Consider the following 71,629-nt stretch of genomic DNA (forward strand, 5'->3'; position numbering starts at 1 on the left):
CCCATTCTTCACCGCGGTGCTTCGACATTACGGACTGGCCCCAGCCCAGGTTGCCCCGAACTCATGGAGATTACTGACTGGGTTTGTGTACCTTGTTCATGGTCGACTGGAAAGAAGCGTGTCTGTGCCGCTATTCCGTGCTTGTGCTCACCTGAAGAGGCACAAGGAGGGGGGCTGGATTTATATTAGTCAGCACTCTGAGTTGAAAATAATAACTGGCATTCCCTCTTCAATACACACGTGGAAGAATAGGTTCTTCTATGTCGAAGATGGGGAGTCCAGTGAGCCCTGGCCGGTTCCTCTAATATGGAATGTCCCGGACACAACTGCGCTGAGTCGCAAACCGTCTCTCGAGGGGGAAGATTTGAGGACGGTTGCCCTGATGCGAGAGGAGGTGGAACGAGGGGGCCTTATTCATTGTGCAGACTTTTCAGGGGAGGAAGTTCTGGTCGAACTGGGTCTTAGTACTGCGACCCCTGCACGTATGTGGCTAGCCTTGTTCTAAATTCTGTTTTTTTTCTTTTTGCTTCTGACTGCTCTGTTTATGTTCACTTGCAGAGATGAAGCAACAATCAACATTCGAGAGAATAAGACAAGGGGCTCTCCCAAGGGCTCAGCTGGGGGCTCAACAAGTAGCACATCAGAGCCAAAAAAGAAAAGCCGCTGAGATGGCGAGTCCGGCTAATACCCAAGACACTACGCCTCCACCGCCTCCCAAAGGCAAGACCAAGGTGAAACTGGTTGGTGCTTTTGGCCAAGGAATCGGCCCTTCAAAGGCTGGTGGTACGTCCGTTGGAGCCGCAGCCCGTCCTCCCCTGGCGAAGGTAGGAGACAATGTTTTTCGGCCCAACTGGGCCGTTCAAAAAAATGATACTGGCCTTGGCGAGAGCCGAGTAGCTGTGGAGATTCAGAGCAAATGTATCCTCAGCAAAGACAAGCAACAGGTTCTCCACGAGCCACCAGCTACTGCCGAAGAAGCCGTATTCTCTTCGCTTTATCAGGTAGGATGGGCAACGAGTGTTTATTTTCTGTCCATCTTTTGCTTTGATTTCTTGTATTAACACTTGCCTGTTTGTGTTTGCAGATTGGAGTATACTTCAATGATCTTCAGGAGAAGAGTAAGAAATTCTCCGATACAATCACGAAGTCAGAAACGGAGAATGGAAAGCTGGCGATGGAAGCTAAAGAGCTCCAAACAAGTATCGGACGGGTGGAGGCGGAAAAGGAGCTGCTTAAGGAGGAGCTGACCCTTCAGAAGCAGAAAGCCGCCGAAGCCCTTAACACACAGAGGGAGAGAGCCAGGGAGAGGCAAGCAACGGCCATTAAGGAGGCCGTCGCGAAGGCAGTACAAAAGCGGGAGGACGAACTCTTCAGTTTGTCCAGTGAGGCCTATAAGATTGGATACTTTGACTGTCTCGATCAGGTCAAAGCATCCAACCCGACTGCGACCTTGACCGGCCTGAATGTTCCTAAAGCCCCGATGCTTGCCAACGAGGAGCCGGTCACCACCGCTGGCGTAGTGGTTCCGGAGAAGGGGTTACAACGAGATGACAGCCACGAGGCCTCTTGAGTCGTGTTATCTGATTCTTTTTGTAAAGGTCCTTAGAGACCCAACTTTTATAGCAGCTTTTTGAGGCTCTCATCTTTTATGAATAGAAATCATACTTTGATGTTTTACTTGCTCTTCATCCGTCTGCTTCAGAATAGTAGTATTGTTTGATCTCTTGCTAACATTTGAAATGAACTAACCTGCGAGTTTCCAAGTTTTGGTGAACTAGGTCTCCAAGCGTCAGGTACCCTGGGTTTAGAAAGCTAGGTTCAAAATAGATAATAAATACCCAGTTTTTGAGGACTGGGTTTTCAGATATAAGTACCCAAGTTTTAGTGAACTAGGTCTCCAGATATAAGTACCCAAGTTTTAGTAAACTGGGTCTCCAGATATAAGTACCCGAGTTTTAGTGAACCGGGTTTCCAGATATAAGTACCCGAGTTTTAGTGAACTGGGTTTCTCAGCAATGAGTACCCAGTTTTAGTGAACTGGGTTTCCAGATATAAGTACCCGAGTTTTAGTGAACTGGGTTTCTCAGCAACGAGTACCCAGTTTTAGTGAACTGGGTTTTCAGATATAAGTACCCGAGTTTTAGTGAATTGGGTTTCTCAGCAACGAGTACCCAGTTTTAGTGAACTAGGTTTCCAGATATAAGTACCCGAGTTTTAGTGAACTGGGTTTCTCAGCAACGAGTACCCAGTTTTAGCGAACTGGGTTTCTATATGGTGCGCGGAGATTCACACAAGAGCTACAAAAGAGTAATTATCATTCATATTCAATATGTACGTATTTACAAGTTACTTACATTGGGCGTTCTATTGGTAATATCGGCGGAGGTTCTTTGAATTCCAGGCGTGGGGTAATAGATGCTCCTCCAATGTCTCCAGCTTATAACTTCCTGGGCGGATGACTTCTTTTACTCGATATGGCCCCTCCCAGGTCGGGGAGAGTTTTCCCACTTTCGTTGGTTGGGAGACGGCAGCTTTCCTCAGGACTAGATCTCCTGTCCGGAAGTTTCTGGGGCCTATCTTCGAATCGTGATAGTTTGATACTTTCTGCTTGTAGGCGGCGACTCGGATTCGGGATTCTTCCCTGGCCTCCTCCAATAAGTCGAGGTTCGCACGGAGCCCGCCATCATTGAGCTGTTCGTTGAAACTGGTGACTCTGGGAGACGGGGTACCCACATCGACGGGTATCACTGCCTCCGTTCCAAAAGACAAGTTGAATGGTGACTCTCCAGTTGACGCGCGCGGAGTGGTGCAATACGCCCATAGAACCCGATAAAGCTCATCTGCCCATTTGCCAGCTTTATCATCCAGCCTCCTTTTAATTCCTTGGAGCAGGATTATGTTCGTCACTTCTGTCTGCCCGTTCGTCTGGGGTGCGCTACTGAAGTAAATCTCTGCTCAATCTTCAGGTCAAGGCAGAATTTCCGGAAATTTTTGCAGTCGAACTGTCTTCCATTGTCTGTTATGAGAACACGGGGGATCCCGAATCTGCAAACTACTGATTTCCAGAAGAAATTCTGCACGTTTTGCTCTGTGATTTGGGCTAGAGGTTCAGCCTCCACCCACTTGGTGAAATAGTCAATAGCCACGACTACAAACGCGCGCCTTCCGAAGGCCGGTGAAAATGGGCCCAGGATGTCAATTCCCCATACTGCGAAGGGGAGCGGGCTGATAATCGGGGCCATCGATACAGCGGGCTGATGGATAAGGGGCGAGAATTTCTGGCACCTCTCGCACCTTTTCACCAGGCTCAGTGCGTCTAGCCTTAAGGTGGGCCAGTACAGCCCTCTTAATAACACCTTGATTGCCAAGGCCTTGCCCCCCAGGTGCTCCCCGCAAATTCCTTCGTGCGTCTCCTGCAGGGCGTAGGTGGCGTCGCTTGGCCGGAGGCACTTTAAGTACGGGAGGGTGTAAGATCTTTTGAACAAGTTCTGACCATCTAGGGAAAACTGGGCAGCTCTCTGTATCACCTTGCGGGCTTCCTTCTTGGTTTCAGGAAGTTTGCCATTGCACAGGTATTCAATGATTTCGTCCATCCAGCAGGATTCGTGCTCCACCTGCATTACTTCAGTGGCTTCTCTTTCTATACTGGATTTCTGGAGGAACTCCATGCAGATACTTCCGAGAGCGGTGTATCCGGATGCGGCTAGTTTAGACAAAACATCTGCCTTTGCATTCTCTGTTCAGGGAATTCTGATGACCTCAAAACTTTGGAACTTGCTGGCTAGCCGGCGGACCTTGGAGAGATACTCGACCATGCGTTCGTCACGGGCCTCATAGATCCCTTGGATCTGGTTTGTGACCAACTGGGAGTCGCAGTATGCTCTCAACCTTTGGGCTTTGACTTGAACGGCGAGATTCATCCCGGCGAGGAGGGCTTCATATTCTGCCTCATTATTGGATGCGCGAAATCCGAACCTTAGGGCATAATCTGCGGTGAAGCTGTCGGGTCCGGTGAGAATCAAACCGGCACCACAGCCGCCCTTCCCACAGTGGTTCGGGGGTTAGTGTATCCTGCTCTGCTGGCGAGGGGACGACTTCTGCTTCAGTCCCCCCCGCTGTACATTCTGTAGTCGTGATTGATTTCTTCGCAACTACTGGGGCGTGAACAACTTCAGATTCGGCGGTCTGTTGGGGGATAGTGCACTCAGCTACGAAGTCTGCCAGCACTTGAGCCTTTATCGCTGGCCTTGGTACGTACTGGATGTCGAACTCGCTTAGCTCCACGGCCCATTTTACGAGTCGTCCTGAAATGTCTGGTCGATGGAGAACTTGCCTGAGCGGCTGATCAGTCAGGACTTTTACAGTGTGAGCTTGGAAATATGGCCTCAGCTTCCTGGCTGACATTACCAGCGCGTAAGCCAATTTCTCGACCCGCTGGTATCTGATTTCTGCATCATGGAGAACTTTGCTAACATAGTAGATAGGTTTTTGCTGGCGGTGCTCTTCACGAACCAGGACAGCTGCCAGAGCCGTAGGGCTGACGGAGAGATACAGGAGTACCTCCTCACTTGGTTCCGGCTTTGTCAATAGTGGTGGGGAGGACAAATATTGCTTCAGCTCTTCGAACGCGGTCTGACATTCCTCTGTCCAGGGTGCTGTCTTGAGTCTTTTGACTGTGTTCAAGAAGGGTAGGCACCTCTCTGCGGATTTTGAGACGAAGCGCCCCAGCGCGGCTATCATTCCTGTAAGCCGCTGTACCTCTCTTATAATTTTTGGCGGAGTAAGCTCCACTACGGCCTTGATCTTCTCTGGATTAGCCTCTATCCCTCGCTGACTTACCATAAACCCCAAGAACTTTCCTGAGCTGACGCCGAAGGTGCATTTGGTGGGGTTTAGCTTCATGCTGTACTTTTTCAGGACCTGAAATGTTTCTCTTAGATCAGACACGTGATCCTGTGCACTTCGGCTTTTGACCAGCATATCGTCGACATAGACTTCCATATTACGGCCGATCTGATTCTGAAAAAGTCTGTTTACGAGCCTCTGATAAGTGGCTCCGGCATTTTTGAGACCAAAGGGCATGACGCGGTAGCAGTAGGTCCCTTGATCCGTTACAAACGAAGTCTTTGGTATGTCTGATTCATACATCCTGATCTGGTTATACCCGGAGAAAGCGTCCATGAAGCTCAGTAATTCGTGGCCTGCAGTGGCGTCGATGAGCTGATCAATTTTTGGGAGCGGATAGATGTCCTTAGGACAGGTCTTATTCAAATCAGTGAAGTCAACGCAGGTTCTCCATTTTCCGTTTGTCTTCTTGACAAGGACTACGTTTGCCAACCAGTCCGGATATTGAATCTCCCGAATGAAGTCAGCTTTTAGAAGCCTCTCCACTTCTTCTTTTATCGCCTGCCGTCTTTCGAAAGCGAAATGCCTTCTTTTCTGTTTCACCGGTTTGCAGGTTGTGTCAACGCCGAGTCTGTGCATGCTGACCTTCGGGTCAATGCCAGGCATATCAATGGGAGCCCATGCGAAGACATCTGCATTTTCTTGAAGAAACTCGGTGAGGTGGCGTTGGACGCTGCTACTTAGAGAGGAGCCGATCAGAGCGACTTTATCGTTATCTTCTAGGCACAGCGGGATGGAGATGAGGTCTTCGACGGGCTGGGTAGCCCGCAGTTCGTCCCTCAAATCGAGTAGCTCAATTGGCAGCGATTCCACTGCATTTTTGCCTTTCAGCGCCATTGCATAGCACTCCCTGGATTGGGGTTGGTCTCCCCGAACTACACCCACACCGTTTGGAGTTATGAATTTCATCTTCTGGTGATAAGCTGAAGCCACCGCACGAATCAGGTTCTGGCCAGGCCATCCTAAGATAGCATTATAGACCGAGGCGGCCCTTACTACCAGGAAATTGACCGTGGTGAACGCTTGACAGGGCGGTTCTCCGACAAGGACTGGGAGTTCAATCTGCCCCTCCACTTTCACAACCTCTCCTGAGAAACTGAATAGGTCTGAGTTCGTTGGCTTCAAGCGGTCGTCGCCTATCATCATTTTCTAAAAAGCGTGATAGTACAAGATGTCCGCCGAACTCCCATTGTCTATAAGGATTTTCTTCACTTCCCAGTTGGCGACGAGCATGGTTAAGACCAGTGCATCGTCATGAGGTAGTATCAGGTCGTCCAGGTCTGCGTCTGAAAAGGAGATTTCATTCTCCGTCTTGGTCTTCTTACTGCTTGTGTGCACGGTGTTAACTCGTCGCGCATAAGCTTTGCGAGCAGCGGAGGATGTGCCCCCGGTGGCAGGTCCACCCATGATCGTACCAATGACCCCCCTTGGCTGGGATCGCGGTGCCTCTTGCTACGAACTGGATGGCAGCGGGGACTTGTTCCGGGAAGGTGGCGGCTGTGATCGTCGAGGGCTGCGGCCCTGAGGACTCTTTTCTCTGCGCTCTGTTTTGCGGCCGTCACTTCGGATGTATTTTTTCAAATAGCCCCGGCCAATCAACTGCTCGATTTTCTCCTTGAGCTGCCAGCATTCGTCCGTGTCGTGGCCGTGGTCCCTGTGGAACCGACAATACTTTGATGGGTCCCTCCTATTTCCTTTGGAGATCATTCTAGCCGACCATCTCACGAATTCTTCTCCGCTGATGGCGGCCAGTATGTGCTTCCGGGAGGTGTTGAGAGGCGTGAAGCTCTCTTCTCTCCTCTGGGGGGACTTCTCTCTTCTGGAGGCGGGGGCCTTATCATTACTACGCTGCTTGGTAGGGTTCTTGTCCTCAGAGGTTCTCCTCCGATTTGAGTCGAGGGCGGCCAGTGTCTCTTCCACTGTTATGTATTCCTCAGCACTGGTCATCAGATCTGCCAATGAACGTGGGTGTTGGCGTGCTATTGACCGGCGGAAGTCGTTGGATCTGGCGCCCGCGAGGAGCGCATTCATGGCCGCTGAGGGATCCAGATTTGGCACTTGCAGCGCCTCTCTGTTGAAGCGGTGGACGAACACTTTCAGAGGTTCATTGTCGTCTTGCCGCAGGGCCATCAAGGATGCTGTTGTTTTCCTTGGCCTGCGGCTACTCATAAAGTGGCGGACCAGATCATCCCCGAAGTCATCAAAGTTGCTAATGGAGTGCGGTTTGATCCTTGAGTACCAGTCCCTTGCGGCACCAGTCAGTGTCGTCGGGAATGCTCTACAAAGGAAGTCATCTGACGCGCTGTGGAGAAGCATCATTGTTTTGAAAGTCTCCAAGTGGTCCACTGGGTCAGTGGTCCCGTCATACTGCGGGACGGTTGGCATTTTGAATCCTCTGGGTGCTGGGGCACCCATGACGTCGTCGGTGAAAGGCGTTCTACTTGAGAACGCCCGCACGGCAGGCCGGCTCTGGTCCTTTGCCAGCTCTTCTATCCTGTGATCCATTTCTTCCATCCTCCGTAGCATCGGATCAGATCTGCGATCCGGCTTCTCCAGTGATCTGTTTCTCCTCACTGACGGGCTCGCTGCAGAGCCGGACTGGCTTTCCGGACTCTTTTGACTAGGCCGGAGCTTCTCTTGCTGCGTGCGGCCTTCATGAGCTCGGTGCCTTTGTGCAGAGCGGGACCGCAGCCTGTGGCGGCGGTGTGGCTCTGTATGAGCATGCCCGGCCCTGGGGGGATGGATTTGCCTTGAGTGATGAGTCCGGTCTTCTCCTTGGCGAGCTGACTCTCCCCCGTGAACATTCGACCTTTCCTGTATGGGTCGAGAAGCTTCAGGAGGAGGTTGGGGAGGCGCTTGGAGTAATTGCTGGTATTGGCCAACCAAAGCCGTCATTTGCTGGAAAAGGGCCTGAACTTGGTCTAGAGTAGGTGCAGGATTGAGGTGTTCTGAGCGAGCAGGGCTCTGTTCAGCTGTAGCAGAGGTTGCCACCACCAGCGAGGCGATTCGCTCACTTCGAGTCCTGCGAGGCAGCACGGCTTGATCAGTCCGTGCAGCTGGTATCCGCGCGTTCTTGCGCCCTGCCATTTTTGTGAGAGATCCGAACAGCTTTTAGTTCTGGGGTCTCACGGATGGCGCCAATCTGTTAGACCGAAAATCGGTAACAGGTACGACAGTGACGTAAGAGCGGAGCTGGATGACCAGAGGAGCTGAATCCTGAAGGACCGGAGTGAGGTGGAATGAAGTGGCTGAGTCCTGCACAGAGGCAAGCGAGGTCAGAAGACCAGCCCGGGTTTTACTCCGGACAGGCCCTTCGACACTCAAGTCAGTTTATGAGCAGGATTGCAGAGCTAGTCTTAAGAGTTTAGGGTGGAGAGAAGGTTTTTCCTTACCCTTCGTTTGAGCTTTGAACTCCCTTTTATAGAGGGAGAGTTGGTGACGTGGGGATTACCCACTCCAGGACAGTTGGCAGCCTGTGATAGGCTTGAGTTCACCTACTCCAGGACAGGTGGTGGCCTGCTACAGGCTGGACTTTACCTACTCCAGGACAGGTGTCGGCCTGCTACAGGCTAGAGTTTTTACACCCCATCAGTCTACATGTGCAATTCTCCACATTGTTCATATTTATGCTCTATTACTTGTTTTGGTGGCCCTTCTCTATATTGTAAAATAGGGTTCTGCATCATATTTTTTATGATCTTTGGATTATCATTTCTGTTGACATTATGTCAAAAGTGTCTTTATAAAACCAATTTCTTATTGTATTTTTTTTTCTAATGAATCAAAATAAACTTCTTAGGTGTCAACGTCTATAGATTATTCTTCCTCCCACCTTCCTTCTCTTTAATTCATGAGAAAATCACCTTTCTTTCTTTAAAGCCTACCAATATCTACAGCTTCAGTAACCAGGTTTACTCTTTTGTATAGCCCACTGCGTACTTGCCACTGTCCAGAACAGATTTACCTTTGGTCTCCCGAATATATGTAGCTTCGGTGTCCATAATTATATTTTTTGGAATGTTCTAAGCTTACATTTGAAGTTTAAAGCAATGGAAGAAGGAAAAAAAGAGGAGAAAGAATTTGTGAATGGAATCTTTTATTTTCACTTAGGTTCTAATCACAAAAGGACAAAAATGTCCCTAACTTATGTTACATCAAACATAATTGAAATATAAAAAAAACATTTATGTATCAAAAAAAATAAAAAATTATGTACCAACAATCCACCTCAAGCTGGTTGGTTTGTGAATGTGATGCAAACCTGGAGGAGGTTCACGGGTTACTGTGGAGAACTTAAAAGTTTTGATGGGATAGTCTTCAAATTAAAATAGCACAAACCAGTCCCCAACATCAGATTAAGCATTCGATAAGCAAGCAATTGCATTAGGATTTTCACCAATTAGTAAATCATTAAGAGAGAGTTCCTCAAATTGCTTCGAGTATGCTCAAACATGCAGTGCAATAATAATTTGTATCATCCGGGAGGGGTGGCTTCTATTGGGATGATGATGGTGTCGTTGTATGGGCTTTTTCCGGCCTCCTTGGAGTATGTGATGCCACTGAGGCTGAAGTGAAGGCGTCATATCAAGACATAAAAAGGATTGATAGAGAGAAAAGTGGATTGTACTATTGTGGAGGGTGATTCTCTAAACGTGATACGTTGGTTGAAAGGTTTGGGAGAGCCTCCTTAGAGATTTTCTCATTTTTTTGAATAAATAGATGACTTAATTGTGGGGTCTTCTATTGTCTTCAACCATGTGCGAAGATCGGCAAATAGGGGAGCGAATTCTTTGGCTAGGGGTGGGGTTAGTCGGGTGGAGTTGGAGTGGTTCGATTTCCTTCCTCCTTGAGTGTTTTCTTGTTTTTGTTTTGTTTTTCTGTCCTCTGTAATTTGGGGGTGGTCCATCTCGGTCCGCTTCCTTCTTTAATGAAATCATCTTGCCATTTCAATAATAAAAAATTGCATCAAATGATAGAAAGATATAAATAATTAGGGCAGCAATAAATATATGTTCTTATAGCAATCTGAAAGTAAGAAAATGAAAATCTAGGGCCCAGATAAATCCCTAAGGAAAGATAATCTCAGGAACAAAGATGGTGATGGTATGACAGACCAAGGGGGTATCGGGATCCCAAAATAATCCCAAAATAGGAATATATACACACACACACACACATATATATATATATATATATATATATATATATATATATATATATATATATATATATATATAAGATTTCACCCAGGGGGTACCACGTCAAGCCCAAATCTTGTGTGAGGGAGGCTCGAGACAGGTGATGGAGAAGCCAGGCAGCCTATCAATCCAGGGGCTGGATACGGAGGGAGGTGGATTGAAAATGTTGTAACTGCAGTTTTATGGCTGAAAACAAAAAGGAACAACAGGTCAAGCAAGGGCTGCAGCAACAATGGAAGAGAAGGGTGGCCTGATGAAAAGACGGTAGCAGAAGGGAGTCCAAACCATAGTTGCCAGGTCAGGAAACGTATTCGGGAAATGAAACGTGAAAAGGAACGTGAAAAATGTGATTCTCCCCTTTTTATTCAAGATGCTGCATCTCCTTCACTCTCTTGTGTCCAATTAGGGATGGATCAGATCTCCTTTTTGACCTTAGTCTAAACTTTCTCGGATACCATAACAAAAAGGTCACTGCAAGTCTGTCAAAACTTTACCCAAAGGATATGGATGCTCTTTCTGGTGGAGTTGATGACATGACAAAGCTGTGTTATTTACATGAACCAGGTGTACTACACAACTTGTCGACTAGATATGCAGTCGACAAATTCTATGTGAGTTTTCAGTGCACATTTATTATATTTTCTTTTTCTTCTCGTTTTCAGTTCATGGTAGTTCTATGAAGGTTCTTAGTTACTTCAATTATGGGCTGTGTTAGACGTGCCCTGATCTTATCATTTTTGCAGACATACACGGGAAACATTCTTATTGCCATAAATCCTTTTCAAAGATTGCCTCACCTGTATGATGCTCACATGATGGAACTACACAAAGGAGCACCACTTGAAGAACTAAGCCCTCATGTTTTTGCAGTTGCAGATGTAGCATACAGGTGATCTCATGCTCCTGAGGAAGGTTTTTTTTTTTTTTTTTATTATTATTATGACATAGGGTATCCCCACCCCAATTTTTAGGGCGGGACTATTCCCTACGGATGTGCACAATCACCCGTAAACCACGCGCATCGGGTAAGGAATAACAAATATTCACAAAAATGTTCAATGTAAACAGGGCAATGGTTAATGAGGGAAAAATCAACTCCATTCTGGTCAGTGGCGAAAGTGGGGCTGGTAAAACTGAAACAACAAAAATGCTTATGCAATATCTTGCCTTCTTGGGTGGTCGTGTTGCAACTGAAGGACGGACCATTGAACAAAAAGTTCTAGAAGTCAGTTGAATCAACTTTGCTTGTAAACTAAGATAGCTTGTCACTTTGTGTTCACTATTCTTTTCTATGGGTTTGTTCCTTTATCTCAGTTGAAATACTTTGAATTTCTGTTGCATTGCCTGAAAATTTTGCACCAACTGATATGATTGCAGTCGAACCCAGTTCTTGAAGCATTTGGGAATGCTAAAACTGTTAGAAATAACAACTCAAGGTGAGACACTTCTCTGTTTGTATGAGAAAAAATGTGATGCGTGTTTCCTTTTGATATCCTGGATGCCATAAAAGCTGATAGTTAATACTTAAGTATAGCGATCTTTCGCATTTTAACGTTTCTGGAATTTCTACATTTTTTCTGCATCTAATCCTTATCTATCAAAGTAATATGCTTCTATGCATTGATGTATCATATTGATTCTTCCATAAATAATATGGTGCAGTCGTTTTGGTAAGTTCGTTGAGATCCAATTTGATAAAAAAGGAAAGATATCAGGAGCAGCCATCAGAACCTACCTTCTTGAGAGATCTCTTGTTTGCCAAATTTCCGATCCTGAGCGTAACTACCACTGTTTTTACCTTCTTTGTGCCACACCTCAAGATGTAAAAATTTTCTGCGTTCTTGGTAGGAAATCGTTGATTACAATATTGGATACATTTTGGCTATGTTAGCTTTAACTGCACTTTCTACCACTCAAGCCGTTGAAAAGTACAAGTTGGGAAACCCTCAATCCTTTCATTATCTTAACCAATCAAATTGCTATGAGCTGGTTGACGTAAGTGATGCCGATGAATATCTTGCAACTAGGAGAGCTATGGATATTGTTGGAATCAGTGAACAAGAACAGGTATAGCCTTCCGCCCTTCCCTATGTATCTGAGTATTTTCGACTGGTTTCTGGATTTTAAACTGGGAAAACCATCTTTGGAGCTCTTCTCTAATGTGAATTCTTTTTACAGGATGCTATTTTCCAAGTCATTGCATCCATTCTTCATCTTGGTAATATCGAATTTGCTAAGGGGGAGGAGATTGATTCATCCGTTCTGAAAGATGAAAAATCTAAGTTCCATCACAAAATGACAGCTGAACTTCTCATGTATGATACATGCTGTACTCTTACCTTTTTTCTTTTTTTTTGCGTTCATCCATATGCTGGTCTTCTGCTAATACTAATATTTTATTGTTGGTTCAGGTGTGATCCTCAGGCCTTGGAAGATGCACTGTGTAAGCGTATGATGATAACCCGTGAAGAAGTTATTAAGAGAACTCTAGATCCTCTTGGTGCAACAGTTAGCAGGGATGGCTTAGCGAAGACAATATATTCCCGCTTGTTTGAATGGTAAGATGGTGGTGTTTTTTTCTGCATAATATTCTTTCTAAATTTCATTAGTATCACAAACCAGCCTAAGATAGATATCAGATGGAGTACATAACCTTTTATTTACAGGCTGGTGGATAAAATTAACTTCTCAATTGGGCAAGATCCAAACTCGAAGTCTCTGATAGGGGTCCTTGACGTCTATGGCTTTGAAAGTTTTAAGAACAATAGGTATGCCTTGATCGAACAAGTAAACTTGAATATTGAACTCCTGGCTACACATTAGCATTCTGGTTTAAATAATTTAACTTTCAATGTCTCATATTGTGCAGTTTTGAGCAATTATGTATCAATTTCACAAATGAGAAGCTGCAACAACATTTCAACCAGGTAAGGTATTGGTTCCTAAATGGGCAGGTCAATTTGACTCCAGTTTTTATTGTGTCTAAGTAGTAGAATGTTCTACTTTCAGCACGTGTTCAAGATGGTGCAGGAAGAGTATACAAAAGAGCAAATTGAGTGGAGCTACATAGAATTTGTCGACAACCAAGGTGTCTTGGATCTTTTTGAAAAGGTTTGGCATTTTTCATTCTTGCGTGGATCCCTTTTTCTGTGTTTTTGTGGTGCTAGTCCTTTTCTTGCACGCCCTTGAACACGAGCCCTAGTGTTGTGCTGCCCTTCATCCTTCTCACAAAAAGGATTGATGTTATTACCTTCTAATAGAGAGCCATCTGAATGCTCTTCTTTCTCGGATTCCAACGCATGTATGCTTTCTTTGATATACGACCCACTTTAATGATATTAATTTTGTCTTTTTAATTTTACATAATAAATGAGTTACTGAGATTCTGATTACATGAATTTTTAGTCTCACAATGGTTTTGTTTGATAAAAGTAAATAACAGAGTTAAGGGTTCCAGAAAAATTGTCCAAGTCCAAAGTACAGATCATTGGGGATTGTGAAATTGAATGCAATTCAATTTATTTACTCGATAAACCTTGTCAAGTTATTTCTTAACTGGGTACGATTTTAAGTTGCTACGTTCTTCAAATCTAATGGCTGTGATACTCTTTTCTAAGTTGTGTGAGTTTTGAACTTTTGATTAGGTCGATCAACTTTAACATTTTAACTGAATGGACCTAAGTTCAAAAATCATGGACCTAACTATTCTGTCATAGTTCTAGCTGAATACAATCCTCTCCGAATAGGCAAGCAACTTTCAGTGTCCTTGTTACATTTTCATCTGAAAGTTAGATACTAATAACCTTCTCACTAAGCGATCTGTTTGAACAAGATATTTGCTGATATAGAAACTTCTCATTTTGGTCTATTGTTGTACAATTGGATATGTACATAAGTAGGATGCTGCTTTTATACAGAACTACTTACTATATCTTAGTTTCTTTTGCAGAAACCTGGAGGAATTATAGCTCTTCTTGATGAAGCTTGGTAGGATAATTTTTCCTTTCCCTTGATCTAATATCTCTCCCCTTCCTTTTTCGGATAAGTGTTATGGATTCATCCGTGGATGTAATTTTTCACTTTATTGAATTTCCTTTTTGTTTATACCCAGTATGTTTCCAAGGTCTACGCATGAAACATTTTGTGAGAAGCTTTATCAGACATTCAAAGCCCATAAGCGGTTTATACAGCCAAAACTGTCTCGCACTGATTTTACCATCTCTCATTATGCGGGCGAGGTGAATTTGATTCCTGAACCATCAAGTATTCATTTTTGTTCTAATTGCTTTTGCATTCATTCTCCATATTCGCTTTCAGGTTACATACCAGTCTGATCAGTTTCTGGACAAAAACAAAGACTATGTAGTGCTAGAACATCAAGATTTGTTGAGTGCTTCCAAATGTTCATTTGTATCGGGCCTTTTCCCTCCTCCCCTTGAGGAGACAACTAAATCTTCTAAGTTTTCTTCCATTGGTTCTCGGTTTAAGGTATCTTGCTCTTTTTAAATTCAGTCGGCAATGCTATTGGTATTTAATGCTCACGGCAGTCATCCAAATATCACCTCCAGTCATGCCTTGTCCACATAATTTAATTACAAGTCGAGGGCTAATGCTATTACAATGCAATTGATGCAGCTACAACTACAGTCATTGATGGAGATATTGAATTCAACAGAACCTCATTATATAAGATGTGTGAAGCCAAACAATCTTCTAAAACCTGCCATATTTGATAATGTCAATGTCATTCAACAATTGTGCTGTGGTGTGAGTACATTTAAAATAAAGTGAAAAAAAAGATGTAGCAATTTCTAAGTTGTGTCTTTGCTTCCAATGTGTTAGGCCCGAAATCGGTTAACATATATGACAGTGACGTAAGAACCGAGCTGGAGGGCCCGAGGAGCTGAAGTGAGGGAAATAGAGTCTGGACGAGCTGTGTTCTGCACAGAAGCAAACGAGGTCAGAATGACCGACCCGGAGTGTACTCCTGACAGGCCCTTCGACACTCAAGTTAGTATGAGCCGGAGTGAAGAGGGAGTTTTAAGAGTGGTGGGTGAGAATTCAATACCCTGATTTATGAGCTTTGGAAGCCTTTTTATAGGGAAAATTTGGGGTAGGTGGGGAGTTAATGCTCCAAGGCAGGTGTCGACCAGCTATAGGTCCAGGCTCACCCACCCTGCGGTAATTACCAAACTACCCCTGCTGACGCGAGGTCTGCAGTGGGCCCTCCTCTAGCCACGTGTCGGCAGCTAACAGTCTGCTGCGTTTTTACACACCTATCAGTTGCCCCCCAGTTTTCCAAGTTATTATGGTGACTTGGGGAAATGTGGTAGAGTACATCTCTGATTGGAAGTGGTCGAGGCTCGGCCTGTGAGGCGGTCCAGAATCTGGAGCAGCCCGGAATCTGGAGCAGTCCGGAAATTGGAGCAGTCCGGAATCTGGAGCAGTCCGGAATCTTGGAGCAGTCCGGAATCTGGAGCAGTCCGGAATCTGGGGCAGTCAGGAATCTGGAGCCGTCTGGAATCTGGGGCAGTCCGGAAATTGGAGCAGTCCGGAATCTGGGGCAGCCCGAAAATTGGAGCAGTCCGGAATCTGGGGCAGTCCGAAAATTGGAGCAGTCCAGAATCTGGAGCAGTCCGGAATCTGGGGCAGTCCGGAAATTGGAGCAGTCCGGAATCTGGGGCAGTCCGGAGCTTTGTCAGTCCGGCTTAGGCCGGACCGCATTTTGTCGTTTAGCGAGACGCGTCATATCCAGTCCGGCTTTCGCCGGACTGTTTTTTGTCGTTTAGCTATCCAGTCCGGCTTGGGCCGGACTGCTTTTTGTCGTTTTGCGGAATGCGTCATATCCAGTCCGGCTTGGGCCGGACTGTTTTTTGTCATTTAGCTATCCAGTCTGGCAAGCCGGACTGCTTTTTGTCGTTTTGCGGAACGCGTCATATCCAGTCCGGCTTGGGCCGGACTGCTTTTTGTCGTTTAGCTATCCAGTCCGACCCAAGCCGGACTGTTTTTTGTCGTTTTACGGAACGCGTCATATCCAGTCCGGCTTGGGCCGGACTGCTTTTTGTCGTTTTGCGGAACGCGTCATATCCAGTCCGGCTTGGGCCAGACTGCTTTTTGCCGTTTTGCGGAACGCGTCATATCCAGTCCGGCTTGGGCCGGACTGTTTTTTGCCGTTTTGGGGAACGCGTCATATCCAGTCCGACTTGGGCCGGGCTGTTTTTTGTCGTTTTCTTTTGGAGATACGCGCGTCTTCACTTGCGCCTTCGCCTCGATGCGCGTGTCCATCATTTATGATAAGACACGTGGCACCAGTAAGAAGCCCTCGAAGTGTGTGCCCTTCATTAAATGCACACCGCCTCAGGTAAAACTTATAAAAGGAGGTTGTTACCTTCTCATTTTTTCACTTTTACTTCTCCTTCTCCTCCTCTTCTTTTCTCTGCCAGTTCGGCTCGTGTAGTTTTGCAGTTATGAACGGCCGCGGATTCGGAAGCTTCCAGTTCGATACCTTGAGCAGATCGGTAATTTCTTCAGCGCGTCTCATTCGTTTCTTTTCCTGGTTTCATGTCTAGTAGCTCTAGTTCTGAGTCCGGTTCGGGGGAGTCGTCTTCTAGTAGTTCAGGGTTTAGAGCGTCGATTAGAACCGAGGACATGCCTACGTGGTCACCAGCCCCGAAAACGGCAAGTCCCGATGTCAGTGTGGATATCATATGGAGTGATGAGGAGGTGGAGGACGAAGTGATTTTGGACTTGAACGCCATTCCGCTTCGGACAGATAGTTACGTCCCATTGGAGGGGAGTGTTGGTAGTGACGCCGGCGAGGCGTCCACAACGTTAATCCCAGGCCGGGCCGTTGAGGTCGTGGCGAGGGCCCGGATGGATGCCAATCCCAAATACAACATACAGGCTCTCAACGAGGAGAATCACCTGGATGAGTCCATGTTGGTGGTGATTAGGGATAAATATTGTATTCCATCCAGGTTTGGGCTAAGGGAGGCGACGGAGGGAGATAGGGCTTGTAACGAGAGTTCTGATGTTTGCATATACGATGAGTCGCTAAGAGTCGGACTCAGATTTCCTATGCACCCATTCTTCGCCTCGGTGCTTCAATGCTACGGGCTGGCTCCGGCTCAAGTAGCGCCTAACTCATGGAGGCTACTGATAGGGTTCGTATACCTCGTTCAGGGCCGGCTCCAGAGGAACTTGTCATTGCCGTTGTTTCGTGTGTGCGCGCAACTGAAGAGGCACAAGGGCGGGGGTTGGATTTACATTAGCCAGCGCCCAGAGGTGAAAATGATCACTGGCATTCCCTCCTCGATACACTTGTGGAGGAACTGGTTCTTTTATGTGGAGGACAGGGAGTCCAGCGAGCCCTGGCCGGTTCCTTTGAAATGGAACACCCCGGACACAGCCGCGATGAGTCGCAAGCCGCTTCTCGAGGGTGAAGATGCGAGGACGCTTGCTTTGCTTCGAGACTTGCTGGACCGCGAGGGACCTACCGCTTCTTGGCGCCACCGCAGGGTGGGTGAGCCTGGACCTATAGTTGGTCGACACCTGCCTTGGAGCATTAACTCCCCACCTACCCCAAATTTTCCCTATAAAAAGGCTTCCAAAGCTCATAAATCAGGGTATTGAATTCTCACCCACCACTCTTAAAACTCCCTCTTCACTCCGGCTCATACTGACTTGAGTGTCGAAGGGCCTGTCCGGAGTACACTCCGGGTCGGTCATTCTGACCTCGTTTGCTTCTGTGCAGAACACAGCTCGTCCAGACTATTTCCCTCACTTCAGCTCCTCAGGCCCTCCAGCTCGGCTCTTACGTCAGTGTCATATCTGTTAACCGATTTCGGGCCTAACACAATGCTTATTATCATTGCCTTTATAGGGTGTCCTTGAGGCTATCAAAATCAGCATGGCAGGATACCCCACTCAACCTACATTTTATGAATTTCTTCGTTGTTTTGGCATCCTCGCTCCAGAGATTTTAGAAGGGAAGTAAGTATTTCCTTTCATTCTGCTTCTGACATAATTAAACATTTAGTTCATTAGTTGTACTTGTTAAGACGTAGGAATTATTTGGGTCTGAAATTTCTTATTGGAGGTTAGAGGTGAATGTCATTCTAACCATCTTGCATTCCTGAACAGCTATGATGAAAAGGTTGCATGCGAAAAGATTTTGGAAAAGAAGGAGCTGATAGGGTTTCAGGTAATTCCAGACACTTTTTCTCAATGCTCATGCTTAGAGTCAGATTTTGTGAATTTGAGCTTCCTTAATAGATTTAAAAGGCCATCTAATGGTTTTTCAGATAGGAAGAACAAAGATTTTCCTGAGAGCAGGTCAGATGGATGAGTTGGATGCACAGAGAGCCGGGTTTCTTAGTAATGCAGCCAAAGTTATTCAGCGGCAGATAAGGACGCATATTACCTGGAAACAATTCATTGCATTGAGGAAAGCTAGCATTCATGTGCAGTCCTTGCGGAGAGGTATGATAATTTGATGCACTTGGGAGCCTGAAATCAATTGTTAGCATATATTTTCACCATAAACTCATTCTTAACACTTATTTTAGCTCAGTACTTGGATTTTCTGGCTAATCCATTTATTAGAAGGATAAATGGATGGTTCATCTACTTTGCTTTTGACTTGTTATTTTGCAGTGATATAGCACTCTATGGAATCTATATAGAGATAAGTGAATCTAAGAGTTTGCATAGGTAGCTTACCTATGCAAGCTGCTTATTCCTGGCAACCGGAAAAATTTTCCGGTGATTGGCTAGTATCGTTTTGTTCCTCTCCGGCCGACGAACCACGCCCTAAAGTTTCAAGTCGATCCGACAGCCGGATTGGGTGAACGAAGCTTCAAAGTGAGTGGCAGTTTCTGTAATTTTTTTGAACTACTACAACTTTGAAATTTACAAAAACTGCCACTCACTTTGAAAGCTTTGTTCTCCCTATCTGGCCGTCGGATCGACTTGAAACTTTAGGTTATTTTTCTATATTTCGAGAAGAACAAAACAGTACTAGCCACTCGCTGGAAAGAGCTTGCATAGGTAAGCTACCCATGCAAACTTTTAGGTTCCCTTTTCCCATCTATATATTACACGAGGCTCTGGTTCTGATTTTTCACATTTGTGGTATGCTTTTCAGGAAGACTGGCATCCAAATTGTATGAACGCAAAAGAAGGGAGGCGGCTGCCATGAAAATTCAGAAGAATATGCATAGATACCTAGCTAGGAAGGTCTGCACACAGCTAAGATTGTCCGCCCTTCTACTGCAAACAAGTATTAGAGCAATGACTGCTTGTAATGAGTTTAGATTAAGAAGCAAACTAAAGCGGCAACCGTTATTCAGGTTATTACACTGACCATGTTAAAGAGAACTCAGAAAACTCATTATATTCTTTATTCCATTCTCAAATATTTGCTCTATTGTGAAATTATTTGCAGGCCCAGTGGCATTGTCACATAGATTATTCATATTATTAGAAGCTGAAAAGGGCATCGGTCATTTCCCAGTGTAGATGGAGGGGAAAGATTGCAAAGAGAAAGCTCAGGAAGCTCAAAATGGTTAGTAGCAGTCATTGATATAATGATTACCTAAGTCCATTTATTTTCAAGATATCAGTCACAGTATATCCCTCTATGAAGTAAACCTTTGTAGTCTAGTCACCTAATTAAGTTAATAGAAAGTTCAGGCTCCAACTTTGGGCTTTGGTGCTAAATTAATAACCTAGATATCTGATTGTATAGTTATTTTTATTGCTAAAGCTATTTGGTCCCAAAAAATGTTTAATCTATATCTCTTTAGACAACAAATTTATGCTGTTAGAATAATATTTTTTTAGTGTACTTCTCTTGTATAATGCAATTATGATAATGCCAACTGTGGTTGAAGATGATAGTTCCAGCGATTTCTTATTGCGTGAGAGATGAATGAGATCAAGCTTCTTATTTTCTCTCTTCTCTTGTTACCCAAAAGCTGAAGCCCAACACTCTCCATGTTACCGTAACTTCTGTAAGTTTTCTTCTCACATTATTCAAGAGAAAAACCCTTTTACTCATGAGAATTTACCTTTGCTAAGAAGGTTCGTTTTACCCATAAATCTCACCTCTCCATGTTACCCTATTATTTAGGAATTAATGGGTTTAATGTTTGAAATGACCAACTTCCAAAAAGATAAAATTATCTATTATGTTGTTACCCAAACAAACAAAATGAGATTTTCTATTGGTCATTTATTGACGTTTAAATATTCTTTTCTTATTTGAAGAACCTAAACCTCATTATTTTAATAACATATATTAATTGTATTTGTAGTTTCATTCCTTGATTAAATATTAATCCATCTAATTAAATTGTTAGATGCTGGGCGCAAGAAAATTAACTTGTTAGATGCTGGCCGCAAGAAAATTAAATTGTAGAGGTTCTTTTTTTAGTTGGAAGTTGGAACTTTTTTCAAATATGAAGGTGCACTAGGCAAGAATATACAATGAGGAGATTTACCCCAATGGAAAAGCTCGTTTAGCAGTCCAATTGTGACACAAAGCATGGGCATCAATTAACATCCATCAGTGAGGATAGATGATTGAAAAGTCTTCTCTGATACATTGATATTTAGATTTTGGTTGTTGGCTGTGTCATTTAGTATTCCCTAGTGTTATCTTAGTGTGCTTTTTTAAAACTATCTCATATCTTGCCTGCTATTTGTGTCCAACATGGCAAATTTGGAAATTTGAGTTTTCCCTGTAAAACAAGTTTCGAGAGAACATCTTATCATTTTTTAACCCTAGGGTTAAAAAATGAATCTACTTCTTATGATTTGCAAGTTGCAGAAAATTTGAGGTTATTTTAGCCATGTGTTGTTGTACCATTTTTTCACTAGCCCTCAACAAAATGCTTAAAATACGTAGATATAAAAAATAAGATGTTTATTTTGTCAAGCATTTTCGAACATCTGCACTAATTGCATCCAATATTTAGTCGTATGATAATTGATATTTGCATTTCACACCAACCATTTAGAAAAAAATGTAATTGATATTTGTTCAATGCCTCGTAAACGATATTTGTTGCATGCTTCGCAAGTGGCTTTCTTAAGAACTTGTTTATCTCCAAACAACTTTGAGTATTTTATGTCTGTCGTTTTTGTGCAGTTTTCAATTGAAACAATTGCACTTAAAGAAGCAAAGGATAAGCTCAAAAATCAGGTGGAGGATCTCACGTGGCTTTTGCAGTTGGAGCAACACTTGAGGGTAATACATAATTTGTATTGACAGGAAATTTTTCAGTAGGAAGGTGACGTATATAATATGACCATATAAGTGTCATGGGTTCTTACAAAGATTTCAAATTATGCATGCAGGCTGAAGTGGAGGAGGCAAAAGAACAGGAGATAATGAAATTACAGAGTTCTCTACAAGCCATGCAAAATAAAGTGGATGAGACAAATGCAATGCTTGTCTAGGAACGAGAGGCTGCACTAAATGCGATGGAGGAAGCACCTCCAATAATCACAGAAAACGCAATTGTTGTTGAGGAAGTTGGAGCGATTGATTCCCCAACAGAGGAAAGCGCGAAAGTAATTCCGTTGAGTCCAGTTAACACAAGCTGTACTGTGGTCAGTCCCAAGATTTGTTGCTTCCGGACCAATAGTGGGCTACATACGTCAAAGGAGTTTGATGTTTGTTTGGAAGAACATGGGCTACACATAAAGCTGACTTGTTCGTATATTTCGCCAGAAAGCTCGAGTAACAGAGAGAGCGATCTGACTTCTTGAGAAGACTTGTCTGATTATGTTGCATGAGAAGAATGGTTCCACTGTGATTTTCAGAAGTGTGAATACCATAGCTCATATCATCAATTGTTGCCACAGTTGAGGCTAGGCTTTTTGTGCATTTTGTAACGTGCTCCTTCTGGAATGCTTAATGAAGGATGTCTCACAGAATGTTGTTTTTATTCAATGGAAGTGCAACCATAGTGGTCAAAGGATAGAAGTGCAACCATGGTGGTCAAAGGATAGAAGTATTGTTGGGTTCTAAGCAATTTGAGGGGAAATTTTATAACGAGATACCAAAAGAATCAAGTCATGAGGGACCTGCCCAGTTGAGCTTAGCATTGCAACTCATAACAGAATGAGTTGCTAATATCAGATTGGAATTACCCTATAGGGACTGCAGACTTTGAAAGATCAATGTTTGTTATAACTTGAAGATGATTGTGAAACAGATACTCAAACCACAGATATCTGAGTATAATGGAGCTACATCTTAAGTGAATGCAGGATCTGCAAGAGCCGTCGAAATTTTCAAGCCTGAAAAACAACTTGGTGTCATGTGGCATTTGAGGGATTGGGTGGGTGATGAGAACCATGCTTGAGTTTCAATATAGGTTGTGTTAAATTTGAAATAATTGATTCTTAGGTTGGATGTAAGGAGCAATGTTTTGAAAATCGGAATCGAATCGTAAATCGTAATCGGGGTCGAATCGTATCGGATTGTAAATCGTATCGTAAATCGTAAGATTCATTCAAAAATATAAAAAATATGTATAATAAAAAATTATAAATAAATTAAAGAATAAAAATAGCCAATTATTCATTTTTCATCCAAATTCATTAATTCAAATAGAAACTACCATGATTAGCATTCAATATTTTAATATGAATTGTTTGCTGACAAACTTGACACATACTAATCATCTAATTTTCATCCAAACCCATGCATCTTGGTTAATAATCTTTAAAAAAAGACACAAGATCATATCAATTCTCAAAGTCTCAAACATCAAATGACAAATATCAATCATAAAAGACAGGAATCAATGTTGTCTTTATTATGGTAGTCTCCCACCTTGACTCCCACCTCGATGTGAGTAATGCGCTCAGGCCTGACCAAATGCTTTGTGCTCGACTGGTTCAATTCGTTCAAAGTCCTACTCCTCTGTCTTCTTCCTTCTAATGAGAGGGATTTCAAAGGCTTTTTGCAATGTAGAAAGGAAATGAGGTCTTTTGAAAGAAAGACATATTTTCTTTAATACAAAACTTAATTTGGATATATCGCATAAATCGTATGAATCGTACGATTCACTATCGAATCGTAAGATTCAATAAAGAATCGTAAGATTCATACAAATTAAGATTCAATCATGGGATTCAAATCATTTTGCCTAAGAATCGTAAATCGAACCGTAAATCTTAAGATTTTCAAAACAATGGTAAGGAGATTATGTAAATGGGGTCTCTAATTATAGTTTTATAAGTTTACATTTGGTAAGATTTGGGATTACCTTCAATTGGACTAGGTTTCATTGAAGCTAAGATTTTGTGTTGTGATTCTTTCAAGTAGGACGACACTTATTTGAGGGGTTAGTTTTAGTATGTGTTTTTGAATTTTGAATGTAAAGTCATTTGAATGTCTACTTATATATTTATAATTTTATTTCTTTTGATAATGATACTTGCACTTTCTGATAGTAGCTTTTTGGAAATTATAGTAGCCTTTAACTTATTGGAAAAGTATAAACAAAAGGAACACTGCCATTCCCTTAACAGCTAACGCAAACACCAAGATGCACTCAAAATTGTTCCAAACAGCTACCATCATAAAACCTAAATTGAGATCCAAATTTAACAAAATTGTTTCTTTTTATGGTTAAGCTGGGGTTTGGCGGGGACCCCTACCGGTTTATTTGATAAAGAGAAAGATGATAAATTCACGTGCACAATACGCCATCCCTAACTCGGAACACATTGAGGAAGGGAGATCCAAAACTCGGGATAGGCAAACAATAAAACTAAGAGTTCGAACTGCTCAATACTAGTGATTTACATAATCAGCTAGCTTGATCGAAGTATGTTTGGATCTTTGGGAGCGCCTTAGGCAATTTTTCTTTGGAACCTTCTGTCAAGATTCTTTTGAATCTTCCAATTCTGGACCCTCTTCTTCATTGTCCACTTGCTCAACTGGGATCAAATTGACTAGAGATGCTCATTCGCCCATGATATTTTCTTCCTTAGAACTTCTTTGGAGTCTTCTGTCGTATCCTTTGTTGAGATATTGAAGGAGTTTTCTGATTTTCCATCCCCATTCTCTTCGAGGTACTCTACTTTTGAGGCTGTTTCTGATGAATGATTTTCATCCATGTCTGATTCATCTTCAATTTCTTCCTCTTATGTGTTAAAGTCAAGCAAGGTTGCTTGAAGCATTACACCCTAGGTATCTAGTTTGGAATACCTAGTTTGTTGCCTCCAACCCCTATATATAGAGATACACTAGGGTTATTGACTGGTTAATTGACTCTAGCCCATGTAGGCCCACTACACCGGTCCATTATCTTACTGGGCTTATATTAGAACATCATAAGGTTATATTCTATACCCAACATTAGAAAGCCGATTCTTTCTCTTCCTTTGGGTACTTCCGTTGGTTGAGGAATACTCATCTTTTGAGAGGAATGTTTCTTTGTAAGCATGGTCTCCTTGTTTTAATAGAAGGCTGAAGCTATTTTATGTGGTGATTACATCAGATCGAACCTTTTCCTTCATTTGGATTTTGCTTTCAAGAGTCCCCTGATCTGTGAGCACCTCTATTTTCTTGCTGGGCTCAACTTTGTCTTCTTGCTCTTTTATTTGTCTCCGTTCTCTCTTTTGTTGATCTTGATTTTTAGGGGACAGCCTGCAGCTTCCGTTAGAATGGCTGTAGTCCTTGCAATGAGAGCAGGCAGATGGTTTCAAATCGTATTCCACCAGCTGGTGGTGGGCTCCTGCGGGGGTGTGGATTTGGACTGAATCTGGAAGGGACTTCTTCATAAAGAGTGTTGAAACCACGAACACCATTGCGCCACGAACAGAGAGTGTACTTCTAATATGTAGATGAGTTTAGGGTCCATCGATGAAATCGCACGCACAATTCACGATTTTCCTCTCAGATTAGGGACCCTCCTTTTGATGGAAACTTAAGCTATAGAGTATGTGTGTTCTACCATCAAGTTAGACGCATACTTACAGATTTTGGGATCACACGTTTTTAATCCGACCACAGGCAGACTCTTTTGTTTTTTCTATAAGTTTAAAACATTTGGGATTTATCTTAAGACTCCTTTGCAAAAATTCAACTTTTGTGGATAAGTTATCTAGAAAGATCAAAATGTTTTATCCATATGTGGGTCCCACCCAATGTGGGCCACACCACATCACTTCAAATCTCTCTTCCAAAATAGACGAATGCCAATGGATGAGGTCTCCCAAATAAAAACCCAACCAAACTTAAGGTCAGTTTAATGAAAATACACAACTCATCATGAAACCCAAATTTACCAACAACACATTAATCCCAAAACCCAACCCTGACTTCTGTATTTTTTTAAGATCCGTTACAGGCATCAAACTTAGGTCAGCTTAGTAAAGATACACAACACATAATAAAAACCCTAATCTACCATGAACCCAAATTCAGATTCAGGGAATCATGGGTAGATATTAATTTAAAAACTGTCAACTGTGTAATACATAAAGCAAAATAAAACTAGAGGAGGAACCCAAATATAAAAAAAACATGCATTAATAAAATTCAAATTCAGATTCAGGGAATCATGGGCAGATTTTAATTTTAAAACTATCAACTATGTAAACATAAAGCAGAATAAAAGTAGAGGAGGAACCCAAATTAAAAAAAAAACATGGACTAATAAAATTGAACTGATTTTGTATTCAATTGCAGTGGAAAAATCAATACATTGTAAAGAATGTCAAAAAATCAGACAGACACATGAATCATTCTTATAAACAAAAAGAATTACTTGTAAGAATCAATACAATGTAAAGAATGACAAAAAATCAGATAAATGAATCATTCCATTCTTATAAACATAAAGAATTGCATATACTAATATTGCTACTGATCTCAAAGTACTTGATAAAACCCTAAATCACTTAACAATCTTCTCATTAGCCACAGAGGGGCATCTGAATAATATATGAGGAAGAAGACCAAAATCACTGTTTGGAAAAAGATTTTCAGTACCACTTATTAATGGTAATCCCACCTTTACTTCCATAGTCTCTTCAATTGCCACAAAGGGGTGTCTCAATAACATCTCAGCCGTACATCTCTTCGCAGGATCCCTAACAAAACATCTTCTCAAAAAATCCTTCCCCACCTCAGACAACTCCGGCGGAATCTCCGGCAATTCCTCACTATAACCAATATGAATCAGAAGACTACTGACACTAAATTCCGCCGGAAAACTCCACGCGGGTTTCCCGGTGATCATCTCTGCAACCAAGCACCCAAAAGACCATATATCACATGGAGCCTCATTCTCTTTTCTCGCAACAGATTCAGGAGCAATATACAAAGGAGTACCCCGCAATGAAAATCCCTTCTTTGAGTTCTTTGAGTTCTCTCCAACATTCTTTGCTAGACCAAAATCTGCAATCTTAACATTCCAATTAGAAGAAACAAGGATGTTTTGAGGCTTTATATCACAATGAACAAACCCTTTTTCATGAATGTGATTTAGGCCTAGAAGAATAGATCTCGCGTAGTTTCTTACATTGGATTCAGCCAAACCATTGTTAGATTTTCTAAGTAAATCAGAAATAGTCCCACCTGAGACATACTCAAGGAGTAGATTGTAGACATGAACTCCATTTTCAATTGTGATGTCTTCGCCGAAACAACGGAGAATTTGAGGGCAGGTTTTGAGTTGCCTTAGAATCAATCTTTCTTTCTGTAAAGTGTGTGATTTTAAGAGAATTGCAGATTTTATGGCTATTTGAGCAGTTGCCAAATTCACAGTGCCATATTTTCCCTTTCCAATCACTGGTCCTTTCACAAACTCCATTACTCTAAGCTCTTCCCTTGCTCTCTTTCTCTTCTCTGCTCTTTTTTGTTTCTAATTTTTGCTCTGTTCAAACTCTCTAAGGTAAAAGACCCAAACAGAAAAGGAAACGTCGTTTTTCTGTTTTCATTTAATGACTCTTAATAAAGCAACCTCATCGTATCTTAACGGTAACTTGTTTGGAAAGTTTTGAGATATGATTTTGTGAATTGGGAAATGGAAAGTTTTTGACTTTTGAGCAGACCTGGCAAACGCGCCCCGTGCCCGCGGGTCGACCCAACCCACCCGCAAATTTGCGGGCACAGGTCGGGGTTTTAGTGACCCGTCAAAACCAATCCCGCAAAAACACGGGTCGGGTCGGGTCAACCTGCGGGCACCTGCGATTTTTTGGATTTTTTTTAACATTTTTTATCTTAAAATAGAAAATGAGATTAAGGGCTAAGAGCATCTCACTTTTTGAGCTGGAATAGTGCACTTGTGTTTGAAAATCAGCCTTCTAACACCATCTCACTTTTTGAGGCAGCTCATGAGCGTTACTAATTTACTCTGCATGAATGCACTCCCTATTTTTCAAAACGGATGATTGGAAGGTACAGCCCACACCATAGGATGATCAAAACCGTGCATTTGATGGGCCATAATGTAAATAGGCTGTGCCCAAAAAATCATTAGCATAGGATGATTCTAACCCTCCGATCTAAAGAGGGACTGACAAAATGGAAACTTCTATAGATCGAACGGTTGAGATCGTCCTATGGCAATGATTTTTGGGGCACGATCTATTTACGTTGTGGCCCATCAAATGGACGGTTTGGATCATCCTATGGTGTAGGTTGTACCGTCCATTTTGAAAATTAGGGGGTGAATTCATACATAGAAGGGGGTGAATTTATGACCGCCCAATAAAAACTCTGTTTTGGAAAAACATGTGGGTAACCCACGGGTCAACCCGACCCACCCGCACTGGGTACGGGTCACCTGGTTGCTGACCCGTAGGAATGTAGGTCATTTTGACCTGCAACCCACGTGACCCGCGGGTTGACCCGACCCACCCGTTTGCCAGGTCTACTTTTGAGATATGATTTTGTGAATTGGGAAAGGGTGATGATATTTTCACCCCTGCATTACGCATGCGCCCCCTTGTAACCTGATCTAACGTCAAAAAGCGTTAAAGTTACCCAGTTTTTCACGTCAAAAAGCGTGCAGCTGAAAAAAATGAACAACTGACCCATATAAATGGATAATCTAAACCATTCAATTTTTTGGACCCCTACGACCGTGGTGCTCGTGTAGCTGGAAAAATTGAACAAGAGACCATATAAATGGAAAATCTAAATCTGTCAATTTTATGGGCCCCGTCCCTAAGAGGCCCTACCATAAGAAATGGTGTTGTTAGGCCCGAAATTGGTTAACATATATGACAGTGACGTAAGAGCCGAGCTGGGGGGGCTCGAGGAGGTGAAATGGAGGGTAGAGTCCTGATTAACTGTGTCCTGCACAAAAGCAAACGAGGTCAGAATGGCCGACCCGGAGTATACTCCGGACGGACCCTTCGACACTCAAGTCAGTAAGAGCCGGAGTGAAGGGGTGGTTTTTAGAGTGGTGGGTAAGAATTCAATACCCCGATTTATGAGCTTTGGAAGCCTTTTTATAAGGAAAGTTTGAGGTAGGTGGGGAGTTAATGCCCCAAAGCAAGTGTCGACCAGCTATAGGTTCAGGTTCACCTACTCCGAGGGAATTACCAAACTACCCCTACTGACGTGGGTTCTGCAGTGGGCCCTCCTCTAGCCACGTGTTGGAAGCTAACAGGCTGCTGCGTTTTCGCACCCCATCAGTTGCCCCCCAGTTCTCCAAGTTATTACGGTGACTTGGGGAAATGTGGTAGAGTACATTTCTGATTGGAAGTGGTCGAGGCTTGGCCTGTGGCAGTCCCGAATCTGAAGCAGTCCGGAAATCGGAGCAGTCCGGATTCTGGGGGCAGTCCGGATTTTGGAGCAGTCTGGAAATGGAGGCAGTCCGGAATCTGGGGCAGTCCGGAAGTTGGAGCAGTTCGGATTCTGGGGGCAGTCCGGATTTTGGAGCAGTCCGGATTCTGGAGCAGTCCGGAAATGGAGCCAGTCCGGCTTCAAGGGCAGTTCGGATCTTTGTCAGTCCGGCTTAAGCCGGACTACTTTTTGTCGTTTAGCGAGACGCGTCATATCCAGTCCGACTTGGGCCAGACTGCTTTTTGTCGTTTAGCCACCCAGTCCGGCCCAAGCCGGACTGCTTTTTGTCGTTTTGCGGAACGCGTCATATCCAGTCCGGCTTGGGCCGGACTGCTTTGTGTCGTTTTGCGACCCAGTCCGGCTTGGGCCGGACTGCTTTTTGTCGTTTTGCGGAACACGTCATATCCAGTCCGGCTTGGGCCGGACTGCTTTTTGTCGTTTTGCGACCCAGTCCGGCTTGGGCCGGACTGCTTTTTGTCGTTTTGCGGAACGCGTCATATCCAGTACGGCTTGGGCCGGACTGCTTTTTGTCGTTTTGCGGAACGCGTCATATCCAGTCCGGCCCAAGCCGGGCTGCTTTTTGTCATTTTGCGACCCAATCCGGCTTGGGCCGGACTACTTTTTGTCGTTTTGCGGAACGCGTCATATCCAGTCCGGCTTGGGCCGGACTGCTTTTTGTCGTTTTGCGGAACGCGTCATATCCAGTCTGGCTTGGGCCGGACTGCTTTTTGTCGTTTTGCGGAACGCGTCATATCCAGTACGGCTTGGGCCGGACTGCTTTTTGTCGTTTTGCGGAACGCGTCATATCCAGTCCGGCTTGGGCCGGACTGCTTTTTCAGTCCGGCTTGAGCCGGACTGCCTTTCTCCGCACGAGCACTTGTATGACTCCCCTTGGTTTTTTGAGGTACGCGCGTATTTTTGCTTACGCCCTTGTCTCGAAGTTTGTGCCCGCCATTAATAAAAGACACGCGGCACCACTCGGGCGTCCTCGAAACGTGTGCCCTTCATTTAATGCACACCGCCTCAGAGAAATCTATAAAGAGTGGGTTTTACCTTCTCATTTTCACTTTTTACTTCTCCTCCTTCTCCTCCTCTTTTCTCTCTATCGGTTCGGCGAAGGCCAGTTCGGATCGTGTAGTTTTTGTGAACGGCGGTGGATTCAGGAGCATTCAGTGTGATCCGGCAATTTTTCTTGAGCGCGTCTCATTCATTTCTTTTTCTGCTTTCATGTCTAGTAGCTCTAGTTCTGAGTCTGGTTCGGGGGAGTCGTCTTCTAGTAGTTCAGGGTCTAGATCGTTGATTAGGACCGAGGATAGGCCTACCTGGTCACCGGCCCCGAAAATGGTGAGTGTGACTGTTATAGGTAGTGATGAGGAGGTGGAGGACGAGGCAATATTGGACTTGAACACCGCTCCGCTTCTGACGGATAGCTATGTCCCACAAGGGGGGAGTGTTGGTAGTGACGCCGGCGAGGCGTCCACAACGTTTCACCCGGGCCGGGCCGTTGAGGTCGTGGCACGGGCCCGGATGGATGCCAATCATAAATACAACATACAGGCTCTCAATGAGGAGAACTACCTGGACGAGTCCGCCATGGCAGTGATTAGGGATAAGTACTGCATCCCATCCAGGTTTGGACTGAGGGAGGCGATGGAGGGAGATAGAGCCTGTAATGAAAGCTCCGACATTTGCATATATGACGAGTCACTGAGGGCCGGACTCAGATTTCCTCTGCACCCCTTCTTCGCGTCGGTGCTTCAGCATTACGGGCTGGCCCCGGCCCAGGTGGCGCCGAACTCATGGAGGCTGCTGACGGGGTTTGTATACCTCATTCAGGGCCGGCTTTAGAGGAACTTGTCAGTACCGTTGTTCCGCGCGTGTGCGCAATTGAAGAAGCACAAGGGTGGGGGTTGGATTTACATTAGCCAGCGTCCGGAGATAAAAATGATCACTGGCATTCCCTCCTCCATACACCTGTGGAGGAACAGGTTCTTTTATGTCGAGGACGCGGAGTCCAGCGAGCCTTGGCCGGTCCCTTTGAAATGGGGAACCCCGGATACAGTCGCGATGAGTCGCAAGCCGTTCCTTGAGGGCGAAGATGCGAAAACCCTCGCTCTACTTCGGGAGGTGCTGGACCGGGAGGGGCCTGCTGATTGTTCAGACTTCCAAGGGGAAGAGGTTTTGGTTGGGTTGGGCCTTAGTACTGCGACCCGGGCACGTACGTAGATAGCCTCCTTTAAAATTTGTCTTTCTTTTTTTCTTGTCTCTGACTGGTTTTGTTTTCGTCTATCTTTCAGAGATGCAGCAGCAGTCGTTAGTCGATAAGATGAGGAAGGGGGCCTTTGGGACGGTCCGTCATGGCCAGAAAAGGAAGGCCCCGGAGACGGCGAGTCCGGCTCCAACCCAGGACGCGCCGCCCCCACCCAAGGCCAAGAGTTCGGTGAAATTGGTGAGTTCATCCGGCCGGGGCGCAGGGTCTTCGAGGACTGTGGCGACATCTGTTGGCACCCTCCCGTCCCCGGCGAGGTCCGGAGATAACGTTTTTCCGCCAAATTGGGCCGTCCAAAAGACTGATACCGGCCTTGGAGAGAGCCGGGTAGCTGTAGAGATTCAAAGTAAATGTATTCTTGACAAAGACAAGCAACAGGTTCTCCACGAGCCGCTAGCTACGGCCGAAGAGGCCGTATTTTCTTCTCTTTATCAGGTAAGATGGCTGACGAGTACGCTCACTCTTTGTTCGCCTTCTACTTCGTTTACCTGTGTTAACACTTGCTCATCTGTATTTTATAGATCGGAGTGTACTTCAATGATCTTCGGCGGAAGAGTAAGAAATTTTCCGATGCTATAACCAAGTCTGAGGAGGAGAATGGGAAGCTGAAAAAGGATGCGAAGGAGCTGAAGAAGTCCGTCGAAAAATCTGCCGACGAGATCAAGCGGCTGAGAGAGGATTTTGCCGCTCAGCTGGCGCAGAAGGAGGAAGCGACGGAAGCCCTCAACGCTCAGAGGGAGAGAGCCCTATCGAGGCAGGCGACTGCCGTTCAGGAAAAGGAGGACGAACTCCTTCTTCTATCCGGTGAGGCCTACAAGATAGGGTTTTTTGACTGCCTTGGGTAGGTCAAGGATTCCAATCCGGGCGTTGACCTGTCGAGGATGGTTATACCTGACCCACCGACACTTACTGGCGAGGAGCCGGCCGCAGCTGACGCACTCTTGCCCCCAGGGGCAGATTCAGCGCGGGATGGGGCAATGAGGTGCCTTGAGTTCTCTTTCTCCCCTTTTTTGGCGATTTCTTGATTCCTTTTTGTAACGGCCCCTTGGAGGCCCAACTCCCTTTTTTTTTGTAACAGCCCGTTGAGGCGTCTCTTTTGTAATGGTCCTCTGAGGCCCCAACATATGAATGGAAAGCAAACTTTTATTGTCTACCTCTTCTATGCTTGTCCGTCTCTAGTTTATACTGCTTGGTCGTATGCTGCGTAGCTATCGCTCTAGGTAGGCGTCATGGACTTAGGTTGGTCCTGACGTGCTATGTTTTTCAGGAGCTTAGGTCTTTGCATCCGGGCTGGTTCCGGACCAAGAGTGGACTCCCGGTCTTTGCGGAGACGAGCCGTGGCGAACCAAACGTCGAGTACCCTAGTTTTAGTGAACTGGGTTTTGAAGGAGCTTTGGTTCTTGCACCCGGGCTGGTTCCGGACCAGGAGTGGGCTCCCGGTCTTTGCGGAGACGAGCCGTGGCGAACCAAACGTCGAGTACCCTAGTTTTAGTGAACTGGGTTTCGAATGAGCTTTGGTTTTTGCATCCGGGCTGGTTCCGGACCAGGAGTGAGCTCCCAGTCTTTGCGGAGACGAGCCGTGGCGAACCAAACGTCGAGTACCCTAGTTTTAGTGAACTGGGTTTCGAAGGAGCTTTGGTTTTTGCATCCGGGCTGGTTCCGGACCAGGAGTGAGCTCCCTGTCTTTGCGGAGACGAGCCGTGGCGAACCAAACGTTGAGTACCCTAGTTTTAGTGAACTGGGTTTCGAAGGAGCTTTGGTTTTTGCATCCGGGCTGGTCCCGGACCAGGAGTGGGCTCCCGGTCTTTGTGGAGACGAGCCGTGGCGAACCAAACGTCGAGTACCCTAGTTTTAGTGAACTGGGTTTTCCAATTTGACGGATACGAAGGCATTCGTAAAAAAAAGGTTCTTTCATTCACATTCAGGAGATATTTACAAAGTTTTTTTTTTTGTGCCGGCTACTTCGCTACTGAGAGTCGTATATCCGGACGCGGCTAGCTTAGATAGTACGTCTGCTTTTGTGTTCTCTGCTCTGGGGATTCTGACGACCTCGAAACTTTTGAACTTGGTGGATAACTGTTGGACCAGGGAGAGGTACTTGATCATACGCTCGTCGCGGGCTTCGTATGTTCCCTGAATCTGATTTGTAACCAACTGGGAATCACAGTAGGCTTTCAGCCTTTGGGCCTTGACTTGAACGGCGAGATTCATCCCGGCGAGGAGGGCTTCGTATTCTGCCTCATTATTAGATGCGCGGAATCCGAACCTTAGGGCATAATCTGCGGTGAAGCTGTTTGGTCCGGTGAGAATCAGACCGGCGCCACAGCCACCCCTGTTCGAAGACCCGTCCACGTACACTTCCCAGAGGGGCTCGGCGGCTGATGGATCCTGTTCTGCTGGCGTGGGGACGATTTCTGCCTCAGCCTCATCCGCCGCTCGCTCCTCCTGAGTTACCGACTTTTTCATAACTGGGGTTTGAACAGTTTCAAATTCGGCAGCCTGTCGGGGGATGGAGCATTCAGCTACGAAGTCTGCCAATACCTGAGCCTTGATTGCGGGCCTGGGCATGTAGCGGATGTCAAATTCACTCAGTTCCACGGCCCATTTGACGAGTCGCCCCGAGGTGTCCGGCTTATGGAGAACTTGCCTGAGCGGCTGGTCAGTAAGGACCTTTATCGTGTGAGCTTGAAAATACGGTCTCAACTTCCTGGCCGTCATCACTAGCGCGTAAGCTAATTTTTTGACCCGCTGGTACCTTATTTCAGCATCGTGTAAGACCTTGCTAACGTAGTAGACCGGCTTTTGTTGGCTGTGATCCTCATGAACTAGGACTGCTGCCAGAGTAAGGGGGCTTATAGATAGATACAAGAGTAGCTCCTCACCAGGCTCAGACTTTGTTAATAGCGGTGGAGAGGACAAGTATCTTTTTAACTCCTCCAAGGCGGCCTGGCATTCCTCTGTCCAGGGCGCGGTCTTAAATCCTTTGACTGCGTTGAAGAAAGGGAGACACCTCTCCGCAGACTTTGAAACGAAGCGCCCCAGCGCGGCTATCATCCCTGTCAGTCGCTGCACTTCTCTGATGGTTTTGGGCAGAGTGAGCTCCACCACGGCCTTGATTTTTTCTGGATTGGCTTCTATGCCTCTTTGGCTAACCATAAACCCTAGGAATTTTCCCGAGCTGACGCCGAAAGTGCACTTGGTGGGATTGAGCTCCATCCTGTGCTCTCTCAGGACTTGGAACGTTTCTTCCAGGTCGGAGACATGATCTTGTGTACTCCGGCTTTTGACCAGCATGTCGTCAACGTAGACTTCCATGTTGCGGCCGATCTGAGTCCGAAAGAGTTTGTTTACGAGCCTCTGATATGTGGCCCCGGCGTTTTTCAGGCCAAAGGGCATAACACGGTAGCAGTAGGTCCCCTGGTCTGTTACAAAGGAGGTCTACGGGATATCTGACTCATACATTCTGATCTGATTATATCCGGAGAAGGCGTCCATGAAGCTCAGTAACTCGTGACCTGCAGTGGCGTCGATGAGCTAATCGATCTTTGGGAGTGGGTAGCTGTCCATGGGACAGGCTTTATTCAGATCAGTGAAGTCGACGCAGGTTCTCCATTTCCCATTTGCCTTTTTTACCAGGACTACGTTTGCTAACCAGTCCGGGTATTGGATCTCTCGAATGAAGTCGGCTTTCAGGAGCCTCTCCACTTCTTCTTTGATCGCCCGCTGCCTCTCGAGGGTGAAGTGTCTTCTTTTCTGCTTTACTGGCCTGCAGGTTGGGTCAACACCCAGTCTATGCGTACTGACCTCTGGATTAATACCGGGCATGTCTGCGGAGGTCCATGCAAAGACATCTGCATTGTCCTGAAGAAATTGGGTGAGGCTGCGCCGGGTGCCGTCGTCTAGAGAGGAGCCGATCTTAACGACCTTCTCATCATCATCTCTGCACAGGGGGATGGAGATAAGGTCCTCTGCGGGTTGAGTTCCTTGAGCTTCGCTCCTCATGTCGAGTAGCTCAATCGGCAATGACTTTGTCACATTTTTACCTTTCAGTGCCATTGCATAACACTCTCTAGACTGCGGCTGGTCCCACCTTACTTCTCCAACGCAGTTGGGCGTAATAAACTTCATCTTTTGGTGATAAGCAGATGCGACAGCGCGGATCTGGTTCTGGCCGTCCTAAAATAGCGTTAGAGACCGAAGTGGCCCTCACTACTAGGAAGTTGACCATGGCGAAGGCTTGGCATGGTGACTCTCCGACGAGGATAGGAAGTTCGATCTGTCCCTCAACCTTGACTACCTCTCCCGAGAAGCCGAAGAGATCTGAGTTTGCCGGCCTTAGGCGGTCGTTACCTATCATCATCCTTTCGAAGGCGTGATGGTACAGGATGTCGGCTGAACTCCCATTGTCTACCAAGATTTTCTTCAACTCCCAGTTCGCGACGAGCATGGTTAGGACTAGGGCGTCGTCATGTGGTAATATCAGGTCGTCGAGGTCTGCGTCTGAGAAGGAGATCTCATTCTCCGTCTTCATCTTCTTGTCGCATGCGTGCACGGCATTGACTCGGCGTGCGTAAGCTTTTCGTGCAGCAGATGAGGTGCCTCCAGCTGCCGGACCGCCCATGATTGTGCCGATGACTCCCCTTGGTTGGGAGCGGGGTACTTCTGGTTGTGGACTAGGCGGTGGAGGAGACTGTCTTCGGGCTGGGGGCGGTTGAGACCGCCGAGGACTCCGGCCCTGGGGACCTCTCTCCTTGGGTTCGTTCCTGTGGGTGTCACCTCGGACATACTTTTTCAAATAGCCCCGGCTGATCAATTGCTCGATCTCCTCCTTCAGCTGCCAGCAGTCGTCCATGTTGTGGCCGTGGTCCCTGTGGAAACGGCAGTATTTTGACTTGTCTCTCTTGTTCCCCTTGGAGATCATTGGGGTTGGCCACTTTATGAACTCCTCTCTGCTGATAGCAGCTAGTATGTGCCTTCGGGATGTGTTGAGAGGGGTGAAGTTTTCCTCCCTTCTTTGGGGGGACTTGTCTCTTCTAACAACCTTGTCATCCCTACGCGGTTTAGCGGGGTGCTTGTCTCGGTTCATATCATCAACGGCCCTCCTCCGATTCGAGTCCAGAGCAGCCAGAGTCTCTTCTACTGAAATATATTCCTCCGCCCCAGGCATTAGGTCCGCTAGGGAGAGTGGATTCCGGCGGGCCACTGCTCGGCGGAAATCATTGGACCTAGCACCTGCGAGGAGTGCGTTTGTAGCGGCCGAGGGGTCTAGATTTGGCACTTGAAGCGCCTCCCTGTTGAATCGGCTGACGAAAGCTTTGAGAGGTTCATTATCCTCCTGCCGCAAGGCCATTAAGGATGCTGTTGTCTTCCTTGGCCTGCGGCTACTCATGAAGTGGCGGACCAAGTCTTCCCCGAAGTCATCGAAACTGCTGATGGAGTTCGGTCTGATCCTTGAGTACCAGTCCCTTGCTGCACCTGTCAGGGTCGTCGGGAATGCTCTGCAAAGGAAGTCATCTGACGCACCATGGAGGAGCATCATTGTTCGGAACGTCTCCAAGTGGTCCATGGGGTCAGTTGTCCCATCATACTGCGGAATAGTTGGCATTTTAAATCCTCTGGGTGCAGGGGCAGCCATGACGTCGTCGGTGAATGGCGTTCTGCTCGTGAATGCCCTAGAAACAGGCCGGCTTTGATCTTTAGCCAGCTCTTCAATTCTGTGGTCCATCTCTTCTATTTTCCGCAGCACCGGGTCAACTCTACGGTCTGAGGACCTGTTTCTTTCCGCAAATGGCCTCGTCGCGGAGCCAGAGTGGCTTTCCGGACTTCTACGACGGGACCGGGATTTTGCTTGCGGCACGCACTCTTCATGAGCTCGGTGCCTTTGCGGAGAGCGAGACCGCGACCTTCGACGGTGGTGCGGCTCTGTCTGTGCGTGCCTGGCCGCGGGGTGACCGACTTGTCCGGTGGAGTGGTGAGTTCGGTCCTCACCATGGCGCGACAACTCTCCCCTGTGGATATCTGGCCTCTCGAGGAGGGGGAGGTTGGGGGGGCGCCTGGAGTAACTGCTGGTACTGTCCAACGAGAGCTGTCATTTGCCGAAAGAGGGCTTGAACTTGCTCTGGAGTGGGCATGGGGTTGAGGTGCTCCGAACGAGGCTGGCTCTGTTCGGCCGTAGCAGAAGCTGCCACCACCAACGAGGCGAGTCGCTCACTCCGAGTCCTGCTGGGTAGCACGGCTCGGGTAGTCCGTGCGGTTGGCACCCGCGCACTCTTGCGCCCTGCCATTTTTGTAAAGTGATTGGAACAGCCTTTAGTTCTGAATGGTTAACAGATATGACAGTGACGTAAGAGCCGAGCTGGGGGGCTCGAGGAGGTGAAATGGAGGGTAGAGTCCTGATTAACTGTGTCCTGCACAGAAGCAAACGAGGTCAGAATGGCCGACCCGGAGTATACTCCGGACAGACCCTTCGACACTCAAGTCAGTAAGAGCCGGAGTGAAGGGGTGGTGTTTAGAGTGGTGGCTAAGAATTCAATACCCCGATTTATGAGCTTTGGAAGCCTTTTTATAAGGAAAGTTTGGGGTAGGTGGGGAGTTAATGCCCCAAAGCAGCTGTCGACCAGCTATAGGTTCAGGTTCACCTACTCCGAGGGAATTACCAAACTACCCCTGCTGACGTGGGTTCTGCAGTGGGCCCTCCTCTAGCCACGTGTTGGAAGCTAACAGGCTGCTGCATTTTCGCACCCCATCAGGTGTTAAGGGTGCCCCTATTTTAAGGATATTGAGGCATAGACTACAAAGCCCAAAAAGTGAATGGTTTATATCGTAAATTAATGTGGGCCCGTTGTCCTTTTTGGTTGGGACATACATGCACCCTGTTAAAAACTCACCAGGATAAAGTCTTTTTTTTATAAAATACTACCTATCACAGCGGGAATTCTTAAATAACCACAGCTTGTTTGAGGTTAAATAGAAAAGTCTACCCACTTTGTACCATTTAATTACAAAAACCCTGGTTAGGGGCTTGGGATTGAGATTTATAAATTTTATACAGGGGTGTCAATGGACCCACCTGGTCTAATGGACTATCCAAGTCCGAACAACCGACAGGGTATGGCACATTATCAGGTTCCATGGATGCATTTCGGGACCCTATAATAGGATCCGAAATTATTACCGATCGGATCCAAAAACTAAGAAAAGGCCTGTAGGACATTCCTAAATCCCTTTTTGTTGTACTATTTCATGAAAATACCTTCTAATTCTTTATAATTTAAGTATTATTTCAAGGGCCTTATAATAAAAATAAACCATATGTATTTGTTTTCAAATGATTGCTATTTTTTGTATTTTTTTTTCATTCATCTCTCAAGTCTCGAGTCATCATTTTCTCTTCCTTCTCTAACCATTGATTCTTATAAGAGGGTGAGCGTAGCTCAGCCCCGCAGCTACCCTCACCCTCTTATAAGAATCTTGAGTGTAAATTGCACATAGTGTTTGTAAAATATTAAATAACGCCTTCTACAATAGCTTTTACATGGTATCAGAGTAAATGCCTGGGTTCAAACCTCCTTCGTAGCAAAAATCCACATGCACTTTTCAAACCCAAAAGACGGGTCACGTGCCACGTGTAGGCCAAACCTAAAAAGAGGAGGCCACACGTGAGGAGGAGTGTTTATAAAAGATTAAGCTTTTGGAGTTATTGGTAGTTTTACAAGTAGGACCTACAAGGACAATCCGATGAATGGTCTGATTTAAAATGGATCGTGACCGAGATATGTGAAGTAGGGTTCGAAGAACCGAGAGTCCTGAGACACATGAAGTAAGATTCGAAGAACACTCTTAGTATGATCAGTCCGACAAGTCATTTCTATCGGATCGTGATTAAGACATGTGGATCGATCCGAAGTGAAACTCTTGACACCCCTAATTTTATATGCGGTAAGCCCGTGAGTATTTTTCAAAAAGTACTGTAGGCCTCCACCATAGGCTGATCCAAACCATCCATTTGATGGGCCACAACATAAATCGGTTAGCTTAGCAACAACACCCTATGGAAAATGATTTTTTGGGCACATTGTGGCCCCCCCATCAAATGGACGGTTTGGATCATCCTATAATGTGGGGCTTTATACTTTTTTGAAAAATGCTTACACCATATAAAAAAGTTAAAAACTCATGAGATTCAAAAACCACCGAGGGGCAGTGAGGGGTCTATACAAACCAGAAAAAACCTATTCTGTTTTACGTGTCAAAATTCTCATTTCCCGGTTTCCTATTTTCCCTCTCTCCCTCTCAACCATGTTCTCTCTCAAAACCAGCGACTCTTTCTGGGCTGGAAATCCTCAATTCGAACCCTCAATTTCTAGGTTAAAAAAAAGAACTCAATCTTATGGATTGAAGAAGAAGAAGAAGAAAAAAAAAAAAAAAAACTCTTCTGATGCAGAAATCTCTCCTTCATCTCTCTCACTCTATACCGCCCTGATTTCAGCGATCTATCAATCATGGATTCAATGTATCTCTCGATTTTTTTTCCCTATTCTTATATTTCGTTTATTTCTTTTCCTATTTAATTTAATTTTTTTTTTTTTGAAATGGTATTTAATTATTTATTTGTTTATCCAGATCCAGAAATGCGCTTTCGAGCTGAGGTTTTTAGGGATTTCAATGTTAATTTTCGTAATTGAAGGTGAATTCTCTGAGGTGTGATGGATTTAGGAATTATAAAATCGTCTGATCCAGAGAGGTTTGAATTTTGGGAGTAATTTTTTTTTTTATGAAATATCAGTCAGGTCACTTCTCAAAGGCGTAATTTCTACTTAGCTGGTCTTCTTTTGGTATCTAGAAATGGTAAGTTGGTTTGTTTATGTTTTTAATTCTTATTTTATGGTTATCTGATTGCAATTAACTTATAATGTGGTAGAATGTTTCTTAATTTTCTTTATTGGCAATGCAGATTGAAATTATTTCCTTTATGAAGAATCCGTCTGTGTTAATTCTATCTTTTTCTTGTGGAAAAATGTATAGACTCTCATGATATTTTTTCTTATTCTGTATCTTATGACTCAATGTTAAACGTCGGTTTTACATTTCTAATTAAGTATCAGAAAACCTTTAGAAAGATCAATTTATTTTTGAAAGAAAAAATGTGTCTTTCGTTATGAACGCAAATATGGTCATATCAATTTCCTTCACTATGCATGAAAATATAGTCATATTAGGAAACATAGATAGCCATCTTAGAGAAATGCAATAATCCAGAATAAGAAACAAATAACTATTTTTGAGATAGGAAGAGGATACTTTCAATCTTGGGGGAAAATGTTATGAGAATCTAAAATTTAGTTGAATGTAGTTTTGGGCTTTGGTTTGCGTTTGTTTTTAGGCAAGATAAGAGCCAGTAAGTCGGATTTCATAGATGCTACTGTTTGAGGGACTTAATTTCTGCCATGTTGCATCACAAATGAGCCATTGTTGCTTGTGGGAGAGTGTGTTGGCACCAGACTTTGTATTCATCTGAACCCCTCTTCTGTCCTAGATTTGAGTCAAGTATGCTCTGGAGTTGGCTGAGAGGGTGCAATAATGGCATCTCCTTACTGTGTAATAGCAATTTACCACAATTGAGTTGAGGATCTATAGAGTGCTTTTGGATTTGCACTGGTCCACTATTAAAAATTGATGAACTCACCTCCACATGGAGTTTTAGACCATGACGAGTTCTTTTTTGACCATTCAAATTCACATTGTTCAGACCGAAATGAATATGGAATTGATCATGTCATTATTTTATTTGCCATCAAACTATTTTCTTCATTGAACTGTAGATAGCAATTAAGATGAAGCATACTAGTGGCTGAAAAAATAATTGATAACAATTCTTCGTTACGTAAATGAAAAAGCCTTCATAACGGAGAAAAAGACATGGCGAGAAGGCAATTTAACAGCGAATCACAGAAGAGAGAATTAATCTGAGAGTTGTTAAAAGAAATTTGGTAAGCTCAAAGAGAAGTACAAAACCCTGTCTTGCAAGATTACTGCATTATGCTCATTATGAAATCTTACATTTCTTAGCTAAGAGAGAAGATTGAATTAGGTTCAAGTCTCTCTATATTAGAGGAGCAACATGATGAAACTTCACTAAAAGATGTGGTTGTCAGTCTTATGGTTTCCCCTACTTTTTTTTGACTGAGTTGAGAATGAATCATTGACCTCAAGGCTAACACTAAATGCCTCCCAATTGAGCTGCTAGCTCAACCCTGTTTTATCTCAAAGTTATTCGAAGATACAATCCTTATGTGCCATTGAAATAAAATTGGATGAGTTTGGATATCTTCATCTCCTATGAGATAATATGATTTGCTAACCTCTAGAGCTAAATGGTGAAGACTTCTTGACTTTAGCTTTTATCCATGAAATTGGTATTTTACTATACCTAGAATAAGATGTGTGCACATACAAGCTATGTCACAAATATCTCCTATATTTTCAAAATATTGCGTTTTTATCGTAACATTTTGATAAAACAACAAAATCACGAAATAATCTCGAGATTTGAAAAATATAGCGATATTTTCATTTTATCACAATAAAATCATATTATAATATCACGATATTATCCCGATATTTTTACTTTCTTTTTATTTTATATTTGTTCTTCATTTTATACATTTATATATTTTTGAAATAATTTTATTTTATCATTTTCCCCCGATATTAACCCGAAAAAAATTTAAAAAAATTGATATATCCCGAGATTTTCCCTTGCCTAGAAATTCCTGAGAATGATATTTGTGACATAGCATACAAGGTACAATGAACTCTCTATGAATGTTTGAGCATCCATATGCTTGCAAGTACCTACAAATGCAGATTAATTCCTACTGTTATATTTTTTTTGGAAAATTTTATGCAATTGCCAATGTTCTAATGTCTGCTGAAATTTTGACTTCTGCAGGCCACTACAGTAAACATTATTGTAGGTTCTCATGTATGGGTTGAAGATTCGGCGTTAGCTTGGATTGATGGGCAAGTTTCTAAGATAAATGGCGTAGAGGCTGAAATTCAAACTACCAATGGAAAAATGGTACTCAGACTACTAATGTTTTTAACTCCACATTCCTTTAAATATTTTCTGTGCAGTATGCATAATGCACGTGTGCCATGTTGCATATATGCCCAAGTTCTGAAGCACTTAATGGCATTTGCTTAAAACTGGACATGGCTTCAGTGGTCAGATTTACTTTTTCTGAACATTTTTATGGTTCCATGTCACACTCCAAACTGGAAGATCTATGGTCTATCGGTCTATGCAGTAAATGCAGCACCAGTAGCAAGATTTACTTTTTCTTATCAGTTCTTTGCTTACATCATGTTCATGGTTTAAAGGAAAACACTTCTAAAACGGGATCCCATGCCGAAAATAAAGAAGGGATGAGAATCACGGAACAATTTGGGTATTTTTACGGATTTTTTTGGATTTGTGGGAATGCGCACTCTCTATGTTTGTCTTTTGCGTGCGTGTCACGACAGAGGATCCCGTGCTTTTGTTTTCAGTACGGGATCCCGTTTTGCTAGCAACAGTATATTGGCAAAGTCTACGTTTTTTAGATGAATAATGTATTGTAATACATCTGTGTGTTGGTGGTAATTTAAACTATGATCATGGTACTGTGCAAAACAGAAATCCTATGGTTACAGTGAGATGCATTCCCACTTTAAGATGTATACAATCACTTACTGAAAGAACGCATCGACACCCAGCAAATTCCAATTCCAATGCAGTGCATCACTTGTGAGTTGTAGACCTTAATTTCATGGTGTTATTGATTGAAATATGTTCTACGATAATATTGTTCAGGTTACAGCAAATCTATCAAAATTATACCCAAAAGATATGGAAGCTCCTGCTGGTGGAGTTGATGACATGACAAAGCTCTCTTATTTGCATGAGCCTGGAGTTTTGCAGAACTTGGCAACTAGATATGAACTCAACGAAATATATGTGAGCACATTTATTTTATTTTTTCTCCTTTTGCTTTCTTTTTCAGTTAATGTTAGTTCTTTCAACTCAACTCAACTCAACAAAGCCTTTGTCCCAAACTAGTTGGGGTCGGCTAATGGTAGTTCTTTGAAGATTTTTATTAGTTGCTCTAGTTATGTCCTGACCTTTAGCATTATGCAGACATACACCGGAAATATTGTTATTGCCATAAATCCATTTCAAAGATTGCCCCATCTGTATGATGCTCACATGATGCAACAATACAAAGGAGCACCATTTGGGGAGCTAAGCCCACATGTTTTTGCGGTTGCAGATGTTGCATACAGGTGATCTCATATTTCTGAAGAAAATTTTCTGTCCTTGGAATTAAGGATGCATAGATTTACAGAAATGTTCATTGGAAAACAGGGCGATGATCAATGAGAGAAAAAGCAACTCTATTCTGGTTAGTGGTGAAAGTGGGGCTGGTAAAACTGAAACCACGAAAATGCTCATGCGTTATCTTGCCTTCTTGGGTGGCCGTGTTGCGACTGAAGGACGGACGGTTGAACAACAAGTTTTAGAAGTAAGTTTTTAATATGCCAACTGTAAGCCAAGTGACCTCATCCTGTTGTCTTCTCTGTCTATTACTATGGCTTTTGTTCTTTTATTTTCATTTGACCATTTGAAAACTTCACTTCTGAATCAATGTGAAATTTTTTTCCAACTGATGTGACTGCAGTCAAATCCAGTTCTTGAAGCATTTGGCAATGCCAAAACTGTTAGAAATAACAATTCCAGGTGAGATACTTGTCCAAGCATGCATTTCTGTAAGAAAATATGTTATCACTCCATTTTTTCCATCCACTATGCATTAAATCATGTAGTCAATAGGTTAGTGCAATAATCATTCCATCATCTTTCAATTCTAATATTTCTAAAATTCCCATGTGGTGTCCATATGTGAAGAAATTCTATCCTTTGTGTTGTAATATATTTTATTTTCGTCCTTCACTTTCTGAATTTTTTAGGTTGTCTGTACCATATTGATGTTTCATTGAATAAAATGTGCAGTCGTTTCGGTAAATTTGTTGAAATCCAATTTGACAAGAGTGGAAGGATATCAGGAGCAGCTATTAGAACTTACCTTCTTGAGAGATCTCGTGTTTGCCAAATTTCTGATCCTGAGCGCAATTATCATTGTTTTTACCTTCTTTGTGCCGCGCCGCAAGAGGTAAGCATTTTGTTGGAGTACTACTGTCAACTCATCGTCTGTTTTCTTGATAGATATACCTTGATTGCAATGCGGAATATACTTGGCAGGACATTGAGAAGTATAAGTTGGGGAACCCTAAATCTTTTCACTATCTCAACCAATCAAATTGCTATGAGCTGGTTGGTGTAAGTGATTCCCATGACTATTTGGCAACTAGGAGAGCTATGGATATTGTTGGGATCAGTGAACAAGAACAGGTATATCCTTCCCTTTGTATCTAATGTATTTCCGATTTCCTTTTGTATTTAGAACTGGGTATACCATCTTCAGAGTCCTTTTTAATGCTATTTTTTCCCCTTTCAGGATGCTATTTTCAGAGTCATTGCAGCCATTCTTCATCTTGGTAATATCGATTTTGCCAAGGGAAAGGAAATTGATTCGTCAGTTCTGAAAGATGACAAAGCTAAGTTCCATCACAAAATGACAGCTGAACTTCTCATGTATGAAACCTTATCTATCGTTATCTTAGAAGTTGCTAAACTTTCTTTCCTATGTTGTTCATCTGTCAATACATGATTTTTTATCATTATTTCAGGTGCAATCCTCAGGCTTTGGAAAATGCACTGTGTAAACGAGTGATGATAACCCCTGAAGAAGTTATTACAAGAACTCTAGATCCTCTTGGTGCAACCGTCAGCAGAGATGGTTTAGCAAAGACAATATATTCTCGCTTGTTTGACTGGTAAAATGCTCACATTTTTATCTCTTCTGCATACCGTGCTTTGTAGATTTCATATGTATCAAAAAATTTCATTCTGAGGTGCCCAACTTTTTATTTACAGGCTGGTGGATAAAATTAACGTCTCAATTGGACAAGATCCAAATTCAAAGTCTCTGATTGGGGTCCTCGACATCTATGGTTTTGAAAGCTTTAAGAACAACAGGTAAACCTTGATCAATTAAAAGAGTAAAAGTGGGATCTGGAGTATACTGCTCCTAGCCTCTTTCAATTGACATTGTAGAATCCCACATCGGAAAGGGAGAAAAAGTGACTGGGCTATATATGTAGAACTCTCTCTCCATGTGTAGACGCGTTTTAAAACCGGGGAGGGTTGAGATCTAGAGCCGGACAATATCTACACAGTGGGTCGGGGCTTGACAGACATCCTGGTTGGTGCCATTTAACTTCCATTTTTTCCATATGTGCAGTTTCGAGCAGTTCTGCATTAATTTCACAAATGAGAAGCTACAGCAACATTTCAACCAGGTAATTCATCATAATATCCTATATGGGCAGGTCAATTTTGGCTTAATCTTATATTAACCTAATAACTATGCATGTTGTACTTTTCAGCACGTGTTCAAGATGGAACAGGAAGAGTACACAAAAGAGGAAATCGATTGGAGCTATATAGAATTTGTTGATAACCAAGATGTTTTGGATCTTATTGAAAAGGTTTTGGCCGTTTACATTCTTCATTCTTACAGTTGTTGTTTTTTTTTTTTTTTGGGTGAATCTCATTAGCTAACTACTCAATTTTATAATGTATGTGTTGCTTGTTTTCCAGATGATATTAATATTATGAGTATATGTAGGTACATGGATGTCTGCATGTAAAACAACTGTAATAATATCTTCAAAGTGCCTTTGTAATATCATTAAATAAAAAATGAGTTATAAAGATTCTGATAACTCACTTTAAATGATGGATTTTTTGTTTGAAAAATGCAAACACATTATTTACAGGGTCAAAGCTTATTTAACTTTTAATCGCATATCCTATGTGACTGTAAATAGAATGGGACTAATTTATTTGGTTGATACTCATCTTTAATCAACTGTATGAGTTGATAGTACTTTTATGTTTTTATTTTCCTTTTTGTCTGAGCATTAAAATTCTTTGACTGAGTATGTAGATTATCAGAGTTAAAATCGGACGAGTTCTGACTTAAGTCGTATGGTTCACAAACCACGTTCCTAATTATTATATCAGTTGATTGCAACTCTAGTTGATCCTGTCCTTTGTTACTTTAATGTCCTTGACCTATTTTGATGTAAGGCTTATATAGTATTGACCTCATTTTAAAGTGTTTATTTGCTTCTATTTTAATCTATTGCTTTAGGATTAATATGAATTCAAAGCTGGATGCTGTTTTATGGGCCAATCTTTACTTTATAGTGTTTCTTTTGCAGAAACCTGGAGGAATTATAGCTCTTCTTGATGAAGCTTGGTAATATAATGTTTCCTTGCACTTGGCATCATGTATTTCCTCTGCCTTTGGATGGAAAGTGATATGGATTCATTAGGGATTTTATCTTCCAGATATGAACTCTGTCAAAATTGTTTTAATCAACTTTATCACTTACGTCCATACTTATTGAAATTTCTTTGCTTTTATTTCAGTATGTTTCCAAAGTCAACACATGAAACATTTTCTCAGAAGCTCTATCAGACATTCAAAGTTCACAAACGCTTTATCAAGCCAAAACTGTCTCGCACTGCTTTTAACATCTCTCATTATGCAGGAGAGGTGAATTTTGGTTCCTATAGAATCCAATATTTTATTACTCTTAGATGATAATGCAATTCAACCTATTCATTCTCCATTTTCATCTTCAGGTTATGTATCAGTCTGACCAGTTTCTAGACAAAAACAAAGACTATGTGGTGCCAGAACACCAAGATTTGTTGAGTGCTTCAAAATGCTCTTTTGTGTCAGTCCTTTTCGCTCCGCCCCCAGAGGAGACAACTAAATCTTCTAAGTTTTCTTCCATTGGATCTCGTTTTAAGGTGTATTTTTCTCTTGTTATCCTGTTGAGTCTTTTTTGGGTCTACCTAAAATATGGTTTATGAAAGATGTAGTATCATTTCCTTTCACATCTAATCAACAATGAAATGTCTTCTTAACTTAGTGACAAGTTGAGCCATTCAGGGAAAAAAAAAACTTAGTGACAAGTTGGGACAAAGGATTCATTTAGCCTACCCCAACTAGTTTGAGACAAAGGCTTTGTCTAGTTGTTGAGTTGAGTTAGTGACAAGTTGAAAACTAATGCTGTGATGATGTAATTGATGCAGGTACAACTACAATCACTGATGGAGACATTGAATTCAACAGAGCCTCATTACATAAGATGTGTGAAGCCAAACAATCTTCTAAAACCCGCTATATTTGAGAACGTCAACATCATGCAACAATTGCGCTGTGGTGTGAGTACATTCTGATAACAAGTGGCGTCTTTATCTGGTTTAGATACAACCATGGTTTTAAATTTCGACCAAAATCCGAAATTTCGGATGGATTTCGGTCGAGATTGACACCGAAACTTACCAAATTTCGGCGAAATTTGGAAAAAATATTAATTTTTTATTCCTTATCCAAATTTCATCCGAAATTACTGAAATTTCGGCCCAAAAATATGACATTTCATGCGCCTTTACAGAATTTCGGCCGAAATTTCTGGATTTCGGCAAAATTTCGGTTTCGGTTTCGGTTGTCCCTAATTTATGTCTTTGCTTAACTGCTTATTAACATTGTCTATGTAGGGTGTTCTTGAGGCTATAAGAATCAGCATGGCTGGATACCCTACTCGCCGGTCATTTTATGAATTTCTTCATCGTTTTGGGATTCTTGCTCCAGAGGCTTTAGAAGGGAAGTAAGTACTTTCTTTTAATTCCACTTTTGATTTATTTAAAAATATTGACTATGATATTTGGTCAGTTTGAAGTTTCTAGTTCGACTCATGATATTGCTTGGTAGATGTGGATGTTCCATCTATTGACTATAATGTGTTCCTGACCAGCCACAATGAAAAAGTTGCATGCAAAAAGATTTTGGAAAAGAAGGAGATGAAAGGGTTTCAGGTAATTTGAGCCTTCAGAGACTTCTGTACTGTTTGTGAAATTGTTTTTGTATCAATGCTCATGCTTTCAGTCACAGTTTTTTTACTATAGATGCTTTCACATATTTAAAGGACCACCTAATGTTTTTACAGATAGGCAAAACAAAGGTTTTCCTGAGAGCAGGTCAGATGGCTGAGTTAGATGCACGTAGAGCTGAGGTACTTAGCAATGCGGCAAAAACTATTCAGCGTAGAATACGGACATATATTGCTCGGAAACAATTCATTGCATTGCGGAAGGCTAGTATTCACTTGCAGTCTTTATGTAGAGGTATGACCATTCGATTCAGAGGAAGCGTGGAATCAATTCTTATATTATGCCTACATTCATTCTTAACACTATTACTGTCATGTGCCTTTGAGACTTATTGATCCACTTATTGGGAAGAATACGGTCATGATTGATATCCATAGATTCTCACCTGTTATATGTTACGAACCCAAATTGGTTTGCAACGGATTTGATCTTCTTAGAGGGAATATCAAACTCTTGATCCACTTCGAGGGAAGGATCAGTCCTCCTTTGTGCACAAAGACACTTTCTGGAATAAATTTCTTTTTATTTCCATTAACAGTAACATGTGCTTATATAAAGCACTTAAGGATAAACATTGAAAGATCTAGAAAGATGTTGTAATAAGAATGGCAATAACTAAATAAAGCTTAACGTAATATTGACTAGTATCCAAATCAATCCTAGTTGCTTAATCCACCCTAATGCCTAATCTATCATGCGATGATCAGATCTTAGAAGATGTGATATATTCTAAATTTGCTAATTTATTCAACTCTAGTGGGACCCGTCTAGGCACGTAACATTATATTGTAGTTGTGTAGCACTCTTGAGATCTACTTACTACCAGAAGCTCTTGTTTATGATTTTCCACATCATGGATATATGCATTGCAGGAAGATTGGCTTTCAAATTGTATGAAAGCTTGAGGAGGGAGGCTGCTGCATTGAAAATACAGAAGAATTTACGTAGATATGAATCCAGGAAGGCTTATGAACGGCTGCGATTGTCAGTGCTTGTCTTGCAAACAGGCTTTAGGGCAATGACTGCTCATAATGAGTTCAGATTCAGGAAGCGAACTAAAGCAGCAACCATTATTCAGGTTATTACATTAAGTCCAAAATATAGAACTCAAACAGCCAACATTTATTCCTTTTCGTGTTACCTAATATTTTTCTCTAATGAGAAATTATTTGCAGGCCCAATGGCGTTGTCACAGAGATTATTCGTATTATAAGAAGCTGAAGAGGTCATCGGTTGTAACCCAATGTAGATGGAGGGGGAGGATTGCAAGGAGAGAGCTTAGGAAACTCAAAATGGTCAGTACTAGTCATTTTGTGTTTGAAAGTTGATGTGTTACCTAATGCAATCTATTTTCGTAATTTTAATTAGTTGTTACTCATGCAAATATGGAGACACACTAGGCCAAGGCGTGTGAAGGGTGGATGGATGTTGCCTAAGGGTAAAGTTCATTCAGCTACCCATGCCTTTCACACAGTGAACTCCATGGGAATGTTCATTTATGAACATCCATTCACGGTGGAAGCTTTCTTGCAGTGTCATATTTTATACATGAAAATTTATAGTTTGGAGGCCATCTTTGTAACTTCGTCGTAATGCTCGATTCCAGGTCTGAGAGGTGTACTAAATACTTCAAATCTTAGATGTATCGACAATATGTTATAAGCCTTAGAAATACAACCAACACATCCAAAAGAATAAAAAACAGACAACATAACCTTCTTAAATGTTGAGTGTTAGATAGTTTATGTTAGAGTTCTATTGAAGTTCAATGTAATTCTTTTAAGCTTTCAAGTTAATAAGATAGGGCCCATCTAACGGCCTTAATGGTATTAGTTATAATTATTTACTGTTAACTAATCTGAGAGTCTAAATCTGACCTCTCACCAACACTTTCCTCATATATATATTATATGGGTATATTACTACTTAACCCTTTTAACACTCCCCTCCATAGGGGTGTTCATTATTCGGTTAAAACTGAATAACCAAACCGAACCGAATTGGTTCGGTCGGTTCGGTTTCGGTTTTTTTTTTTGGAAATTCGGTTATTCAAAAAAATAAATAAATTCGGTTAACCGTAATAACCGAAATTATGATAAAAACCATTATTTAAAAAAAAAATGCTATATGGGCACTCCGTAGGATGATCAAAACCGTCCATTTGATTGATCACAACTTAATTAGGTTGTGCTCAAAAAATCATTTCGATTGGATGATCCTAGCCCTCCGATCGAAACCAAGATTTTGCTTTTCTCCCTCTTTTTCTCCCACTATTCGGTTATTCGGTTATAACCTAATTTTTAATCGGTTCGGTTTCGGTTTTTAAAAATTTCGGTTCAGTTTCGGTTACCGAAATTATTTCGGTTATCAAATTTCGGTTATTTCGGTTCGGTTATAACCGAATAACCACCCCTACCCCTCAAGCTGGAGTGTATATATCATACAACCCCAGCTAATTACAAAGTATAAACTATAAAGTATAACTAATAGTGTATATAACAATTGGTCATCGATAAACAGAATAATGCATCCCGGACACAGGTCTCGATTTAAGCATTAAAAGGCAAATAAGGTGGGAACAAGGAACAAAACTTGAAGCTTTTACCTCGGAAGCAATTATCACCCAAATCTACGAGTCTACAGCTTCAATTTGTCAACCAGAGGATTAAACGATGTTTTCTCCAGACATTCAATGAGAGGCTCAGAGAAAAAGCATTTCTGATTGTTTTTATCCTCTTTTCTTATAGCTAAAAACAAGGCAGCCAAACAAAGAGTGTGTTTCCTGTTTGCAAATCAATGGGTAAAATGTGGTTTAACCTCATATTTGTAACTTCCCATGATGCATGTGATAGATGGAATATATTTTTACATGTCAGACCATATTGTCTGTTATGCCTAGTATTTGGATAGAACACATAAAATGGGGACACCATGGGTGTGTACTTACACCTCCAGTAGTGTTGCATGTAGGCTAAACCTGAGATGTGTAATTTTCATTTGTATTGATATCTGCCAAAAGGGCAAACATGCTTGGACATGGACATCTGTACTGATGTTGGATATAAACAAAAGATGTCAGACATGGAACCCTAGAAAATTTGATATGATTCACACTATCTTGTAGGTGCATATTAAGACTTTGTGCATTATATTATATAAATTCAGGTCCCGCAAATGTTTTCAGAGTATAATGCATGATCATTTGTTAGATATACAGTTTTTTGTTTAACATACATATAGAAAACAAAAGAAAAATAGGAGCGGTTTGAGTTTTCCTAATTGTTGTCTCTATACACATTTTCAAAACCGGGTCCCCTATGGGTTTGTTTGGTTGCACAAACACTTGCCATTTATTGGAATTTCAAATGCCAATGAATGTCGATTCCTTGTTTGGTTGCCAATTGCATTGAAGTTCCATTTTACTCCCCCACATGTTCCAGACATCATTATTGTTTTCTTGTACTTGTGGCGCCCATGTGGCACTAATGCCCCCTTTACTCATCTTCCAACCAAATTCTACAAAATGTTAAATATTTGGTAGAAGAATAGTGGAAAAGGTCTTATCTTTTCTCTCTCTCCTTTTCTCTCTTCCCTATCTCTCTCTTCATTCTCTTTTTTTTTGGTAATGACACCCCTACTTTTTCCACTACTCTATGAGAGAACTGCCGCGTAACCAAATACTACTTTCCACTATTCCACTATTCTTCTAGACAAATCAAATGCTTGTCTCCTCCCTTTTGACTTCTTATTCTACTATTTTCCGAGCCACCTCTGCTCAACCAAACATAGCCTATGAGTTGTCCAACATGGCAATCTTTGGAAGAGAAGTGCACCTGTAAAACATGCTTTGAAGCAGAGGAATCCGATTATTAATAAAAACATTATGCTTAGTTGGAACAAAATTTAGGATATTTTAATGGAGAGGGGCCATGTGGTGACCCATAGCCCCACTTGGGCCTCAAAAGTTTGCACTTTCACTGATACATATGTATAAAATAAGATGGATTAGTTTTGGAATAGATTTTTTTACATCTAAATTTATCATCCAATATCTGGTATAGACCATAATTTGTAAGTTCTAAACACTTACAGTGGCATTCCTTAGAACTCGTTTATAACCTGCATTCCTTAGAACTCAATTATAACGTCATTTCTCATTAGTACTAGTTGTCTGTAATTTTGTGCAGGCTGCAAGAGAAACTGGTGCACTTAAAGAAGCAAAGGATAAGCTTGAGAAAAATGTGGAAGAACTCACATGGCGTTTGCAGCTGGAGAAACGCTTAAGGGTAATTACATATATATATATATAATTACATATATATATATATATATATATATATATATAATTACATATATATATATATATATATATATATATATATATATATATATATATATATATATATAGGCTATTTATTTAGTAGGAAAGCCATTTCTAAATTCTGAAACCTTATACGCCAATTGATTGAGTCTCAAATCTAAAATTTTCACCAGAATAACTCCTGTGCCACTTCATATATATATATATATATATATATATATAATGGTCTCTTACCAAGATTTGAAATCCCATGTGCAGACTGACGTAGAGGAAGCTAAGGGACAAGAGATACTGAAGTTGCAGAATTCTCTGCAAGCCATGCAAAATAAAGTAGATGAGGCAAATTCAATGCTTGTAAAGGAACGAGAGGCTTCACGGAAGGCTATTGAAGAGGCTCCTCCTATTGTCAAAGAAACCCCTGTTATTGTCCAGGATACTGAAAAGATTGATGCCCTAACTGCTGAAGTGGAAAGCTTGAAGGTAATTCCTCTGAATCCAGTTAAGCTAACTGTATTAATCTGTTGTTTTCAGTATCCTCATTGCTTTAAAATTTAGTCACTACTTCCTGAGATGTAGCTAATTCCTTGAAAATTGAGGAGTGCCCTCAGATTTATATGGTTTCGCATCAAGCTGAATATCTAATTATAGCACTCTGAAAATCTCCATCTAGATAAGGCAAAGAAGAAGGTACCAGATTCCTAAATGCGCACATTGCATGCATGAATTACATTCAAAACATGGGTGGACTGTTTAACTTGATGTATTTATGTCTATTATAGACAGTTATTGTAGCATATTACTAGGTATTTTTAACACAGTTATATAGGATGTGTGCCATCTTTTGTTGGTAATGGTTTTATGCCTTTTACAGGCCTCGTTGCAATCAGAAACTCAAAGAGCTGATGTTTCTGAAAGGAAATGTGCTGAAGCACAAGGACAAAGCGAAGAAAGACAAAAGAAGTTAGAAGAAACAGAAGGAAAAGTAAATCAACTTCAGGATACTTTGAGCAGGTAAGCATGATTATTTTTAGAGGAATGATAAACTGAAGGGTGTCCTTGCAAAAAAACAACTACAAGGGCGCCCCTATTGGTCCTTTTTTAAAAAGTGCATTTATTGTTCCATTTTTCTATGCCATTTTCATACATTTCTGTGCCGTTATTAATGCACTTTGTTGGGTTTGACCAATGGGGGTGCCCTTGTAGATTTGCAAGGGCGCCATTCATCCTATCATTCCTCTTATTTTTAGTAGTGTTTCCTATCCATATCTGTCTACCTTGTGCCTCTAGGAACTAGGTTTTTTTTTAATGAGTGATTCAAACCTAATAAAATGATGTATTCTTGATTTGACCCAGCCAGATAACCTATAGCATGACACTGACAGAACTCTTTTGTCGACGTTTTGTATTTTTTGAATAGTATACTGTAGCTCTTGATCTAGTAGTTGGCCAATTTATTGTCTAGTACACGTTGACCTAACAAACAAGAAAAGTACTTTTATGTTACTTTTCCTGCTTTGGTAATATTTTTATATACATGTGTTCCATGATAAAGATTTTTTTTATCTATCCGATATGATTTGCATTTTCTGTAACATATTAAATTTATCTTTTTATCTATATCATCGTATTATAAATATTTCACTTTATTAACGTTTTAGTACTTTAGGTTTCTTAAATTTTCTATGACATCACTTGTGCATTCCAACATTTACACCTGTTATTTATGTACTACCATAAACTGCATGAGACCATCTACTGATTAGCCATTACAACATCATATCTAATATATTTGGAAATGATTAGTATCACTCCTTTTTTCATCTGGTTAGTTAATGGGATGCTTCTTTCAAAACCAGGCTTGAAGAGAAGCTTGCCAACATAGAATCAGAAAATAAAGTCCTTCGTCAACAGGCTGTTTCCATGGCACCTAATCCTAAATTTCTTACAGCACGCTCAAAATCAACTATTCAGGTACTTCTAAGAAACAATCTGGACAAAGTTCGGACAATAATTTTCACCTGAAAATGTGTTGTTATTTGATGTTCCTATGACTGTTAATTCCAGAGGAGCCCCGAGAGTGGTCATATTGTAGGTGGTGATACAAAGGCAACCGCTGTAAGCAGACACTTATTCCTTCTTGATATATACACATAGGCTCTCCAATATATTGTGTTTCTATAATTGTTGATCATCTGTGTAGGATTCAAACAGTTCTGCAACCACACCAAGGGAACTTTCAGAAGTAGAGGAAAAACCACAGAAGTCCCTCAATGAGAAACAGCAGGTATTTCTTTACGGTTCGATCAAACCTAATTTTGATAGATTTCCTTTCATTCCATGTCCTGCTAACCTATGCCCAAGGTTTAAAATTTTGGTTTCGGCTGGCTGAAATACCGAAATTTCGGCCAGAATTCAGTAAAAACAACAAATTTCAAACTTGTGCCGAAATTTCAGAAAAAGGTAAATTTCAGCCGAAATTTCCGAAAAGAAATGAAAACTTGTTTCAAACTCATGCAGTTGAATTTAAAAACTTGTGTTTGTGTTCCTGATGGACTTGTTGCTTGTTTCTATTTTTAGGAGAACCAGGACTTGCTTATTAGATGTATTGCGCAACACTTAGGCTTCACAGGAAGCAGACCAATTGCTGCCTGTATCATTTATAAGTGCCTTCTCCAGTGGAGATCATTTGAAGTTGAACGCACAAGTGTTTTTGATCGGATTATTCAGACAATAGGCCATGCTATTGAGGTTTGAATTACTAATGTTTACAATGTGGTCTTATATTATTTTTATACATGAAACATAATTCTGAACTTTATAAATTGAAGACCCAGGAGAACAATGACGTCTTAGTCTATTGGCTTTCAAATGCATCAACTTTGTTGTTGCTACTCCAGCGCACACTCAAAGCAAGTGGTGCGGCTGGCATGGCTCCACAACGCCGTCGATCATCATCATCTACCCTGTTCGGGAGAATGACTCAAGTAAGAGACAGTTTTTGTACTCATTATTGTTCGATATGTTTTGCTAAATTAAATTTAATGCCTCTAAGAACTACACTTCCTGGACTTCTTATCCCTTCTGTTTCCGTAATTTTGTTTAGAGTTTCCGGGGAACCCCTCAGGGTGTTAACCTATCCTTCGTAAATGGAGGATTAATTGGTGGGGTAGATGCCTTGCGCCAAGTTGAAGCCAAATACCCTGCGTTATTGTTCAAGCAGCAACTTACAGCATATGTTGAAAAGATATATGGAATGATCCGGGATAATCTAAAGAAAGAGATATCTCCCTTGCTAGGGTTGTGTATTCAGGTGTACCTGCTCACTTTATGCTATTAGATTTACATTTTTGTCAACTTTATGTTGGCTTTGATGACATCGTGTTTTATGTCTAATCACAAAGTTACATCGAATAATTTCAATGTATGGTATGGACAATGTAGGCACCAAGAACATCCAGAGCAAGTTTAGTGAAGGGTTCCCGTTCAGTTGCAAATGCTGCAGCTCAGCAAGCATTGATTGCTCACTGGCAAGGGATTGTGAAGAGCCTTGGAAATTTCTTGAACACATTGAAAGCAAATCATGTTAGTGGAAACCTTGTTAGGCTTTATTACTTCTTTTATCTATTTTCTCTTGTACTTTTTATCAATAATAAAGCGTGGGCTGGGGTTATAATTTACCTTTGACTTCTTTTTACTCACCCAAGTGGACATCCGAGTCAATTCTGACCCAGAAACTTATGCCTTTAGCCCTTGAATCAATCAACTCAACTCTATTTGGGGCTCAGTTTGTTTGTATTATTATTATTAGTAGTATTATTATTATTATTATTATTTCATACTAGTCTTATGAGTTACTTTTCCATTCCCTGCTCTACTCAGGTGCCGCCCTTTTTAGTTCGCAAGATTTTCACACAGATATTTTCCTTCATCAATGTACAATTATTTAACAGGTAAATGAGTTGGCCTTTTGCTTATGTGTGAAAGGCTTTTAGTGTCATACCGTGTTAGAACTTAGAAGCTTTACACCCAAATTGTGCCTTCATTATTTTTGCAGCCTTCTGTTGAGGCGAGAATGTTGCTCATTTAGTAATGGTGAATACGTCAAAGCGGGATTAGCCGAACTGGAACATTGGTGCTATAAAGCAACTGATGAGGTGAGTTTACTTTATTGTTGTCTCACTTCCTGATAATTATTCTATTTCCATTTCCCTAAATAAACCAAAAGAAAAATGCAGTATGCAGGTTCAGCATGGGATGAGCTCAAGTATATCAGACAGGCTATAGGATTCTTGGTACGTCATTTCATTCTTTACCCTAACCTTTGTGCATCACTGCCAAGGTTTAAAATTTCGGTTTGGGTGTCATTTTTGGCAGAAACCGAAATTTTGGCTGAAATCCAGTAATAAAAAATTAAAATTTCGCTTGTGGTCCGAGTTTCGGTTGGTAATTTCAGCCGAACTTTGGAAAAAAAAAACCAAAAATTACTGAAAAATATTCAAAAACTTACAAATGGCCAAACTCTTTCGGTGTCGGCCTTCGCTAGTCAATGGAGTTCAAAGAATGCACCCTCATTATTTCATAAGGTAAAAAAGTAGTTAGGAACGATTAAAATTGAAAAGTGGCTGTAACAGTAGTTGGTAGTGCGAGCAGGAGTTTGCAGGTGTTGAATGTTCTGAAATCCATATTCCATCAATTTTCATTCATTGCTCCACTCGTTGCTTTCCACAGTAATAAAAGGTGCTGTGTCAGATAAGCCGACTGTGGCTTTAGAAACTAACATTAGTTCCTATGCTCAATGTTTAAATTTTAAACGCTCCACGAATTAATAATTGACTTGTCCAAGTAGATCGCTTTTGGACCTACTGACAATAAAAATACTCCTTTAACTTGCCCGAGTTAACAAGAAACTCACCACATCAATCATTGACTTAGTAAACTTAACACAATTTTACCATGGATAAGTTCTTATCCAACTGAGTTTTACACTGCATATATGTGAAAAATAACTTAAAAATTAATGATTAATAAAGCACCTCAAAGATAGAGAAAACATGGCTCAGACTCGGTGACCTGCCGAGCTTTAAATCCTTATGGCCTAGTTTGACTAGTTTGGTAATTCTTTCTTGATACATTTTCTTGTCTGGTTCAGGTCATACATCAAAAGCCAAAGAAGTCACTGGATGAAATAAGCCATGATCTTTGCCCTGTGAGTGAAACTACCTATGTTTTTTCTGACCTTTACACTGTTGTTTCCTCTAATTTCAACTGGCTTTACTTCTCTATCCACAGGTGCTCAGTATACAACAGCTATACCGGATCAGTACAATGTACTGGGATGACAAGTATGGCACACACAGCGTGTCCTCAGACGTAAGTTATTTTGTATGCCATTAGGGTTTAGATCATCATCATCATCATTATCATCATAATGACAATCATTATAGAGCTCTTGGTGGTGTAAAAATATCTGACCATGGTTAATTTGTGCGACGGATCCCTTCTAGGTTATATCCAGTATGAGGGTATTGATGACTGAAGACTCAAACAATGCTGTCAGTAATTCTTTCCTGTTGGACGATGACTCGAGGTAAAATAGTCACCTGTCAAATCATTTCCTTTTTCATTTCTTTGAAATTCTAGTTGTAAGTTCATTTGCCTTGCTTATGGTGCAGCATACCATTTTCGGTTGATGACATATCAAAGTCAATGGAACAAATAGATATCTCTGATGTTGAACCGCCGCCGCTCATTCGTGAGAACTCAGGCTTTGTGTTCTTGTTGCCACGTGCTGAATAGTGACATTCCCATCATTCTCCGGTAGATTCTCTCAGTTAAGTTACCTTTGTATCATCTGTATTGTTGGACTTAGTTTTAGAGCCCCTTCAATTTTTTGATGACCTTTAGGTCGCTATTCTTTATGCCTTGGATTAAGGCTGTTCTTTCGGTGTGTGTAATTTTAGGATCAATTTCTCTCAGTTTAGTTACATTTGTACCTGTTATAACCAGTTTTAGTGCCCCTTCAATTTTTTGATGACCTTAGACTTAGAGGTCACCATTCTTTCTGCCTTTATTAAGGCTATTCTTTGGGCTACCTGCGAATCCTGTCAACTGTTGCTTCCAATGGGAAATTCCCTACCCTATGAAATTTTTACAATTTTAGGATCAAATTCCCCCATCCTCTGGTTGTAGAATTTATTGTTTTTGTGAAGGGATTTTGAAGCTAAAATATCCCTTGTGAGCTCCACATCAAAGCAATCTGATGCAGCTTTTTTCTCCCTTTTTTCCACTTTGATGCAAAACTAACAGCAACCTTCTGTCTGTTGGATTATTTTCCTTATTTTGCAATTCATTTTCCTCAATGTGATGTAGCTTTTTCTCTCTTTTTTCCCTCTTTGATGTAAGATTAACAGCATCCTTCTGTGAATTGGATTGTTTTCCTTAGTTTGTAATTCATTTTCCTCTCATCAGTTGAATGTGAATAGATCCTTAGGGGAATTCACCTGGATTGCTTTACTGTCTAATAAATTATTTCATATTCTAGGTTTGTAACTTTGAAGTAAAATAGAATTACTACCCACGGTAGTCTATGTTTGCCCTGCTATTAAATTGGAATGGAGCTCTGTAATGTATGTTTAGCAACTATACTTCATCAACTCATTGTTTTGGACCATGATAATAATTTTAAATTGGAACCTCTCCTACTAAAAATCAAGCAAGAGTAGCTCGTCCTGATTGGCTTTTACATGCAAGTTTTGGTCAAAGCTTTTGTTAATTTGGGCATTTGGTATTATCAGTTATTTATGTATGAAATTAAGATTTAATTTCATTTCTGAAACTGTAATTCCCAATATTTGGACCTTAATTCTTTCCACATTATATTTGTATTGCATTTTGAATTCTAACTCTTTGAAGGAGTTCTGTCACAGTTGGGTTTTACATGCCAGTTTTGGTCAAAGCTTTTGTTAATTTGGGCATTGGGTATTATCAGTTGTTTATGTATGAAATTAAGATGGGATTTGCTAGGGAACTTTGTAGAAGGCATTTTGTGGAGCTTCTGTTGAATGAGAGCAGCCACATAGGCTCACTTTTTGTCTTATTCATCCTATGTGGCTGCTCTTTCATGCAACAGCCGCTCTTCGAAATGCCTTCTGCTATGGTCCCTAGTGAATCCCAAGTTCCCAACTAAGATTTAGTTTCATTGCTGAAACTGTAATTCCCAATATTTGGATTATGTGCACACCCATAATTCTCTCCAGATTTTATTTGTTTTGGATTTTGAATTCCTACTCTTTGGAGTTCTGTTACTGTAAAGTAAATGTTAGATCACAGACAAAACCTAATCTCTTACTCTAAAAATCAAGAGAGAGAGAGAGAGAGGGGTTTCTAGACCAATTGTACATGTGGTTTAGTAGAATACAAATGGAGATTACTACCCTTAAAAGTAGAGTAATTAAAAAAGAAAAGTTGAATGTGATATCTTAACATTCCAACTCAAACTGCCCATGAAAGTAGATATCAAAATGCTTGACAAAGAAATGGATCGATGAACAAAATTCTCCAACAAAGTGATAATCCACCTCAATATGCTCTGTCTTATATCTTCTGTTGACAATCTTAATGATACTTATTATCGCAATATGGAGTACTTTGGAGCTCACAAATTAACATTATCGCAATATAGTGGAGATGGAGCTCACAGATTAACATTGTGATCGAAAAAACTGTATGATTGCCACTTCTTTTTTTCCCCATAAAATTAAAAAAATATCCCTACCTCCATTCAATTTTATCTAATAATTTTGTGATATTTTGGTGTAAGAATATCACAACCCAAACCCAAGTTCAAACCGACCCAACCTTTTTAAGCTTACAAAATAATACTTTCATAAAAAAATGTCATGTGGAACTCGGGTCAGGTTGCTTAGAAACTCAACCCGAACCCTACCCAAACTCAACCCGAGTTGGGAAAACTTAACCTGGGCCTCACCCGAACTCAACCTGACCCAACCCGGTTTTTTTTTTTTTTTTTGGGGTTGAACCCAACCCGAGTTGCATTGTATGTAGCAAGAGGGCGCTTATTTCGGATGGTGGGGCTTATGGGGAAGGGCACATTCCAGTAGAGAATTAGATTCAATTTAAGGGACTTTTTTTAGGGTCACGTGAAATAGATTTAATTTCTGGTCTGAGAGTGATTAAAGCTCTTAACCCTAATCTCGAAGGTAGTAGAAATCTTGGAAATAGATTTAGGGGCCGTTTAGATACGCGGATTTTAGAATCCAGGCTTTTAGTTTGAAAACAGTGTAAAAGAGGGTTCATGATCAAGCAAGTATGCTGTCCTGACAGCATTTTTTGGATTTTAAGTAAGAAATTCAAGTTCTAAAAATCTCTCCCGCATCTTGAGATTTCTAAAACCTGGAAATATGGGAGGATCTGCTACTCTCTTGCTGACGGAAAGAAGGGCGAGAAGTTAAAAACAAGTAAAAAATGACGGCTGGTTCTCTTGTCTCTTAGCTACAATTTTGAAGAAATCTCAGATTCTAAAATCCACGTATCCAAACGGCCCATTAGTTTTCAGTCTGAGACAGATGAGGGGGATAAAAGTTTGTAACCCTCTTCTCAAGATAAAGTAGAGATCCTTCTAATCTTGTCCTCGAATGCAGGCACACAGACGAATCATGTAAATCTTATTGTCTTATTTGTTCACACTGATTTATTTAAGATCACAGATATTAACTCCTCCTAAATGACATTAGCTTAGTTGACTAATCATACATAGGGGTTTTTGCTAAAAAAGTCTTCAACTATGCTTTATTTGCCAAAAGAGTCTTCTAGTTTCACATTTTGCAAATAGAGACACTAGGTTTGAGTGACTTTTGCAAATCAGGTCAAGTTGTGACCAAAATACCCACGGCAGAATTTTTTAAACTCCCTGAAAAAAGACCAAAATGTCTTGAAAAATTAACTATGTAAAAAGATGGAAATATCCATGACACAGATCTTATATGATTGGTGGCCATATAAACCCGTGTTTTTCTAGTGTAAAAATATTTAGTGATATACTGTGATTAATGAGGCCCACATATGGGAAACGATATATTCTCCCCCTTTTCTTCTCCAGGCCACCCCCATCTGGTGTGTTTATTACTACTCTTTTTACACTACAAGGGTGGCTCAAGGAAGAAAATGAGTCGAGTATATCATTTCCCCCACATGCTAATGGGTTATATACATTAGTGTGACCTACATAGAGGGCTTAGTGGGAAAAAGAATAATGAACCCTACTTGTATGTTAACGAGGTGAGTTTAATGTCAAAAAAAAAGGCAATGAGTTGTGTGCTAAAAGGGGCCTACAAAAAGGGCCCAGCCAAAAAATCAATGGACCCCACATGCATGCTGATAAAGATCTGGTAGTAGGCCTATGATGTAGGCCTCGTTGCCCAAAAACTAACGAGTTCTCTTAAAATGTAGGATAACACCCTACAGTACACCCATGTAAAATCAGGGTTTAGCCTTGAGGTTTCTACGATCTCATTTTTCTAAGTTTTAGGCGATAGAGTTTACAGTCTGACCATTGTTTGAGACTTTGAAGAATCCCAGGTCGATATCTTTAGTTTAAATTGGTTGTACTCTGGGTTCAAAGGGTTGATACCTTGTGAGAAGGCTTACTGTCATATGGAAACTATCAAGAGTCATCCAACCTAACACTATCCGTACACTGTCCCATAGCATAATTGGATGTCTCATCTCTTGTAGGCCCAAATTGACTTAAAATTTTACTTAAATCCAATCGTTGGATAAGAAGTAGGCCTTGGGCAACCCAGCCTAACACTATCCGGACATTCTCCCATACCATAACAATCTCAATTTGTATTTTCTGTCTATTTCTATCCCAGACCAACCCAAACCCAACCCTCCACAACCAGAGGTTCGGGTTGGGCTACCCGGGCAAGGTTAGGGTCGAGGTAATGCCAGGTCGAGTTGGGTTAGGGTTGGCCTCCGAATTGCACCCCTTCTTTAGTATATCTGTTTTAAGTTCAGTACCTGAACATTAAACGTCACTTCGCGCTTAGACACATAATAAAACCTCAATCATTCAAGAAGATAACTGCTGAAAAGATTGGCTCTTATTAGTGATCTCATCCAAAGTTGCCCATCTAGATTTCTGGGTACCATTTTGAAGACTGAATAAGAACTTCCACATCAATAACAATGTGGGTCAACTTCAGGCACTCCCCTATTCACTTGGAAGGGCCAGATTTGTTACTCTTCCTCCCTTCTTGATGAACACAAGGCAATAGAAGCAAATGAAAACCGAACCACTCTTTACAAAATATTTTTATCAAGGATTACACCATACTCTGTTGCTGAGACTGAAATTCCCTTAAATACATTATTAGTGGATGATAAACTGTTGCAGAGGAACTCCATTGCCGGCTTCAATGTCCATTTGCAGGCCTGAAAATAGTATACCCATTAACCCCCCGGGCCAAATTTGAGTAACCCGGCAGCTGAAATGGGTATCCTTCACCCCCTTCTGTGCTCCTCATGCCCAGCAAAGAAAGATCAGCACCATTCACAGGCCATTGGTGGTTCTGAATCATCCCATCAATCTGACCATTCGTGTAGCCCGACATACTGACTTGTGGGGGAACATCCCTCAACCCATCATAAGGCCGGCTAGGGGAGCCATAGACCCGATGCATTCCATCCTCACGGTGCCTAACGGGTCGATCGAACCTGCAACCGTTGATCGATGGACCCACATCTGACGGGCCGACATCTCCAGGAAACGTGAACTGCCTGTTTAGAGGGTGGTGCCCATTGTTGGGAGAGGGGAATACTGCACTTGCCCTCGCAGATTTTACATTGCTTTGTTCCTCATCAAGGAGGTAGTTGATAATGTCAAGGTGAGGAAACTCTTCTGCCGAGACACTCTGTGCTGGATGAGTTGAGAGACTGCTCAGCAAATCATCAGCATAGCTCGTTCGTGATCCACCACTGGTTGAACCGTAAATATCAAGGTTTGAAATGTCATTAACAAGACCCGGGTCGCTGACTATGCCGCTCACCTGCTGGGGGCTGCCCTCAATCCATTGGGGTTGACGGGGTATTTCTTGTGTCATAGTGCCAAAAGTAAAGCCTGACCTAGATGAGCTTTGATCTGTTCTTGTGGAGCTTTGAGGTGAATGAAATGAAGGGGATGGCTGGGAAGGGGCAGGTTGAGAGTAAGATGGAGTTGGGTTCGAGGAACTTGAAGAGTGGCGAGGAGCAAAACCAGGTGAGTACGGACTCATGGTTTTACCCATTATTGCATTTCTGTAGGTCTGCGGGACGTAACTATGAGTAACCGGTGATGGGTCCGTGCCTAATCGGCCAGCTGCACTGACAGATCGTGCTAATAAAGGCGCAGTTTGAACCATAGACACAACAGGGGCATTGGGCCTGGGAGCAGGGATGAGGGGAGCACTTAAGGGCCTCGACATTGGAGACGTTTGTTGAGTTGTGGTTTTCTCAATTGGCGTACAAGCAGCCTTTAATGGTGGTGAAGGCTTCTGAGCATCCTGTTTGGAGATGGAGGGAGTTTGATGTGGTCTTGTTACTGGAGGCACCATTTTTTCAGTTTGGCTTGGGCTCTTTAAAGATTCCTCCCTAAGTGGAACTGGTTCAGCTGCCACAGTGTTCCCAGATGATTGCTTTGGTTGTGAACTGGATGGCATATTTGGTGTGGGACTGCTGGGAGAGGATGACATTTCTGTTGTACTTTGCTCGGAAGGTCTGTCGACATCAACCTGGTCTTTGACACTCAACTTCTTTTGCAGAGACACGACTTGTTCCTCCTGATCAGACCAGATTTAATAATAGCTCATAGGGTCAGAATTGAGAAAGGCAAGAGCTCTGAACTTAGAAAACAGTATGCACCCTGAAAGCCTTCACATGAAGAAACAAATGCCAACCACCCACCTCCACACAGTAGCAATAATTTCAAAGAGAAAACAGGAGAAGGAGAATTATTGAAAAAGAACACCGAAACATTTTCAAATATTTTTGACATCCTAATAGGTTCATGGTATTATATCTTTAAAAAAAAGGGAAGAAACCTTCCAAGGAGACCTAACAGGTTTCACTATAACCAAATATAGTGAATGCAATTAACAACCAAATATACAAGGTACCATGTGTAGTGTTGGTTATCAAGGTGTTCCCTATAATCACTTCAAAGATCCAGAATGGAAGTATCTACAGTTTTTTATTTACACATATAAGATGGAACAGTGTAGTGTAGGTTGTCATTAACTCTGTTTGGATTAGCAGGAAGCCAGGTCCAAAGGAAGACTTCTGAAACAATGCTGGAAAGGATTACGAGTGTTCATGCACCAAGACAGAAAATGTATATGCATAATGTTATATCACTCAAAGAAACTCACTATAAAATATCTAGCATATGATACTCAAACTCAACTCAACTAAGCCTTTGTCCCAAACTAGTTGGGGTCGGCTCAACTCAGCATATATATATAGATATATATATATATATATATATATAGAGAGAGAGAGAGAGAGAGAGAGAGAGAGAGGTATTTCAAAACACTAGTGTAGATAAGTTATCTACACACTAGCTTAAAATACAGTGGGGGCCACATTGTTTGGGTGATCCAATGCATTCATTTGATGGGCCCTCACATAGATAGGGTGTGCCCAAAAAATCAGCTCCATAGGATCATTCTAACCATTCGAACCGTGGAGGCGAAAAATGGACAGATTTGTGAAGGTTTATACACGTCTATTTTACCTCCACTAATCGTAGGGCTGGGATGATCCTATGGAGCTGATTTTTTGGGCACACCCTATCTATGTGAGGGCCAATCAAATGAATGCTTTGGATCACCCAAACAATGTGGCCCCCACTGTATTTTAAGCTAGTGTGTAGATAACTTATCTACACCAGTGTGTAGAAACTCTTCTCTCACATATATTATAGGCAGGTATAGACAGAATGCACATATCATTTTGTCCTATATCTAAAAAGTCAAAGCAAATCAAATAAAACAAACCACGTGGTCGGGCATGCCTAAATTTATGGTTTTCAATATGTATAGGGAAATGATACCCTCATTCATATAGGATTGATCCAAACCGTTCATTTGTTGGGCCACATCTAGGGGTCAACCCCCAACCCGAGGAACCCATTTTTCCAACCTGAACCCGACCTGACTTCAACCTGAACCCGACCCGAGTTGCACCCCTAGCCACATCGTAAATAGGGTGTAAACTGAAAATCATTTCCATAAGATAATCCTAACCCTCCAATCTGTAGAGGGACTGCACATTAACCTCTACAAATCGAAGGGTTAGGACCATACTACAGAGATGGTTTAAGGGCTACATCCTATTTATGTTGTGGCCAAACATATGAATGGTTTGGATCATCCTATGAAGTGGGCTCCACTGTACTTTTTGAAAATAATGGACTTCATGCGCACACAGCTTAGAAAATCTCTCTCTCTCTCTCATATATATATATAGAGGAAAGTGTTGGTGAGCTTAAGCTCACCAAACTTATGGTGCGCTTAAGCTCCCCAATCACATGGGTCCCACATTTTCTGTGGTGATCCAAACCATTCATTTGCAAGGCCTTATCATAGATAGGGTGTGTACCAAAAATCAGCTCCATAGGATCATCCTAACCTCTCCATTTGTGGAGGACAAAAATGGGCAGATTTGTGGACAAACAATATCTGTCCATTTTGACCTCCACAAATGGATGGGTTAGGATGATCCTATGGAGCTGATTTTTGGTACACACCCCATCTATGCAAGGGCCTTTCAAATGAATGCTTTGGATCATCCTAACAAAGTAGGCCCCATGTGATTGGGCGCTTAAGCTCACCATAAATTTGGTGAGCTTAAGCTCACCAACACTTTCCTCATATATATATATATATATATATATATATATATATATATATATATATATATATATATAGAGAGAGAGAGAGAGAGAACGGTTTCTACACACAAGTGTAGATTAGTTATCTACACACTAGCTTAAAATACGGTGAAGGGCATACTGTTTGGGTGATCCAAACCATTCATTTGATTGGCCCTCACATAGATCATCCCAACCCTACGATCTATGGGAGGGCCATAGGTGAATCAGCTCCATAGGATCATCCCAACCCTACGATTTGTGGAGGTAAAATGGACGTGTATAAACCTTCACAAATCTATCCATTTTTTGCCTCCACGGTTCGAAGGGTTAGGATGATCCTACGAAGCTGATTTTTTGGGCACACCCTATCTATGGGAGGGCCCATCAAATGAATGGTTTGGATCACCCAAACAATGTGGGCCCCCACTGTATTTTAAGCTAGTGTGTAGATAACTTATCTACACTTGTGTGTGAATATTTTGAAAGGTGGCCGAAATCCATAGTATTATGTACTAAATGATAACGTTCTGTATTTAAAAATAATCGGGTTCGTTAATATTTTGAAAGGCGTCCTGAATCCGTAGTATTATGTAATATGTTCACAAAAATCTGTAATATTATGTAGCATATGTACCCAATCCGTAATTTTGCAAAAAAAATAGTCACTAAGTTGACTTTGTCCACTTTTTTTTTTTTTTTATTAAAAAAGCATAAAGGAGGGGGGTAGGATTGAAAATATGTGGGATGAATGGGTGCCTTTGTTATAAAAAGTCAAAAAAAGTGATGCGTAATTCTATTAGAATTTTGGGAGAAATTCAAATAAATCTCTCCTTTTCTCTTATGCTATATATATATATATATATATATATATATAGAGAGAGAGAGAGAGAGAGAGAGAGAGAGAAAAGAGAAGGTACTCCTTAGAGTAGATAGCTTATCTACTCCCTACCTTAAAATAACAGTTGGGGCCACATTGTTTGGGTGATCCAAAGCATTCATTTGATAGGCCCTCACATAGATAGGGTGTGCCCAAAAAATCAGCTCGATAGGATAATCCTAACCCTATGAACTGTGGAGGCAAAAATGGACGTGTATAAACCTGCACAAATCTGTCCATTTTTTGCCTCCACAGTTCATAGGGTTAGGATGATTCTATCGAGCTGATTTTTTGGGCACACCCTATCTATGTGAGGGCCCATCAAATGAATGCTTTGGATCACCCAAACAATGTGGCCCCAACTGTTATTTTAAGGTAAGGAGTAGATAAGTTATCTACTCCAGGGAGTACCTTCTCTTTTCTCATATATATATATATATATATATATATATAGAGGAAAATGATTGTGAGCTTGAAGCTCATATAGCTTATATGAGCTTGAGGGCCCAAACACATGGGTCCCACATTTTTTGTGGTGATCCAAACCATTCATTTGCAAGGCCCCATCATAGATAGAGTGTGTACAAAAAATCAGCTCCATTGGATCATCCTAACCCCTCCAAAAGCGGAGGGCAAAAATGGGCAAATTTGTGGCAAACAGTGTCTGTCCATTTTGCCCTCCACTTTTGGATGGGTTAGGATGATCCTATGGAGCTGATTTTTTTGTACACACCCTATCTATGTAAGGGCCTTTCAAATGAATGCTTTAGATCATCCTAACAATGTGGGCCCACATGTGTTTGGGCACTCAAGCTCATATAAGCTTCAAGCTCACAATCATTTTCCTCATATATATATATATATATATATGAGGAATATGATTGTGCGCTCGAGCTTCATTTGAAAGACTTACATAGATAGGGTGTATAAAAAAGCAGCTCCATAGGATCATCCTAACCCATCCAAAAGTGGAGGGCAAAATGGACAGACACCGTTTGCCACAAATCTGCCTTTTTTTGCCCTCCACTTTTGGAGGGGTTAGGATGATCCAATGTAGCTGATTTTTTGTACACACCCTATCTATGACGGGGCCTTGCAAATGAATGGTTTTGATCACCACAAAAAAGTGGGATCCATGAGTTTGGGCCCTCGAACGCATATAAGCTTATATACGCTCGAGCGCACAATCATTTTCCTCTCTCTCTCTCTCTCTCTCTCTCTCTCTCTCTCTCTTTATATATATATATATATATATATATATATATAGGGATTTGCCAGCGTCCATTGCATAAGGCTTTTCGCAGCTGGTCTGTTGCATGTCAGACCGGCCACCTTGTGAATGAAGACAACAGCTTTTGTCTCCATTTACGAGGTGGCTGGTCTGACATGCAACAGACCAGCCGCGAAAGGCCTTATGCAATGGACGCTAGCAATTCCCATAATTGTTTGACTCATCCAACCCATTCATTCCATAGAACCTTACATAGGTAGGGTGTCCTTGAGGAATCATCTCCATAGGATCATGGTAACTGTTGATTTGTGTAGGTTTAAAATGGATGGCTGGAAAATGGGTTTCCATAGATTGAATGGTTAGGATGATAGTATGGAGACGGTTTCTTAGGAACACCTTATCTATGTTAGGTTCTATGGAATGTATGGGGTTGGATGGGTCAAACAACATGAAGGTGTATTTATAGAGCTCTAGCTCAGGCTGAGCTAGAGCTCAGAAACCTCGCCCTCTCTATATATAAATATATAAGTGAGCTACCCGTACCGTCGTACGTGTAGCTACACTTCTCTCATATATATATATGAGGATAGAGTTGATGCGCTGGAGTGCAACTAAGCTTAGCTGCGCTCGAGCACAGAAACAGGGTGGGGCCACATTTTGGGTGGGGTCCAAAGCATTCATTTGATGGGCCTTTTCATGGGTAAGGTGTCCATTTGTGGGGCCAAAAATGGACAGATTTGTGGACAAATAGTATCTGTCCATTTTTGGCCCCACAAATGGACACCCATTGGTGATCCAATGGAGCTGATTTTTGGTAGGTCACCCATCCATGATGGGGCCTTCCAAATGAATGGTTAGTATCACCCCCACAATGGCCCCACCCCACTGTTTCTGTGCTCGAGCGCAGCAACCCCTCTCTCTCTCTCTCTCTCTCTCTCTCTCTCTCTATATATATATATATATATATATATGTGTGTGTGTGAGGAAATGGTTTGCGAGCAGCTGCTCAGATGGGGTGGGGGGATCCAAGGCATTCATTTGGAAGGCCCTTCCATGGATACGGTGTGTACCAAAAATCAGCCCTATAGGATCATCCTAACCCGATCAAAGGTGGAGGGGAAAATGGACAGGCACTGTGTGTCCATGTTTCTGCCCATTTTTTCCCTCCACAAATGGCAGGGTTAGGATGATCCTATAGGGCTGATTTTTGGTAAACACCCTATCCATGGAAGGGCTTTCCAAATAAATGCTTTGGATCCCCCAAAAAATGTGCCCCCCTATGGTTTGTGAGCTCTGCTCAGATAAGCTTATCTGAGCAGTTGCTCAGAGAGAGAGAGATGGCGAGGTTTCTGAGCTCTAGCTCAGCCTGAGTTAGACCACTATAAATACACCATCTCCATGTTGTTTGACTCTTCCAATCCATTCATTCTATAGGAGCTCACATAGATAGGTTGTTCCTAACATACCATCTCCATACCATAATCCTAACCATTCGATCTATAGAAGCCTAGATTCTAGCCATCCATTTTAAACCTCCATAAATCATAACCCTAATCCTAACCATAATCAAAAACCATAATCCTAATATATATATATATATATGAGAAAACGGTTCCTACACATATGTGTAGAGAGTTCTCTACACACTAGCTTAAAATACAGTGGAGGCCCACATTGTTTGGGTGATCCAAGCCATCCATTTTAAAGGCCCTCACATAGATAGGATGTCTACAAAAAATTAGATCCATAGGATTATCCCAACCCTACGATTTGTGGAGGTAAAATGGATGTCTTTAAACCTTCACAAATTAGTCCATTTTTTGCCTCCACGGTTCAAATGGTTAGGATGATCCTATGGATCTGATTTTTTGTGGACACCCTATCTACGTGAGGGCCTTAAAAATGAATGGTTTGGATCACCCAAATAATGTGGCCCCCACTGTATTTTAAGCTAGTGTAGATAACTTATCTACACATATGTGTAGGAACCGTTTTCTCATATATATATATATATATATATATATATATATAGAGGTATATGATTGTACGCTCGACCGTACCTAAAGTTAGGTACGGTAGAGTGCCAAATCACATGGGTCCCACATTTTTGGTGGGCATCTAAACCATTCATTTGCAAGGCCCCATCATAGATAGGGTGCATACCAAAAATCAGCTCCATAGGATCATCCTAACCCATCCATTTGTGGAGGCCAAAATGGACAAACAGTGTTTGTCCACAAATCTGCCCATTTTGGCCTCCAGTTTTGGAGGGGTTAGGATGATTCAATGGTGCTGATTTTTGGTATGCATCCTATCTATGATGGGGCCTTGCAAATGAATGGTTTAGATGCCCACCAAAAATGGGGGACCCATGTGATTTGGCACTCTACCGTACCTAACTTTAGGTACGGTCGAGCGTACAATCATATACCTCATATATATATATATATATATATATATATAGTGCCAAAAACACATGGGCCCCACATTTTTGTGGTGATCCAAACCATTCATTTGCAAGGCCCCATCATGGATATGGTGTGTACCAAAAATCAGGTCCATTGGATCATCCTAACCCGTCCAATAGTGGAGGTTTAAAATGGATGGTTAGAAAATGGGCTTCTATAGATCCAATGGTTAGGGTTCTGGTATGGAGGTGGTTTCTTAGGAACATCCTATCTATGTGAGGTCCTATAAAATGAATGGGTTAGATGAGTCAAACAACTATGGGAGAAGTGGTTTGTGAGCTCTAGCTCACGGTGAGCTCAAGCTCACGAACCACGACCCCTATATATATATATATATAGGAAAATGATTGTGAGCTTGAAGCTCATATACATTATATGAGCTTGAGGGCCCAAACACATGTGGGCCCAGATTGTTAGGATGATCCAAAGCATTCATTTGAAAGGCCCTTACATAGATAGGGTGTGTACCAAAAATC

At 41.9% G+C, this 71,629-nt stretch overlaps 2 protein-coding genes and 2 pseudogenes across 4 annotated transcripts in view; 2 read left to right on the top strand and 2 right to left on the bottom strand.

Moving 5' to 3' along the window:
• The first annotated feature begins 10,468 nt into the window (after window positions 1-10,468).
• Window positions 10,469-22,705, top strand: LOC143887811 (myosin-9-like; annotated as a pseudogene). The gene is made up of 22 exons (XR_013254389.1): window positions 10,469-10,714; window positions 10,847-10,992; window positions 11,172-11,328; window positions 11,481-11,539; window positions 11,766-11,947; window positions 12,022-12,170; window positions 12,282-12,418; window positions 12,515-12,661; window positions 12,770-12,871; window positions 12,973-13,030; window positions 13,113-13,214; window positions 14,053-14,090; window positions 14,215-14,341; window positions 14,421-14,591; window positions 14,739-14,870; window positions 17,986-18,095; window positions 18,246-18,306; window positions 18,407-18,584; window positions 19,249-19,453; window positions 19,549-19,668; window positions 21,256-21,354; window positions 21,465-22,705. The product of XR_013254389.1 is annotated as a myosin-9-like (transcript).
• Window positions 22,706-25,933: 3,228 nt separating this feature from the next.
• LOC143887810 (mitogen-activated protein kinase kinase kinase 20 pseudogene) lies at window positions 25,934-27,030 on the bottom strand (annotated as a pseudogene).
• Window positions 27,031-39,393: 12,363 nt separating this feature from the next.
• LOC143887809 (myosin-11-like) lies at window positions 39,394-59,300 on the top strand. Of its 2 annotated transcripts, none has more exons than XM_077392000.1 (41): window positions 39,394-39,707; window positions 39,818-39,895; window positions 39,981-40,042; window positions 42,147-42,275; window positions 43,050-43,193; window positions 43,374-43,519; window positions 43,602-43,758; window positions 43,915-43,973; window positions 44,247-44,406; window positions 44,496-44,645; window positions 44,752-44,888; window positions 44,984-45,130; window positions 45,231-45,332; window positions 45,598-45,655; window positions 45,743-45,844; window positions 46,583-46,620; window positions 46,794-46,920; window positions 47,010-47,180; window positions 47,466-47,597; window positions 47,934-48,043; window positions 48,191-48,251; window positions 48,383-48,560; window positions 49,199-49,404; window positions 49,502-49,621; window positions 52,514-52,612; window positions 52,906-53,127; window positions 53,519-53,658; window positions 54,504-54,618; window positions 54,712-54,762; window positions 54,848-54,931; window positions 55,225-55,395; window positions 55,476-55,631; window positions 55,751-55,957; window positions 56,089-56,229; window positions 56,527-56,597; window positions 56,702-56,801; window positions 56,883-56,939; window positions 57,797-57,853; window positions 57,937-58,017; window positions 58,152-58,234; window positions 58,320-59,300. In XM_077392000.1, the coding sequence occupies exons 3-41, from the start codon at window positions 40,040-40,042 to the stop codon at window positions 58,441-58,443; spliced, it is 4,596 nt and encodes a 1,531-aa protein (XP_077248115.1). In that variant the 5' UTR covers window positions 39,394-39,707; window positions 39,818-39,895; window positions 39,981-40,039; the 3' UTR covers window positions 58,444-59,300. The 2 variants fall into 2 exon arrangements, with proteins under 2 accessions (XP_077248115.1, XP_077248114.1); XM_077391999.1 differs by having other exon boundaries at window positions 39,818-39,881.
• Window positions 59,301-62,942: 3,642 nt separating this feature from the next.
• LOC143887812 (TNF receptor-associated factor homolog 1a-like) overlaps window positions 62,943-71,629 on the bottom strand; it is a 42,247-nt gene continuing 33,560 nt past the window's right edge. Inside the window, exon 13 of the mRNA XM_077392001.1 lies at window positions 62,943-64,484. Within this exon, the coding sequence (XP_077248116.1) occupies window positions 63,084-64,484 (1,401 nt within the window). The 3' untranslated portion in view covers window positions 62,943-63,083. The remainder of the gene's footprint in view (window positions 64,485-71,629) is intronic.

This window comes from Tasmannia lanceolata, unplaced genomic scaffold, assembly GCF_043159265.1.
Source record: "Tasmannia lanceolata isolate RefF3 unplaced genomic scaffold, GAP_Taslan_0.1 ptg000012l, whole genome shotgun sequence".
Lineage (NCBI taxonomy): Eukaryota > Viridiplantae > Streptophyta > Magnoliopsida > Canellales > Winteraceae > Tasmannia > Tasmannia lanceolata.

Bases quoted from the DNA above. Each gene is read 5' to 3' on its own strand.
- LOC143887809 (XM_077392000.1), top strand. The intron at 53,128-53,518 runs GTAATTCCTCTG...TGCCTTTTACAG, and splicing joins CTGAAGTGGAAAGCTTGAAG to GCCTCGTTGCAATCAGAAAC. The intron at 55,632-55,750 runs GTAAGAGACAGT...AATTTTGTTTAG, and splicing joins TGTTCGGGAGAATGACTCAA to AGTTTCCGGGGAACCCCTCA.